Consider the following 72,089-nt stretch of genomic DNA (forward strand, 5'->3'; position numbering starts at 1 on the left):
ATGTAGAAGACAAGCCTTCATAAGTGTAAGTCCATAAATGGTAAATTTTCACCATGTTCTTTCTCAGCTGAACAAAACTTGTCTGTTAATGCCACCAGTTTTTTCTTTCTCTTGTTTTTCTAAAGTTCATAGTTCTATGTGTTGTTCTCTCTTGGTCTCTAATTTTCGCTATGTTTTGTAACAAATTGTGCTTGAAATTGGCACTCTGCTTCCTGAAGTCTGCTGCAAGAGGAAACAGAGCTAAAAAGTCATCTCTGATGTACCTCAGTGCTGCTTATTGATCCCTTCCAAGATGGGAGACCAACACTGCCTCTTCCATTCCCATATTCATTATTTATTCTGAGATTCCACAGAAAATTACAATTAATTATTGATAAAATATTGAATTATATAGGACTTAGGAAACTTTCTTCCTTTTTCAAAATTTTTAAATGTTTTTTTGAATTGTTCTATAACCACCTTTTTGTAAAATGCTCATTTTTACTGCAATTTCCTATTGAAGTAATACAAATCAGTATAAAAATGAAAGGTTTTATTGGAAGGTTTAAAAAATGTTCTAAATATCTGATTTTCCATGTCAGTTACAACCTCATAGAATGTGATTAGGTCTGACAACATATTTTGATAAAAATATCTGGCTAAATGTTTATTCTATTATCATTTATTACCTGTTAAGTGCTTACAGATTACTCAGTACTTTTCCTGGTACATTTATGGGCTTTAGATTTAATATGTGTGCTGTTCTGTTTGCACAGGTTTCCTTTGTGAGGAGCCATACGCTTGTCCATCTTCTCTGCTCCTGTGGGAGTTCTTAAAGATAATTGCTAATGGGGTAGAAATTGATTGACATATTCCTTAAGTACTTTAGTGCAGTGCCTTGCAGCTTGTGGTATGTGGACTACTGGAGGTCTGTAAGACACCAAGTAATTGCTACTGCTTTTATTTATTTGCTAGACAGCATAGACTGCAAAACAGAAAACATGGGAAAGAAAACAATTCAGCCAGCAACATTTCTATTAATGGCTTCAAAAAAAGAGTACATAGAAAAAAATGAAGGAGAATTAAGAGGTAAACAGCCAGTGTTTATGGCTGTTATTAAGCATTTTTTGACTGCAGATGCAAGATGTGTTATGAATGTTTTTTAAGAAATGCTGGGGGGGAGGGAAGGAAATACATTCTAATTATGCTTAGCAGTATTTTTAACAATGATTGACAGGAGAAAAAGCATAGATGAGAAAGTTTACTGATATCAAAAAGGAAAAGGAAATAGCCCAAGAACCGGACACTGATCTGAAGCAGTATGGATTTCTCAGAAAAATCCCTCAAATAATGTGTTTTAGTATTGACAGTTACAGAGCTATACATCAGGACCTTCAGCTGTCCTTAAAGCTTTTTATCCTTAGTCTTTTTCCATTAACAAGATGCAAGTGATTGCAAGGTAGTTCTCAATTGCTTTTCACCTCTCATTGGAGATTTCAATCAGGTTACACCAGTGTAAATTTTCACTGCGAGTCATACAATTGTTTAATTGTGAGAAGACCCTCTGCTATGCATAACTGCATGAAATTCTGTGAACTGTGCTATCAAACGTTCTGTTAAAAATGGACTGTTCTTGTTTAGAAGTCTAAATCTATAAAAATTAGTACCCAATAAGAATCAGTGTTGCCTTTTAATTTAGAATATCTCTTTGGTTCAGAAAAAAAAGTATTTTGGCAAAAAATAGACTGGACCTTCTCAGTTCTTTTGCACCTATGGAATATTTTAAACAGAGTATACAAAACACACAAAAAGAAACAGAGCATAACCCTGCCAAACCCCCAATGAATGATGCTGGAGTTGTTCTGACCAGAAACCTCTGTCTTTCTTATTTCAGCTGTGTTGATCCAAACTCAGGAACTCCATGAAACAGGACTGTAGGAGAGATCTTTGAACACCCTACTGCTGGAGAAAACAGATACTAGTGGATAACTCATTAATGTTTGCTCAGCATATCATATTACTTCATCTGATTAAATGTAACAAAGGAGTTCTGAAGTGAAACAGTAGTTGAATATGGCCCATTTCCAGAGCTTTAAGAAGGGAAAAGGATATACCACATAAAATCATATTAGAAATCTGTCAGTAACTTATTTGTCTGTCAGCTCTCTTCAGGTTGCACGATGGGATTAGATAATTTTCCTTTCAAAGATGCATATATATCTTCAGGTAGTAAAGCTGACAGAGGAAAAGGGGCAAGAGGGTAGGATACTGAGCAAAGTGCCACCACTCTTCTCTCTGTCTCCTTGGTCAGGATTCAGATTTACACAGAATATAAAAAAAATAAATAAATGCATACTACCACTCAGCTGAGTGGACAGAGGTAAACCAGCTCTCTTTGGCAGAAAAGGCAAAGGAAATAAGAATCCTCCTTCATTCCACATTGCTCGGAAGTGTGGAAACATCAGAGAGCTATAAAGCTGATATCATGTAGTCAACCTATAAAAGCAATTTCAGTTTCCTTTCCTTTGTTCTCATTATTAATATATCTGCATTAAAAGAGAACCAACACCTCTTAAGAGTTTATGCTTAATCCCTTTATGCTCTTTCTCCAAAAATACCTTTAAGATTTCCATTTCTCCCTCAGATTTATGCTGATATAAAATGCACAAATAGCTAATTTAGTTGTCAGTTGAATAACTTCATTACTTTTGCTCTTCTGCCTCTTTTTTCAGCTGTTTAAAACTCTAGAAAAAAACACACTTTCCTAAATAAATTTTATGTTCTGTTGTAATTTTGAAGGACAATGAAATATATTACAGAGAAAACTTGGAATGCTGTACAGCATACTGACCATCCCAAAGTAAGAAGTAGTGCTGTATGAAAGACTGCAGGGCATGAACCCTGAGTTCACACTGTAGATATTACGCTGAATAATACCAGAAGAATCACTTCCATTCCATTTATTTAAACACTCAAAGAGCTATAAGAAGAATAGTCTTGATATATCTAAATCAAAAATATCAAAATAACTCTGATAGCTGATGCTGATATTTTCCATGGTGTGTTCTTACTTGAATAGCAATATTCCAAATAAAGACATCAACAGTTTGGTAGAAGAACCAGAATATGTCTGATGACTGTGTTTTTTGATTATACATATTCTATACAGAAGAGTTCCCAAGTTGCTTGAAGGTTCTGTTTGAGTACATCTAACACACAGATAATTTTGCTTTAATAAGCAGTTAAACAACTATAGTGGCCTAAACCAAAATAGTAGTGCTAATTGACTTCCATACAGTGGCTTGGATGTTAGATAACCCACTGGTGAGGATAAGAATCCTGTTTCATGTTTCTCTTTAGCCTGAGGAGGTTCAGACTCAAAACTTCACTTTATGAAAGGGTGAACTAATCACTGGGTCATGGGTTTAGGTAGGGAAGAAACCCTACTCCATCTGTACTGCTTCCCACTGTGAAGCAAAAATATAAGTTTCATGGAAGAAAAGAGGGAAAAAATGATGGTGTGTGAACTTAACATAGTTTAGTAACTCAGCAAGGAGTGGGGTCTCTCAGCTTTTAGTATTTGCTTCTGGAAGAATGTATGTATTTTTTATTTAATAGGCCTCTTGATCACTTCAATAACAAGATCGTTCTGGGATCTAGTCCAAGGAGAGCTGAGGCTTTCTGGACAAAGAAGATGTGGCTTTTAATTACAGCTGAGGGAAGACTGCATGACTGCTCTCTCTCTTTAATGAAGAGAAACATATTACTCTGCTTTAGGCTGGTATTACTTGTTGCACTGCCTTAACTTTAGAGAGAAAAAAAGAATGCCTTCTTTATGTGATTTATGTTTAGAAGGAGAATCTTTATCCCAAATTGTATTAATGATATTATATAGAAATAAAACAAGATAGTGTGGGAAGACAGTGAGAGTGCTGTAGGCTCTGATCATACCTAGTGCGCTGAGCAGGAACCACAGTGCACCTGTGCAGAGCATGTGCATTTTCTTGGAATACTTGGCAAGGCTGGGTTAATGGTGTTCTTTCCTGAAAATAAAGAAATCCCAGAATATTTCCTTTTAATACCACTTTTTTTCCTGGACTGTCAACCTCAAATGTGTGTAACATGAGAAAACAAGGACTTCATGTAGGGGTTATATTTTAACTCACTACTTACTCTTTCCCTTAGAATAATACTGCTAATTTTCTTCAAAGAACACAGATGTGACAGTCAAATTTCTGGGACAGCCTTGTCTATTTGTGTGTTTGTGCAGCACTTTGCATAGTAGGGAACCAGTCAGTAATTTGTCCTCTTCAGCACTAGTGCATTACAGACTACTTCACTAAGTTGTATGTTTGTTTTTATTTCCTATCTGACAACAGGAGCTAAAGCATAACTTTGCTGTCCCCTGTAGAAAGAGAAAAACAGAAATTACTGACAGCTTCTCATAAAACACATTATATTGGAGAAAAAAAGATGCAAAAAAATATAAACATTACCAAAGGGAAGTAGTAATAAATGCCCTGAACAAATTCACTGGGGAAATTGAGTTTTTCATACCATTTCTCCCCAGCAAATCCTCTGAAGATTGGCGTAGAAGAGAGGACTGAACAAAACAATGAAATAACTAAAATAATTGCCCATGACCTCCTGCTGGCTTTTCCAAGCATTATTTCTATAGCATTGTGTTGCTGTGAAGGAAAACAAACATAATTACCTTCATTTTCTGTATATTGATTTAAAGGACTGAGAGTTCTAAATGTAGTTATATGGCTTTCTTTATTAATCCCTGTGTCTTGGAAAGTCTAACATTACTAATGGATTATGAAATAAAAACATAATTTGCAAAACAGTTGGTATTTTAATAATTAGCATATACATATATTAAAAAAATAACCTAAGAAAGTGAACAGACTGTTTAATGAACTGAAATTTTCATGTCTAACCTTATCCAAAACTTAGAATGTTAGATGCTAAAACTGGGTTTCTTAATGATTCTGTCCTGTTGAGGGCAGTCTCAACATATGTAAGGTGATTAAAAACTTTTGGTAACATAGACCTTATTGCTCTTATTTGTGTACCTGGTCCCATTAAATGGGCATTTCTTCATTTTAGTAGCAGGCAGTTTGGATATTTGAAGATGTATAAGCTGCATATCAAATTACCCACATCTGTATAGCATTTAATTCAAGAAGAAGAAAAATGACTTTTTTTTTTTTTTTTCTCATATAAAATACAACTTGTGTTTCTGGTAATTCCACCTTTAAGATACAGCGAAAAGAAATCCAAGGAAAATAAAAATTAGATAGACTTCAGAAAGACATAAAGATTTTCACACAATATTATTTATATATGTATGCTGCTTAGTTTTTTAGAAACAAGTAATAGTATGTTGTGTGACACTTGTATATATATCAGATAATGATATACTGAAGGTCATACAATTGCTCAGATTTAGCTTATTTTATGACAGCTAGGAGAAGATGCTCAAAGGCAGCTGACAAAAGTGAGGAATCTCTAATTAGCCAGTGGAATTCACTGCCATCTCACCTTTACTATTTCAAGTGAAATAGTATGTTACACAGAAGATCATGAATATGTGAAAATGTAAGGTATATTAGATATGCAAAATGCTTATGCTTCTGCATATACAATCAGAACTTGCTTGACTTTAGAAGGAAGTGTCTTATATTTTGAAATGATTAAACAGAAGAATTTTTATATGTGAATTATGGAGAAACTTGTGCCTTTCTCTGAAATTTCTAATTTCTAATACCTGACTTGTTGCAAAATAAACTGGCTAAAACCTTACAACTTTCAGAACTGAAAAACAATGTGGTGGAACCAAAGTAAAATGTGCAAGACAACCACATGTGCATGGGCTAATCCCTGTATCTCTGCAAGAGATTCAGTAGAGACAAAAAATCTGCAGCAATAAAACAACTTTTAAGTTAACAAAGTTTATCGCAGTACTTGTACTTTTCCCCATAATAGCCAAAACCTTTACATGCTTCAAAAGTCATACACATCAACTTAAGAAAATCCAGGTTTTTATGAATATACTTCCTTGACTTGACATTATGCTCTGAACAGTGAGATTTTAGAGGCAAAATTACAAACTAATATCTAATCAGGCTGTTGCAAGCAAAATAAAAATGTCCTATTAACTTCAGCAAAAAAATTACATTCCACAGGGAAAATTCTGAAATAGTCACAGTGGTACCTGAAAACACAGCAAAACCATTTGAAAAATTTGAAATTGCAATGCCATTTGATGTATATTTCATTAAATATGAAATTAAAAATAAATAATAAGCAAATTGTCAAAAGTTTGAAATATATACAGATTATTTTCTAACTTTATGCATGTACAGGTATAACCTTGCAAGAATACACCATCTTTTGTTATAGAAAAGCTGAGAGAAAAAGTAACATGAGTAAAGAATGTTGACTATTCATAAGAAAATATAATTGTCAGTTGAAATAAAATGAATATGAGTATTTTATTGCTATATTACAACAGCGAAGAGTTTGCAGTAGACATATATGCTAGGAAAAAAGGGTAATACAGTCCATAATATAGAAAAGTAAGCCTGTTTTCATGTCTTTTGTTTTAGTTAGTTATAGTGTGGAGTACATGCAGCAAAGATGTCATTATTAAATGCTGCAGACCTTTAAAGATGCACAAATGTGTAATCATAGATCCCAGAGGCCAGCTGGATGCATTGTGGTAGGTGTATGGTGACAAGAGGGAGATAACTGCAGAGGGTAATTATAGAAGGTCAGAGAGCCACATTTAACAGGTTGTTCATCTTGTGATTTAGCTGGAACCTACAAGACTTTTGGATAATTTTTTTTACTCTTTTCATTTTTACATCACCTCATAAGATATGGCCTCATCCTACTCAAAAGCACATGTAGGCACCTAGGAACAGAATGAAACAGGCACCAAAACCCAACTGTAAAACCCATAGCTTCAGGTGCCTGACCTATATAGTGAGTCTATCAAAAAAGAATGCATCAAACAAGTGTAATCAAGCCTCATGTACACTCATGTGGCAGTCACTGTCTCCTTTCTCCAACTATGTTGCTCCTTTTTGCTTTTCAGGTTTTGCTGCTGTCAGATGCAGCTTCAACATCCTCCTCTTCAAATTAAAAATACATTTTTGCTTGTCCATTTATGATGGTATGTGTGATTTCTGGCCTAATGCTACTACATACATAGGATGTAATAGGACTGTTTATCAAGGATGTAATAAAACTGGTCTGTGAACAAGACATCACCATACCCAGGACCATACTATTAATTTGCATGGGTCAATAAGGGGATTAACATGTTTATGTTGAAGACATAGTCAGGTACAGTACATGAAAATATATAAAGTATGACAGCAATAGTCTGGAAAAAAAAAAGAAAAGTTTTTTCAGTTGTGAAGAATTATTGAAAACCAGTGCTGACACTCAAGATAAAGCAAAAAATCTATGCCAAACACCAGCAGATTTGGGTGTGAATTTTTTTCTTGCTTTTAGTTAGATAATTCTGGAAACAGTGATTTTAAAAAGAGGTGGATAGGTATAAGGAGAGAGTCAACTTTACTTTTCTCCTGATTTGGTGAAATTCTCTTATATGCTCACTAAGAGATTGCCATACACAGAGAGGTACTGAGACATTTTCACTTTATAGAGCAGTTTTGGCAAAACTCCACCTGTAGGAGCATTTATACAGAGCACTGTGAAGAATCTTTCTCTCCCATCTGAGAACCAAAAACCATCTCTTTCCTAGCCTTAGCTACAAATTGCCAAAACTGGGACTAAATGTGTGTGCATCTAACATTTGACCTGACAACAAGTATTGACTATTGTATGGGCCTAGAATATATTCAAATCACACAATGGTCTGAAGTCAAGAGATGTATTTAATTTCCGCTGCAGTTTACTGACAGGAAGTTAAAATCATTTGTCTCCTGGCTTCTTGCATGGATGTTATTCTGCATCTTTGAGTATTTATGTAAAGATATAGTTTTTTTCTTTAAACTAATAGATATATCACTACATTTTTGCTTTGAGATTAGATCTTGATTAAAAGGTAGGATAATTTCAAAAGTAGAGGGTTTTCTCACTGTTTTTTTGAGTTTTGTTGTGCTTTTTTGGTTTTTGTTGTGTTGGGTTTTTTTCCAGAAAAATGAGAGTATATATGCTTGAAATGAGCTGAGGCCCTTTTAAGACTATTATTTCAAAACAAAATCCCCTGATCTGACTGTTTACTTAGATTCTTCCTCGCATTCACTGAAGTCACATCTCATTCAACACTGTTTTTCCTATCATCAATATGGATAGTGTTCAACAAAAAAAACCCAACAAAACCAAAACACAAGCATTTTTATACCAGCTATCCAGATCTAGACACTGTTGAGAAGGACTGATGCAAAAACTGTCAAAATAAATGCAGTTTGGGATTAAAGTGACAACTGGTACATATGTAATTTACCTCCCTTCAGCTTTACCTCTTGCAGCTTCTCCAGTCTGTTGTCAGTGTTTTCAGGATTGCTGAATGGGCCTCAGTCTGAAATCTGAACCTGGCCTAGCCCAAAAAACTGACCGTGCAATGTGAGTCAAGATCCTTCACTTGACTGTGTCAACCAGAATAAATGAGTGTCATTATACAGATTTTCCTCAAATGAATGAGCTGTAAAGAGTCCACATTTTGTAACTTCGCAACTTCATCTACCTGATGCAGTTAAAGAGAAGTTTTTTCTACATCTACATTAGCAGCTGCTTTTTACTATATTTGGTCCCAGTGCAGTCCTTCTACAGCAAGATTCATTCATCAAAGATTATAGTGTCTAGCCAGAAGAGAATATCTGACTGAAGAGAATATCTGATTATTTCCCTCCCCGTGAGAAAGATTTTGCAGGTCAGTGTTGGAGCATATATGTTGATGGATAAAGTAATTTCATCTTCTGTATCATCAGTCGGATATCTTTCATAGATAGTAAGTCCAGTCAGAATAAAAAAAAAGCCATATTTTTTGTGACATCATAAGGCTCTTGAGTCTGTTTCCTTAAATTTTCATACTTCAGCAGAATATTGGTAATATTTTTATTGTTGAGGAATATTATTTCTTTTTCTTTTCTGAACTCATATGGAACATATGAATTTAATACTGTTATCATACAAAAACATAAGTGATATTATAAAATGAACAAGAAACTCTGTAAAACTGCTTAATTTTTTAAAGAATTGTAAATGCAGAGACAAAATAGTAGTATAGATGCACACACAATATTTACCTATTTGTTTTTCTTCAATAACAAATTATACTTGATTTGTATTCCTATATTTATTGATTAAATTCTCCAGAATTTGAAATAATTTTTCCTTCTGACTTGCAAATACTCTGCAACACAAGCTCAGTCACAGTAGGACTTTTATATACACATGACAGATTTTCAAAGTAATTTTTGTACTTACCCCCAGTAATTTATATCACAGAATCATTCTGGTTGGAAAGGAATTTGAAGATCATCAAGTCCAACCATAGCCTAAATCCACCAACCATAGCCTAATCTATCAATTCAGTGCTTAAAACATGTCCCTAAGCACTGCATCTGTATTTCTTTTAAACACTTCCAGGGACGGTGACTCCACCACCTCCCTGGGCAGCCTGTTCCACTGTCCAACCACTCTTTCAGTAAAGAAATTATTTCTAATATCCAGTCTAAACCTCCCCTGGTGCAGCCTCAAGCCATTTCCTCTTCTGTCATTATTCACTTGAGAGAAGAGACCAACTCCCACCTCCCTACAACCTCCTTTCAGGTAGTTGTAGAGAGCAATGAAGTCTCCCCTCAGCCTCCTCTTCTTCAAACGAAACAATCCCAGTTCCCTCAGCCTCTCCTCATAGGCCTTATTCTCCAGACCTTTCACCAGCTTGGTAGCTCTTCTCTGGACGTGCTCCAGCAACTCAACATCCTTCTTGTAGTGAGGGGCCCAGAACTGCACACAGCGTTCGAGGTGTGGCCTCACCAGTGCCGAATACAGGGGCGTGATCACTTCTCTACTCCTGCTGGCCACACTGTTCCTGATACAGGCCAGGATGCTGTTGGCCTTCTTGGCCAGCTGGGCACACTGCTGGCTCATGTTAAATCAGCACCCTCAGGTCCTTCTCCACCATGGAGCTTTCCAACCACTCATCCCCAAGCCTGTAGCTTTGCCTCTTTATGCCTGTTCACAATCTATCTTTGCTTTTATGTCTGTTTACAATCTATTTATAAAACAGCCTCATTCAATTTAAGGTAAAAGTTCTAAAAGCAAAAATAAGTATTGTGGGAAACTGTTCTTTTCTTCCCCACGTAAGTCTAAACAAAATTCGTCTTAAGCCAGTGAAGGCCTCTCCTGATTATCCTCAGCTAAGGAACTAAACCAGACTTGCTTCTCAAGGACAAAGGTAGCCATTCACACCTGCATTGTCCTAAACGTCATCCCTCGGTTTGTGTTAACCCTTAATAAACCAATTAGTTTGTGGAGTAAATCTTGGCTTTAGAGGCAATTTCTGAGCGTGGTGGGGTGGGGGTGCTTTTTACCACCCTGAAATACAGTCCCGCGGTGGCCGTTCCTCCGTGAGAGGCAGTGCCACGTGTGACCCTCGGTCTTATTCACAAACCCCTCCACATCGGGAGGGGGAGTCGCAAAAGTATCCTGACAGCCGGTAGCCCCCGGTACCGGCTTACGACAAGTATTAAAAAGTAACTAAAAGTACAGTTAATAGAAGACTGGAAAGCAATTTAAGCTTTGAGGATTAATGAGCTCTAGTTGATTAAGTTTTCAGCTATAGATCACTGATCTTAACCTAGTTTAACAGTGTCTCAAACTTCTTATCCTTTGAAGGCTCTTTGGCAGTACGGTTGAAGATATTTGATACAGCTTTCTACAGAAAAATGTCCATATAAAGAAAAACTGTCCAATGAAAACAAACCTTGCTATCAGTCTCAACTAAGGCTATGGAATAAAAGAGCATGAAGATCATTTAGGGATTATTTAGCTTGCTAAGACCAAATACCCCAAAGAGTCCATAGCCAGAGAGGACGAAAGAGGTTAAGACAGAAGACAAATAAAAGAAAGATAAGAGGAAATTTTTCTCAAAATACAGCTTCAGAAACTTCCCCCTGGGTAAGTTTAACAACACAAGAAAAGATCTGTAACCAGAACATGGAGGAAATATTACATATGAAGCTACAATGAAGTATACCCTGATTGATTTAACCCAGGAAGATGGTTTCCAGAATGCCTTCACCAGCACACTGGAGATAAACGGAGATGTTCCACTTTTTGTCACTGATATTGCAGTGACAAAGAAAGCTTAGTCTCTTTTGGGAGCTAGAAGAATTTGTCTGGCCTTGCTCTGAAGGGAATATGGCAATGTTGTTTAAATAACACCAGTGAAAAATTTTCTATCCCTACATCTGAAACATAACAGAGTGGAAAGAGCAATACCTCACTACTTCCTGTGCTAGGAAATGTTAATGAAAAGTCTGCAGAGCTCTAGTGCTTAAGGTCGGTTCCAAATTACTCCAGGGTTTCAAATCACCTTTCAATATTACCAGTGATTAGATATAGGAGAGTTGAATCATGTGGGCAGAAAAAACCTGTCCCCATTGCTGAGGCTGTGTGCTTTATGCAGAACTGAGGAATCCTAGGGGCCATTAACTTAATAAAAATAAATAAAACTCCAGTAAAGAAACACATACAAAGAGAGGAAGAGCAAACCTTTTTAAAAACCTGCTTTCTTAGTGGAAGTGGGAGAATTCTTTATGCTAGTCTGGATTGAAACTTGTGCTAATGCATTGAAGATTATTCAGAACATTTTATTAGTCATCTGCTAACTGCTGTAGAGAGGAAAGACTGAAGGAACATGCTGTTTTTAAAGACTGGATGTAGAAAGTATTAATGATTTCCAATTTATATAGGATATCAGTGAATACTTGCTTGTAACCAAACGTCTATTCTTGCAAGGATAAAAGGAATTTAATACTCTCTTCCAAGACTCTCTCTGTTCCTTCTTCCTCATCAAGTCCTACACAAATTCTTAACAGTATTTGCAGTAATTCAAAGCAATTCAGCAATTTAGCAACATCACTTCCATTCTTTTCAATTCCCTTCTGTGCATCCCATCCTTACCACAATTATTTCCTCATCGTGTATCTTAGACTTACTCTTCCCTTCTGTCCATTTGTAATTCTGAAATAGGTGATCCTGTCTTTAATTATCATATTCTTTCAAGCACATCTTTCTTCATATGGATGCTGTTTAGTCTTTGAATTATAAACCCTTGCTTTCTTTTATTCTAAAAAACACCTCTTTTCCTTTACAGACTATCTGAGAGTCTTCGCATCATCTTTTAAAATCTCTTCATAGAGCTCAGAAAAGGCAGAAATCTGAGAAACAGGGCTGGAACATTTCTACATTGCAATAAACTACTGGATACAGCAGAAGAAAAAGATTTCCAATTTTGACTCAGAAATGAAAAATACTGTCCAGCTCTTTCCTTCCAAATAAGAGAAGAAAATAAGAGAAGAAAAGACTTAATGAACAAAAATTTCTAATCTTATTTTCTGTGGTACTTATGCCATATATGTGGTATCTGTATTATATCTGTAAGTAGTTGGTCTTTTGGGCTATATCACAAAAAATACCAAATTTACGCTAAAATAACTAGTTTCAAAACTGCATAAAATATTTTTCTTCTGTGCACTTCTTCATTCATGCTTCTTGACTTTCAGTTTACTTTTCAGGATATGGAGGGTTCAAATGAATTAATGGCTTGGATTTCAGTTTCCTCTACACAGTATGACAGTGCATCCTTTTTGAGAATCAGTTTCATGTAGTATTAACTCATGTTGTTTTTCCAACACAGGCTCTAACTCAACACAGCTTCAGACTCAGCCAGTTTATGCCTAAGTATTCTTCTGTGCATTAGGGTAACATTTACCTCCGATTAAGATCAGGCTCTCTTCCCCTGAAAAAAATCCAAAACAAAACCACAAAGATAGGATGTAACATAGCAATACGTTTTTTGCTCTTTAGTTACTGACACCATTTTATCACATAATAATCCTTCTATTGCTTTTTCTTCCTTTCGATTATTCCACTGTTATCTCCATCTGAATCTTCACAGAAATGACACAAATGCCACAAGATGCTGCTTCCTTCTTGATGTAACAATCTTTCTAGACTTTAATGATATCATGCCATACAGATACTGGTTCATCTGGTTACCCAAGAGACTGATTTACACAATTGTTACTGACATGTTATATAGACTAATTATGTGATTTTATGATAAATCAGTGAACTCAGTAGCATTGTCTTAGCAATTCTTTTGAAAAAGAGCATGTAAGAAAGAGAAATAAGAAGTTAATTTTAATTTGAATCTTTGCAGCAATTAACCTAAATTCAGGGTTATTCAGACACAAAAAAGAACAGAGCACACAATTCTTCTTGTGCTCTAATCTAACTGTGACCTGTGTGCATGTTGCAGGTTTGAAGTACGGGAAACAATGTAAATATAAACTTGTTAAGGAATGTAGTCTTAATCATACTCTTAGTTTATGTTAAAAGTTAGTACAATGGAAGCTAAGGGAAATATCCTCTTCTCCTCAAACTTTCTGAGTTTTGAGTTTCTGAACACCTAAAAAATTCTGAAAGACAACTTCCCAGAAGACAGATCAGATTCCAAACCAGTTTGGCAGCTATGGTTCACTTCTAGAAAAGCCATTTTTAATTTTGCAATAAGAGTCCAACAGAACAGAAAATTAAGCTTCAATCTCCTGCAAAGCCAGCAAATATACTTAACACTATGCTCTTACCCACTGTGAGCTTAATAGGTAGTAGTACACCTAAAATATTCCACAGACAGCTGTGTGAGCAAAAATCTACCATTAAGCTATGACACATTCTCCAGCAATTCAGAAATTCATTAAAATATTTGAATCGACATTAGTTGCCTCTCTCAAAGGGATGTAAGCTTTCTTGCAATGAAGAGATATTCTAGATAAAACTTCAGACACCAGACAAACAATTAGCTGTGTAAATGGATCACCTACTCACTCATTTATTCTTTAATTGGTCTGAGTTAAATAGGTATTTTTAAAAGGACCCAGTAACTGAGAGAAATAGTCTAAACTTACCCAAGAAAATGCAATTTTATTTGTCTTTATGTAGTCACATCCCAGATAAGTACTAACAGTAATAAACAGTTTCCAGCTTGTGTTTTAAATCCTCACAGGCTTGTAGCTTTGCATCTAGCGATTAGTTCTCTATATATAATAATTTGGCAAACCAAATGATAAAGGTATAGGGAATAAAGCAGGAGTGTCTTACACTGCCTACTAACCCAGCACCTCTGGGGAATTAAAATAGCAAGACAAAAGCAGAAGGACACACCCTCATAAAGAAGTTTGACCTCATGATGATTCAAAAGGGTAGCAATAGCTATTCTGAATGGATGCTGCCAACTATTTTGTACTTACATGTTTTTAAGTGCAGTTTCTATTTTTTCATATCACTCGGACCAATTTTTTTTCCTTTTTCTTTTTTTTCTTTTTTTCCCCCCAAAAATTCTAATCAAGCCTTGTCAAAACAAGGGTAATGTAATACAGTGGTATTATAAAATAGACTGCAGAGTTCTAATGTAGTAATGTTTAATGACAGTAGCCTTTGACAGTTTCCTTGGCTGAAGGTTTCTCTTTCATATGCAGACAGCTAACCATGCCACCAGAAATTTATCCACAGATTTACTAACCTTTTAACCATGATGAAAATTCCCTGAGTTTCACTGTAATGTGAATTAAGATTAAACGCACTCTGTAACTCATAAGTGAAATTTATCCAGACTTGCTTTCATACAGAACATGTGTGATGAAATCTCAAGTTCAGAAAAAAAACAAACTAATGTTGGAGTCAGCACTTCCTTAACAAATCAAAGAAATTTCCAGGGAAAATATTAATTCCTTTCAGCAAAGTTTTATGATTTTCAAATTGAAGTTATACTAGATAGTTAAAATAACATCCTTATATCCACAATAATTTATTACTATTATCCAAGTAGTGACATTCCCCAATCTTGCTTACTGCTTTTCCTTTAACAGATAAAAGTCAGAAAGTTTCCTATTACTCATCTGAGTAGGTGGGCCACTTCATCCAAACATGGTCCCATTGAACATCTAAGCTCTATTCTGACCCCTTGATTTACAGTACTGGTCACTGGTCACTAGTTACCAACTAGTAATTATTATTTTTTATTTTGTGCATGAGACTGAGTCAACTGAGAGAAATAGAAGGAAGGAAAATGGCTGATAACATCCTTACTTTCTGTGATGCTTTGACTAGGAATTGCCTGGATTAATAATGCCAAGAAATTATCTAACATCAAATCTTTGGGGAATATCTGCAAATTTTCAGCATAAAGTGTGTTTTATATATTCTTTTCCTATTTTGGAAAGGTGTTTGGGGAAGCTGCATTTTTTTTTTTTTCTGTGAATTGTGTTTGTTTATTCACATCAATCATACTCATTAAAAAAAGTCCTTCTGTAAAGTTTGTGTTGGAATTCCAATTAACCACATGTCAGATATTAAAAAACTGAATACTCACCACCAAACTATATTAATAAGATATTAATAAGATATTAATAAGATATTAAGGTTGTGAGCAAAGTAATCAAATACCAAACCAATTTAGTATACTTTTTCTGATTTTCAATCACAACAGCTTAGTTTAGGTTCTTATCAAAGCACTGCCAGAAATTCCTGTGCTGTACTTACCTGCAAAATATGTTGTGAAAAATTGCCACAAGGTGAAATCAAGTTATTTACACAAGTAAGCACATCTTTGGTTTTTTTTTCACAGTCTAATTATCAGTGCTGAATACCTGGCTGAATACTGCTGTAAACAATCTCTGTTTGTTTACCAGACTTCATCTTACTTTTTACAATTTTGGCTTGACATACCAGGAAATGGTTAGGGAAGCTTTCATGGTTTAGACATAATGTAGGTGGTTACCTCCACATTATATGCTAGGCCAGCTAATTAACAGAAGGCAGCTAACCTGAATCTATATTAATGTTACAGCTGGGATCACTAGAGTAGACTTGCTATTCTATTCACAAGGATAGTGCCTCAGGGAAAAATGAGTCTATAAACCTAGATTATTCTAAAAGAAAAAATTTGAGCCTTTAGTTCTGCTATGATATTAATAGGTGTTATACTTCATATCAGATTTTAGAAGAAGTGGTGGTATCTATACTAGTGAACTGAAAAATTTTCTGAATTATACAAACTTGGCATCCTAAATGAGAGACAGGTCAGGATCTCCGACTCTATTAACTCAGTATCAGAGAATCATAGAATTGTTTGGGTTGGAAGGCCCTGAAAGATCATCTAGTTCTAAAGCCCCTGCATGGGCAGGGACACCTTCCATTAAACCAGGTTGCTCAAAGCTCCAGCCAACCTGGCCTTAAACACTTCCAGGGAGGGGGTATCCACAACTTCTCTGGGAAATTGGTGCCAGTGTCATACCACCCACATAGTAAAGAATTTCTTCCTTATGTCTAACTTAAATCTACCTTCTTCCAGTTTTAATTAATTACCTCTTGTCCTGTTACAAAGCCCCTCCCCAGCTTTCCTTCAGGTACTGGAAGACCACTCTCCTTGGAGCTTTCTCTTCTCCAGGCTGAACAACCCCAACTGTCACAGCCTGTCTTCATAGGAGAGGTGCTCCCGCCCTCTGATCATCTTTGTGGCACTCCTCTGGACTCTCTTCAACAGCTCCATGTTCTTCTTGTGTTGGCATCCCCAAAACTGGACACAAGTATTCCAGATGGGGTCTCACGAGAACCAAGTAGAGTGGGAGAATGACTTCTCTTGACCTGCTGGCCACACTTCCTTTGATGTAGCCCAGGACACAGTTGGCTTTCTGGGCTGCAAGCACACAATGCTGGCTTATGTTGAGCTTGTCATCAACCAACACCCCCAGTTCCTTCTCCTCAGGACTGCTATCAGTCTATTCTCTGTCCAGTCTGTATTTGTGTTTGGGATTGCACCAACACTGATGCCAGACCATGTTGAACTTCATGAAGTTTGCATGGGCCCACCTCTCAAGCATGTCAAGGTCCCTCTGGATGACCTCACTTCCCTCCAGTGTGCCAAGCATACCACACAGCTTGGTGTTGTCAGAAAAACTCACTGAGAGCGCACTCAGTTCTACTGTCCGTGTTGGCAAAAAGCTCTTAAGCAGCACTGGTCCAAGTACTGGCCCTTGAGGAATGCCACTCATCACCAGTCTCCATTTGGACATTGAGCCTTTGACCACCACTCTTTGATTGTAATCAGCCAGGCAATTTCTTGTCCACCAAATGGTCCATCCATCAAATCCGTGTCTGATCAGTTTAGAGACCAGGATGTTGTGCGGAACAGTGTCAAACACTTTGCACAAGTCCAGGTAGATGACATCAGTTGCTTTCCCCTTGTCCACTGATGCTGTGACCATAAAAAGACATAAAATTATTCATGCATGATTTACCTGTCGGCACCTAGTGTGGTTTTAACCTACTTTTAGATGCAATGGCTGGACATGATTTGCAGGCTGCAATAGGCAGTCTGAAGACAACCACTTAACACCATCAACACAGGCTATGCTGTACCAGGTAACCTCAAGGTCAAATAAAATTTCCTGGTTTGTTTGCAGTAATAACCACATTAACATGACTATTATTCATTTCCTAAATTCATATTTACACATCTATTTAAAGGACATCAATTTTAACAAAAAACTATGCTTCCACTAGTTCTAGTTAATTTTTTTGCTAAATTTTAGAAGTAGAGAAAGAAATTTAGGACAAACCAATCTTTTACACAGTCAGTTTTCCCCTTCCCTTCCCTTTCCATCCCATAGTTTCATTTATGCTGATGTTCTCTCACATGGTAGAAATGCAGCAGCACACATTTTGCTTTCTTTTCTGCTTTAGCAGATTATGTCCACATGTTATTTTGCTGCCCAGCTTGTTTTGTTTCCAATTTCACCAGGGAAAGATAATAATTTTAGTCCTGGCTGACAGCTATTTGTAACCTTGTAGTCACCACTCTGAGCAACTCCTGAAATATTATTCTCTCAAAGCAGAATATTGCAAAGATGATAATGTTTAAAGGTAACACCCAGGGGCTGCTTCTGGAATTTGGACACAATCAGTGGAATTAACAGTGTATATAAATTGTCAGTATTTTAAAATGTATTTGTTATTCCTTGGAGTTTTGTTCACTTAGAACATTTAGAGAGAATTTTCACCTCAGATAACCTAATACCAGATTTCCTGTTAAAGATGGTAGCATCTGGGTAATAAATCACTAGATGGAAAAATGTAATGTCTAAGATCAATATCAATACTTAAATAACCTTTATCCATAGCTGAATAGGAAGGAAAAATACAATGCTAGATTTCCTGTTCTTTAAAAAATACACTTTTGATAGAAAATGGGATTGTTTGAATTCTGTGTGTATATAACATCCCAGTGTGTTGTGACATGCATCAATGCTGCAACAATTCTACCCAGGCTATTTATATGGTGTTTGCTTACTTAGTATCTGAAAAATGCACAATGAATTTAGTGTCATGATATATGTCTGAATCACAATATGCTAACATTCCTGTTTAAAAGGGGGTGAGATGCAGGAGGTGTGGGAATGGGGAAGAGGAAGAAAAGCAATGAGATAACAGTTCTGCAAATAAACTAGAATATAAATACACAAGCAGGAGGTTGGTGAGACTGGAGACATCCTGATCTCTCTTCTTGCCTGAGTTATTCTTCCCAATACTGCAGTTCCATTTTCTGAAATACTTCAATTTACTAGAAGTTTGATTGAATAGTGTTTGATGAAAGCAAAATTAATCAACTTTTTCAGCTAAGATGAAGATTATTGGAATCATAAAGTCCCATATCACACAATTGTGTTTTTATTTATTCAACTTGCATATTCCTTCAGTAAATATAACAAAACCAAACAGCAGTCACAGATCATGACTAAGTGAAACAAACAGATCACAGTAAATCACATAAATAAAGTTCCATGTGTGTTGTGGAAACAAATAACAACTACTTTTACAGAAATTAGAATCAATTTGAAAATAATTTCCTACAGGACTGAAGTCTGGATTAATTAGATTATTTCTTAATTAGAGTATTAGATTAGTCCTTCCTTATGCAATCTGCATATAGTAAACAGTGCAGGATTGTGTGTGCAAGTGAAATGTTGTATTTCTGCTGTGGATGATCTGTATTTACCTGAAACTACTTTAGAAGAGGAGTTACTATGAAAACAGATTGCTATGCCTTGTCGAAGACCTTTATTCTATTTTTAATTTCTGCCTCAAGTTAACAGAGTAACACTCATCTTTCTTTCTCTACTAAATCTGCGTTATCAGACATGATGATCTTGTGTAACAAAGGTTTAGAGATTCCAGGAAGACAAAAAAACTTCAGTATTTGTTTACTTTTCTTATAAAGCAGAACTATGTTGGATGCTTAAGCATTTCACTGATTCAGTTTTTCTCAGAGGTAAATATATGCATCAGTTCTTTCAACTGCTTCACTTAAAAAAAAACACACAAAAAAAGTAACCATCAAAATGTAATAACTAAACCGATTATCCTTTTATCCATGAAAACAATGAGTCCAAAACCACAAATACTGACAGTGAGAGATGATCTCTAAGTTCTTTGTTCTCTAGCTATTTCTGCCTGGGCAAACATGTTCTCTTGTTGACATTACTCTAACATATTTGCATTGTCTGCTGCTTTTCCTGATGATATACAAAACAAATACAGTCACAACCTGAGCCTGGGAGTCTCTAAAACAACTTCAAATTCAGAATACCTTTTATCCATTCCTATTCTTCTAGGTTTACATAATTATTTATTTAATTTGCCTTTCTGAAGTAAAAATGAACAGGTAATGACTCACAAATCAGTGCAGGTTTACAGGGATCATTAGTGAAACCTCTACTCTTATTTATAAAATCTATAGCTTACATAAAAGGCAAATCAAACATTCAGTAAATGCAAGTCATTTGAATCTGACCCTCAAAAAGTCAAAACTGCCTTGAAAATCACATACCACTCACTACAGAAAAGTAAACCTGAAAACTGAAAATGAGAATGTCATAACAATCTTTAATTTTTATATATATATATTTAATTTTTTTTAGTATGTTTTGGTGAGCTTTGGGATGTTTAGTGGTCTCTGGGTTTTCTTGTGGGGTTTGAGGATTTTGTGGTTTTGGTTTAGGGTTTTTTTTGTTTTTCCATTCAGGATGAGAAATGGCCATTAACATCAGACTTAGAAACTTGAGGAGTCCTGTGACATAACATAGTCCCAAACAAAGATACCAAAGGTGGTTCTGCAAAAACTAACAGTAGTACCAGAATCCATACCAGCACTTACCAGTGACCTGCTATCCACAGAGACAGAACTCTCTTTTCATCAGTTCTGTGTCTGAATCAATGGATGAGGAACATGAAACAAGAATTCTGGTTATTTGTGTAACACTCAGTAGCTTGTGTCCCAAAGTTCACATTATGCCAAAAGTCTCTATCCTGCAGGTATTCAGTATGTAATATACTGGTAGAAACCTGAGGTGTTTAGTTAAAAAGAGGCAGATGTATTGAAAAGGAATTAAATGTGAATAGTCTCAAAGACCGAAAGGGTTAATTTTACCTATTTCAAAGATCTAGGGAGCTTTCTAGCCACTAGGCAACTGTCACAACAGTCCCATGTCCTCCTCTTTCCATTCTGAAAGAGACTGGCAGTTGAAAACACATTTTGTGAAGATGCCAAACCTAAAAGATGAAAACTGCTACAGGAGATATAGATTTCTGGAACCTCATTAGCTCAAAAAGTGACTTTAGAACTGAGCTTTCACTTTGCCTTATATCACTTTGTGACAATATTAATTTTTGTTGTTCCTTCCAGATTTGCTGATTCTTCCACCAAGCTGGGTGGTGTAGTCAATAAGCCAAAAGGATGAGATGCCATCCAGAGGGACGTGGACAAGCTGGAGAAGTGGGTCCAGGTGAACCTCATGAGGTTCAACTAGGCCAAGTGCAGGGTCCTGCACCTGGGCTGAGGCAACCAGAGTTATGAATACAGGCTGAGAGAAGACTTGTTAGAGAGCAGCCCTGTGGGAAAGGACCTGGGGGTACTACTGGATCAAAAGCTGGACAAGAGCCACTAATACGCAGTTGCAGCCAAGAAGGTCAAGCACATCCTGGGCTGTATCAAAAGAAGTGTGGACAGCAGAGCAAGAGAGGTGATTCTGTCCCTCTACTCTGCATAGATGAGATCTCACCTGGAGTATTGCATCCAGTTCTAGAGCCCCCAACATAAGAAGGACATGGACCTGTAGGAGTGTGTCCAGAGGAGGAGAACGAAAAGGATCACAGGGCTGGAGCACCTCTTTTATCAAGACAGACGGAGGAAGTTGGGGTTGTTCAGGCTGAAGAATAGAAGACTTCAGGGGGACCTTATAGAGACTTTCCAGTACCTGAAAGGGACCTACAAGAAGGCTGGGGAAGACCTGTGTACAAAGCCATGTAACAACAGGACAAGGGTTAATGGTTTTAAGCTAGAGAAGGGTAGATTTATGTTAGACATTAGGAAAAAGTTCTTTAATCTGAGGGTTGTGGATCACTGGAACAGGTTGCCCAAAGAGGTGGTGAGGGCCTCATCCCTGAAGACATTCAAGGTCAGGCTTAATGGGACTCTGAGCAATCTGTTCTAGTTGGAGATGTCCCTGCTTATTGTAGGGGGGTTGGACTAGTTGACCTTTAGAGGTCCCTTCCAACCCAAGACATTCTAATATTCTATGATTACAACTTTAGAAATCTGAGGAGTCTTCTGTTAGAATCGCTTATGGCATCTGAAATTTTCTAGGATTTGACAGTGCTTCCATAGCACTTTTCACAATCACATACTTCAAATTTAGAACCTAAAATTCTAATAATGTCCACATTTTCCATCTTGTTTCTTTGGAGGAGTCTCTAGATTAAAGATGAAGCCCTAAATGTGTAGAAGAGCCCAAATAAAGTTCTGTGAGAACATATCACCTATAGAGCTGAGAAAAGACAAGACAAGACGAAGATAAAACAAGGCAACAGAATATCATGCCAGGAATCTATCCTATAGGAGAGGTGAAGCAAAACTAATTTAATAATGTGCTAAAAATGGACCCTGTTACTCTACAGCTTTGCAGTAGCAAATGATCCAAAAATATACACATGCTTAGTTTTATTGTGGTAGTAATTGATATCCCAAGACATTAAAAAGACAGTTTATGGAAACATATATTAAATCAGTGTCCTATGATAATTCAGTTATCCAAACAGTCTAGAGTGGCAAAGGATAAAATTTCTTCACTATCAACCAATTGTGATTGGAAACCATTTATAATTAGGTTTTAAACAACAACTACAAATCAGGAGCCTGATCCTACATTAAGACATAGCCTCATATAGCATGTTTTGTTTTGTTTTGTTTTCCAACTGCATTGCAGATTGCCACTCAAGATAAGAATGTCACATTATGCATTATCAATATATATGCTAGTTTGGGATATTTGTTAACATTTTTCCCTTGAACTGTACTATTAACTCTGACAGTTTAATGCCAGAGATTTTTATCTACTACAAATTCTACAAATTCATTATAAAAAGGATCAGGCTCTTTCTCTTTTTTTTTTTTTTTTTTTTTTTTTTTTTTTTTTTTCTTATATATCTGTTTTATTAAACAGCAGCTTATAAACTCTGACGGTTGCTTCCAGCTTCCTGAAACTAACCTCTGTTATAATTATTGTATTTGAACTTCCTATCTGTTTTCATTTATCAGTACAGCAAGGGAGACAAGACTCATTTACATTGCAGTTTTCACACTGACCTCACATTACATTATTAACCTGCACTTTCCTTTTTGTCATTAGTTTATGGTGTACATTGGCAATACTTATTAGCCCCACAGACAAGCTGACAAGATATGGGCTAGATAAGTGAAAAAATTGGTGGATTGAAAACTGTCTGAATGGCTGAACCTTGTAACCACCAGCGCAAAGTACACCAGGAGGCCCATCACTAGTGGTGTGCCCCAGTGTATGACACTGGGGCCAGTATTTTTTAAGATCTTCATTAGTGACTTGGATGACAGAGCAAAGTGTAACCTCCATACCTGTGCAACTGACAGAAACCTGGGAGGAGTGCTTGATTCACCTCCTGGTTGTACTGCCATTCAGAAGGACTTTCACAGGCTGGAAAACTGGACAGAGATGAACATCACTATGTTTAACAAGTGGAAAAGGCAAGTCCTGTCCTAGGGGAGGAGCAACCCCATGCACCGGTATATGCTGGGATGTCCCCACCAAAAGACAGTTCTACAGAGAAGGACTTGGGAGCTCTGGTGGACATAAAACTGACCAGGAGCCAGCAATGTTGCCTTGCAGCACAGAAGGTCGACAGCTTCTTTGGCTGCATTATGAAAAGTGTTGTAAGTAGGTCAAGGGAGGTGGCCCTTCCTTTCTGCTTAGCACTGGTGAGGGATATCTGGAGTGCTGTGTCCAGTACTGGGTTTCCCAAGACCAGAAAGATACCAACCTAGTGGAGTAAATCCAGTGTTAGGTCATGAAGGTGATTAAGGAACTGGAACACCTGTCATACAAGGAGAGCTGGGACTGCTTAGCCTAGAGAAGAGAAGGCTCAGGTGAATCTCATAAATGTGTATAAATATCTGTTGGGAGGGAATGAAGAATAGGGAGCCAGTGAATGGATTAGAGGTAATAGACACAGATTGAAATACATGGAAGTCCATTTGAACACAAAAACCCATTTTTTTAGTGTAAGGGTGGTAAAACACTGGCATACGTTTCCCAGGGAGATTATGAAATCTCCATCCTTGGAGATACTCAAAACCTGACTGAACAGGGTCCTGGGCAACCTATTCTGTCCAACCCTGCTTGAGCAGAGGGGTTGGGTTAAATGATCACAAGAGGTTCCTTCCAACCTAAATAATTCTTGATTATTTTGAATCAGACCATTAACTCACACTCAAGAAGGAATTTCATTGCTTGCTGACACTGGTCCAAACTGCAGGCAAAAGTCAAAAGGTGTGGAAGGGCATAAGGTTTGTTAGCAAGACCAAAAGACTGATAAAAACCCATCTCTAAGTCTTCTTAGCAAACTGCTGTTTGCAACACGTATTAGAACTTAGAATGCTCAGTAGGTAAAAATCTGCATACTTACATAGATGGCATTTATATGTATATATAAACAGATAAGCAAACATACACATTTACAAATACACATATAATTTCTGTTGAGTGGCAAGACTGCTTTCACTGTTTGAAACAGTTCAATTGTTAGTTCAGTTATTATGCTTTGAATTTTGTACGAGTCTGTTCTAATTTTATCTAATTGTGTGTATTAATGTTCTCATTATCAATGTAATGCACAAGCAGTATTACTTAGCTGGTGACAGATATCCAGGGAAGCTTCCAGGTAGAAATAGTCTAGAATACTCGCATAGGTGCTCAAATGTTACAGCAATGAGGGTCACATCCAGAACCACAGAGTCCTATTTGCTAATCCTCAGACAAAAATTAGTTTATTACCTCTGACAGGTTGCAGGCAGTGCTGCATCCCTGAGATGGTATTTTCACCAGTTGTTCCAATGTGTAGCTCCAACTCTCGAGTATCACATACACCCAGGACCTTGTCTTACTAAAAACCATAGAAGTCTACAACCGGTAGTCATTGTGTCAGTCTAGAATGCAGAGCATTGAGACAATACATTGCAAATCAAGGTATGTCACCAATATATTTCAGATTGCATTTCTTCTAGATGTTAATGATCAATCACAACTAGAGAATCTGGAATGTTTCAATTTCTGTGGTGTGTAGGTTATGTCATTTATCCTAAAGGTCTTAATATGATGCAGAATGGAGGATATCTGAGTTTCAATTCTGAACAGTCCTTGGAGAAGCAAACATAGCAGATGGCTCCTGGTGTGGAAAAGAAGAAACAAAATTGCCTACAGAATGCTATTTTAACAACTGTTCTAACACTTAGAGGTAAAAATAAAGAAGAAAATGGTGTGATAGCAGCACGGTGATGGGGAGACAGCTTTCATTCTAGAAATACAGCTGGGAAAAAAACACAACACAATACCACCAAGAAGAGGAAAGGAAAGGAAAGGAAAGGAAAGGAAAGGAAAGGAAAGGAAAGGAAAGGAAAGGAAAGGAAAGGAAAGGAAAGGAAAGGAAAGGAAAGGAAAGGAAAGGAAAGGAAAGGAAAGGAAAGGAAAGGGAAAGGGAAAGGGAAAGGGAAAGGGAAAGGGAAAGGGAAAGGGAAAGGGAAAGAGAAAGGGAAAGAGAAAGGGAAAGGGAAGACCCATACAAACAAACAAAAAAAACCCCTCCAACATACCCCAACCAAACAAAAATCAGCAAACAAACAATTGAAAAAAATCACAATATCCAAACCCCACAATCACAGAACATGCTCCCAGAAGAACTTCAAGGAATACTGATGAACAACATGCTTCTGGTTGCTTAACTGACTACTTGAGGCCAGAAAATAGAGGGTCTTAAGAAACTAGTTGTCAAAAATAGAACGGAGAGATTTCTTACTGCATCACTTTGACTTGGTTTCTTAGCCTACAGAGTGCTACATGCACAGAATGTCCCAACAGGGACATTCTAAAATGCATTCACAACTGTCTCAACTAGTGATGTAATTTAGACTTAGCTTACATTTATTTTTACTGTGGGAAATATTGCAAGGCTACCAAAGATTACCAGGGTTCTTTCTTAGTACAAATATCTTATTTAATAGTGTCAGTTTTGTTGGGTGTTAGTCTTGGTAATATATTTCATAAGTATCCCAGCAGAAAGTATTTTCCAGCGTACAACATTGCCAAGGTTTAACAAACAATGACAAACGTATATTAACAGAAAAATAATATTTTGCACATGTACCTTCTCTTGCATTTGTAGAGCACTACATCTTTACTTTGTTGACTCTGGCCATCAAGCTGAGTGAATTAGTTTCTTTACTGACAACTGAGTATTTGTTTTCTTTGCTTCTAAACAGCATATCAGCACATTATGTTAAGGTGTGTGAATAAAATTCAAAACACTGTAGCAGTTAAAACCACAGTATTTGGTCTAAGCAGTTAATATAAAATCAATCTTCAAATAAGAAATGCACAAAATCATACAGTTTAGCATGGGGCTATATTAAATGAATGAAAGTTTTTTAATGAGCATCTTTCTTTTGAAAAGCTGGATTAGAACCAGTTTTCCATAAGCAGGAGCAAACTACTTCAAGCTTATGTGCAGAAGGAGACATTATGGCAGTCTTTGACATATCTTCTCTTACAAATTATGTCCAATGTTCAGATCAGGTAGAATAATGGATAAGGTGTGCTGCAATAAATCCTTGCTTATCACAGTGGAAAGTAAAGAAAGTGGAGGCCAAAGGGGCTTTCTGTTCTGGGAGTTACAGAGCTACATCTAAGGAAGGACCAAAGCACTTCACTGTCGCATAAGGCTTTTTTTTAGCCTTTCTCATTTGAAAGCTATAGCCCTACAATAAAGGAGTAGTCTCCCTCCAATACACTACAAAGTATTCACAGATCAGAGCAAGGAAGGATTTTACAGGAGATAGGACTCAGTGAGTTCAAGAACATTGCCAAACAACCCATCCAAACAACTGCTCAGAGAGCTGGAATCATTTGTCAGTTCCCAAGGTCTGCATTTCAGCTAGAAAAGTAGTCCAATTTCATACTAGTAAAAATAGGATTACAGAAGTATTTTCTGGTATCTGCCTAGGACAGTTTTCTGTCAGTCAAGAAAGTGTCATTCCTTGACCTCCTCTTCCTTTTGACAACCTCGAGGATCACAACACTCACCTAATAAAATATCTATAGTGGAAGAAACCCCCCTTTCATCAGTATGCTACCTGATTTGTAATCTAAGATAAATGACTCAATGCAAAACAACATTCTAACAGAAATATCTTCCCCTGCTTATAACCTTGATAAGGAGAAACGCATATCAATGATTGAACCAATAACCAAAAGAAAGCTTATCCCAGGAGCAACCTGTGAAGACAATCTCATTGTAAATAAGCACTTGTTTCCCAGCTGTCTGCTAAACCCTCTTCTGAAATTACCAGTAGAAAACTCCACTTGTATATTCTCTTCTGTTGTATATAGCCTCTTCTGTTATCGCAGGAAAGATTTAGGGTATTATACAATATTCAGGAATACAGAAATTATATTCTGTGAGTCCTCGCTAAAGGATACAAATTGCTTAGCACTGTATGTTACATTGTACCCACAACTGTAATCTATGCCAAAAATAATAATAACAACAACAATAACAACTACTGTATCTTTGATGGAAACTATATATATATTGTTTATTCGGACTCTCTCTTTCTCATTTCATGAGTAGTTTCTCACTTTCATGTTTCCCAACCTGGCACAAGCCCTCGCCTTCTCCACTACCACTGTAAGTAGTCTCTCCATAGATGAATCAAGAAAAAAATTCCCCATCTCATTCCTTGCTTTCAAATGTAGGCTCTAGTGCTGTTGTTGGATTGTTTTTTGTAGTTTTTTTTTTTTTTTTCTATAAGAACATGTGAAACTGTTAATTTAATGTTTTAATGTTTAATGCTTTTGTGTGAGAAAAAAAAATAAAATTCTCCTGACATTATTTTTTTCTTTAAGTTTCTTGAACATTTTAGTTCAAAGAGGACTTATTTTTTTAATTATCATTAATTTATCTGCCAGTCATATATTAAGGTTTAAATAATAAATCCTCTAAGTATTCTGATATAGGAAATGACTGCTGTGTCCACAGATAACCTGTTGTTTCTTAGAATAAGAAAATGCAATGGCCACACCAGCACTTGAAGCTGTACAGGAGAAAAGATGTAATCTCTGCCAGGAAGCAGAGGTGATAGGCAGAAAAACATGCCTGAAAACGAGCCAGGGAAACATATTTTATTTATTTCAAATGGTATCCTGGAAACAAGGCATGCTTTCTTTCTCCTGGCTTCTTTGACTCTGTAATCTTTTCTTCACCATCATCATCCCATCTCATCGTCATTGACTCAAGAATGAATCACGCTATTAATCATGTTTATGATTTTCTCCTGCATACAACATTTTATCACCTTATGAGGATTCACCAAACTCCCTCTTTCTGTTTTCATTCTTCTATCTGCAGATAACTGCCACAAACAGCAACTCCCTCTGGGATTTATTGGAGTATTCATTTACTTGCAATCATTTATAATGTTACAGAGGAAATCTAAATGCAGTCTTTGAAATGTAGCATGAGCTACACTCAGGATCCATTCCAGTTAAGCTCTTTCATTAATTTTATTGTATTTGTAGCCACAGTTATCTTGAATATTTCTCCAAGTGCTTGAAATTTTCAAGGGAAAAAAAAAAAACAAACAAAAAATCTTTAACTCTTATACTCTGAATTGTGAATGCATTTGGCTTTGGAATTGGAAATGTTTTTATGGAAAATAATTTTTAAAAAAAGACCAAATGTTATAGTTTTAATACTTATATTTTCAGATTTCCATCTAAGTTTCCAATACAATATTTCTTATACTAGAGTAATAAATATTTTATTCACTGCAACATTGATCTTTAATTTAATTACCATCAAGTGCTGATCACTGGAGTATTTAAGGCCCTTGCAATCTCCTAGGAGCTTTTCTCTGCAGTTGCTGTGATGAGCTTCAGCAGTTTGAAAGTTTTTACACTTCATTGAGCTTCTGTCTGTTCTCATATTGCCTTAGAAATAAAAGCATTTATTTTATTTCATTATTTTACCTTCATAAATAAGTTAATTGCAATCATAGTTTGAAATTCTAGCTTGCTGTGTTCTTGTCATGAAGTTAACACAAAATTCCCTTCTGTGTGCATCACTTGGAAGTACTAAACCTCCATAGCTAAGCTAGAAATTCATGATGTAAAACAACTTAAATAGAAATGCCAGAAGGCATGAAGACTTGGACTGGTGCCTGCATCTATGTGAGCAGCCCTTTACAGATGACACAAAGCTAGGAGGAGTGTCACCAGCTGCTTGTTCGGCTATTTAGTGGGACCTCAACAGGATGGAAATTTTCACAGAGAGGAATCTTATGAAGTTCAAAAAAAGGCAAGTGTTAGGTCCTGCATCTGGGGAGGAATAAGCTCCATGTACCAGGAAGCACAGGGGGAAGCACGTCAGCAGAAAAGGACCTGTGGGTCCTGGTGGACATCAAACTAACCATGAACCAGCAACAAGTTCTTATGGCAAAGAAGCAAGCTGGACTCCTTTAAGAAGGATGTTGCCAGCAATTAATGGAATGTGATCCTTGTCCTCTGCTCAGCCCTGGTGAGGCACAATGAGAGTGCTGTACCCAATGTTGAAGTATAAAATCTATGGAAGGCTTGGAGCATCTCTCTTGTGAGGAGGGACTGAGAGAGTTGACATTGTTCAGCCTGCAGACGAGAAGGCTCAGAGGGATCTCATTCATGCATAAATACCTGATGAAGAGAGTGAAGAATATGAAGCCAGATCACTTCTTAGTGGTGCCCACTGCATGGGAAAAGAGGCAATGTGTGCAAACTGATATACAGAAAAACACTGAAACAGGTTATCCATAGGCCGCAGAGCCTCCATCCTTTGATATACTAAAAAGACAACGGCATCCTGTGCAACCTGTTCTAGGTGACCCTGCATTGAACTAGGGAAATGAATCAGGCAGTCTCCAGACGTGTGATTCTGTCATTTATTCAAACACAGCTTGATTCTTTGTTTAAGCAAACCTTAGAATCATTTAGGTTGGAAAACATCTGTAAGGTTATTGAGTCCAGTCATTAACCTAGCACTGCTAATAATTCTCACCCTTAATTCATGTTCCCAGGTGCCACATCCGAACATCTTTTAAATACCTCCAGGGATGGTGACTCAGCCTTGGGCAGTTCCAGTGCCTGATAGCCCTTTTTGATGAAGAAATTTTCCCTAATATCCAATCTAAACCTCCCTTGGTACAACTTTAAGGCATATCCTCTTGTCCTATCAGTTGCTACTTTGGAGAATGCTTTGGCTGTATTCACAGGTAGGATGAGCCTTAATGCCATTTATTTTTTTTTTTATACCGTGTACTGTTGGGAAAAGGAAATTGTTTGGCTATGACTACAACTCTCCACAGCCTCTCTATTGGAAAAGCCTAATTTTTTCCAGCTCTTTAGACACTCATCTGTTAGCTGCACTCTGTTATCACTACCTCAAACAATTTACCAAGTCCTTCTGAATTAGCTTCTGGACCTCATTTGTTTTTCCTTTTGAGATAAGTGCTGATTAGATTTTAGAGGATTTCTGGTCATATGTAGAGAGAATATCTGGTCTTTTGGGAGCATTTGCATCAAAACTAGGTTCTAGATCACTTCAACTCTAAGTCATTTTCTAAGTTCTCTACTATTTAAAGAATAGCTTAATTTTCATAACTAAGGGAGTCTAAGAAGAACAGAATCTAAACTACGGTCCTTTGGCAGTTTAGGTCTTAGATCCTTTGAATTTAGAATCCTTGGGCAGGTAGTAAAAGGATAATAGGACACATCCTCTCAGAATATTGAGTGCTGTCAGCTTAATAGAACTTTTGATCCAACCCCACTTCATTAAATATTCTGATAATACTATAGATATTTCAAAAATACCACAGATATTACATTATTATCAGAATATTATATTACATAGAGGATATTATCTTATTTCAGAATATTATGTTCAGTGCAATGGTTAAACAAAATTAGAACCTTAAGCATGAAAGTGGTGTTTTAAAGGAGAGACTAGTAGAAGCACTTACTAGTTGTTGCTATGAGAGAAAAAGGTGTTTTAGGACCTGATCCATCTAACATATTTCAAAGGTTTATGTTAGCTTGAGGTGAATTGCACTCTAAAATATCTCTAACTCACCACATACTGTGAAGTGAGATGCAATGATAAGCTCAGAGATAGGTGTCTACAGTGTAAATAGTTACAAATTTCTAATGAAAAATCAGAGGCCCAAGTGTTCAGAAATACTATATATTCAAAAAATCTCCATTCTATTTGATAATTCACAGTGTATGCAGCACAGAATTAGGATTCATAGTGAAACTGATATAGACAGAGAATATTGTATACAGCAGGCATTGCTTAATGTTTATCTTGGGAGAAAAAAAATGAACTCTGGAAAAAATCCCAAATTATACACCTTTTTCTTTTAAATTACTACTCAAAGGAAAGGGCAGACTAAGGAAGAGTGGAAAATTAATGCATATTAGCAACTCTGTCTAAAACGTTTAAATCACACTTTCTGGTAAAGAAATCCTCTGGCTACATTTTCAGTGCTAGAAATTGCTTGAGCCAGAAAAACACTGACATTAATGAATATTCTTCCAGTGCTTCTAAAGCTTTAATTTGAACCCCCAGTGTGTGTCTAACAGGGAACAACAGGATGTAATTGCACAATGAATTTAAGCATGGCATATTACAGTTGGGTTGGTTTGGAATAGTGTGTAGTGATAAAATAAATCAGCACAAGGGTGCGGTTCCTTCTCTTGGGTCCAGAAGGCACAAAGTAAAAAAGTATTTTGTGACAAAATACCTTTGTAAATAAATGTTAACATTAATACCATCTCAGAAAGTAAAAGGCTATATGCTGCACTTACAATTACTGCATGGGCACATTGCACTTACCACAGGATTGATGGAGGTGCAACCCATACACCAAAGATATTATTTGAGCTGCCTTCAGTTGGAAGGGTAGGTAGGTGAGGTTAGGTTGATAAGGCTTCCACTAAAGAAATCAGACTACTTTTCCTTGAATGCAATTCCTATTGATATTTCTACTTCATCAAACAATTCAAGGTTGTTTTCTTTCATGAGCTGAATATATTCTAGCTGTATTTTCCCATATAATCTTGAGGTTCTCTGGAAATATGCTCATTCATCACACAAACTATATTGGCTAGAAGCAGTGTTTTTTCAGTGTTTTACTCCCAGGGAATTAATTAAAATTTATGCTATCATGACTTATTCTAACTGTAAAATTATCAGGCAATACTTTCTCTTTGTATAGAATGTTTTAAAGAGGACACTTTAGGAAAATGCCCAGTTTACTTGCAGCATTTCAAATTTGTAGTATGGGGAGTCTGCTGCCTTTTCAGCTTCCAGCCCTTGATCGCTCCTTCTGATATTTCCATTCCAACAGCATTCAAAATGCTTTTGTATTAATCTCTTAAGATCGTTCTCTTCTTTTCTCCATGTTGCAGGATCACTATTTTTTTACTGCTATATTGATAATCATCTAGATTTACTATTATCTACTACTATATTTGCTTGTGCCCACTTCATCTGGGGCATTTTCATAACTTTTAGATACTCTTTATTATTTTCAGAAGGTAATTTCTGCTCAATGTAAATTATATGTAGCTGTGATAAAGGAATACTAATAAATACAAAGTTAGCAGGATGACAGAGGAGGGACATGCAGTCTCTTTAAATGTATCTGAAGTGCTTTTCTACCACAGCTCTCATTTTTATAGAAAATGAGCCATGTGTGGTCTTTTCAATGCTAACTCAGTCTTGGCTTGTTAAGTATTCAGTATAAGGTACTGAGGTTTCAGCTGGGATTAGGGAATTAATTAAACAGTCCATGTTTGACAAAGGTAGCTGGCTATTGGGCTGAATTGGAGTGACCCAAATACAATAACTGATAAGTACCCAAGGCATTCAGCCCAAGGGAAGGCCAGCAAGGATAACTGCACAGATCTTTTAAAATCATCTTTGAAAGACAGGGGATGTGGAGGGAGATGAATCAGCAAAGCTGAGCCTATTTTGAAAACAGAAGGCAAACGTGAGAAAAAAAATAGAGAAATAAATAAATAAATAAAATAACCACACTGAAAAGACAAGATATTCTAGGGAATGAGATCTTTCTTTAAGTTATAGAAACCAGGCAGAAATCTGGAGAGAGCTGTAAAGGAGAGCTTGCGGTAGAGTGCTGGAGGACTGCAAGCTAATTTAGGTTTCAGGTCTTAATGCTTCTTGCAAAACTACTCTGCTGCTCACACAAAAAATGGGCCTCGTTTCCGGGTCATAAACTAGATAAGTATTGGATTATTCAATGAGGCTGAGATAATTTTGTTTATTGATTTATAGATTACCCACTCTTTACAGACTCTTGGGTAGAGTCCTAAGTTTAGGTGATGTTTAATAAATGTATTCTTCATCTTGAAGACTGCCCAATCTTGAGAGAAGTGAACTGAGATCTTAAAGTAGACAGTCTCCCCAGCAAAGTAAGTATAAATATTATAGTGGTGCACACACCTCTGAGGGAATAAATAACCCAAAACATCTTTCAGCAACCTGTGGAGTGGAGCGTGCTTCCTGCTAAACTGTCAAGAGCTTGAGCAGGAGCAAGTGCTGCCTAATGCCAAGTTCAGCTAAATAATTATTTGGCAGCTACAGACCAATATTCTCTTGCATTTTAAGAGAGTCAACAGGCATCTTATTGCTCTGGATAAACCCCACAGCACAACACTATTATTTTTTTTCCTCTCAAAACAAAGATCTTTAGCTGCAGATGAGATGTCATGGTAGTATTTCCCATTCGTATCACACAGAGCACTATATAGAGAGCTATATAATGATACTATGCAACTTATCAATTAGAAATACGATTTCATGTAATGCTATGAAAAGAGGGAACATATCTTTACAGAGATAAATATGTGATGTCATTAATGCATTGTGTTACACAGTGATACCGAATTTGAGAAACCAGAAAGGGTAGTAATCAGAAATATTTTGAAAATGTTCTCTTCATGGAAAATACAGGAAATATTTATAATTGTCTGTATATTTTCCTGATTATTTACAGGAAAGGTGTTTGTTTTTTTTAATGGCTTTCTTAGTTTTGAAAACATAGATTTGTATTTTACTTCAGTAGACACGTGGTTGCTCTGAGGTGGTCTGGAGACTTTCAGGATCTGTCTCGATGCATTTCTGTGTGACTTGTCCTAGATTCTTTGGTGGTCCTGCTCTGGCAAGGGGGTTGGACCTGATGATCTCCAGAGGTCCCTTCCAACACCTACTATTGTGTGATTCTGTGATTCTGGGAAAGAAACATAATTAAATTATTAATTAAATAAGGGGTTGATGTAACTAAAAACTATACATCCATGGATACATTTTATTTCATCAATGTAAAACATTTAAGACAAAAAAAAATAAATAAAAATAAGAGCACATTTAAAAGTCTGCTTGCCAACCTACCTGCTATGAGCACCAGTCTTTAAACTCTAGGAATACAAACTACAGCTGAATTATGATATGAAGTGAAATGAATTTTCTAGGATCAGGTGCAGCTCAGAAAATAGTGTATGGAGCAAACTGACAGGCATGTTCACAAAGTCCCTAGCACTAAGTTCCTTTCTGTAAAGGTTATTTATTGGACATCAGGATCAGAGGAAAATTTAAAAATCCCATCTAGTTCCTTGACCTTTGTTAGCTCAAATACATTCCCCTTTCTGTAAAATGATCATGCCTGCCCTGTGACTTAGCAATATTAGCACAACATTTTTCAATGAAAGGAGAATAGCTAAAGACTCTTATTCCCTGCACCAGCAGACACTGAGTGCTTACTGATAAGATGGAATTCATACTGATAAAGTTAGTGATTGCATGGGACTATTAGTCCTCCTTTATAATTTGATCCCCACAACTGCATTCCTTTTTCTTTAGGCATGACTTCATTGCTTTCACTGTTTTATCTATACCTCTTTCCAGTCAAGACCCTGTTTAAACACAGAATAAGGAGAAGGGAGAATAACTAGCATGGTTCCAGTTTACGTCAGTTGACCAGGTTTTTATGCTGACATGTACAAATAAGTGGAAATGCAGGTGTGCTCCAGAAGCAGTACTTTCTGTGCATACATAGACCCCTGAAAAATGGCCCCAGATCTGCTTCAATTAAGAGAGCTACATTAAATAGGACTGGAACTGCGGTATGTCCCTAAGCCTCCCAAGCATGTCCTGTGCCAGATGAGCTCATGAAACAGCTGTGACAGCTCATGCTGGTAGACATGCTTTTATAGATTGTCTATGCATTCCCTTACCTAAATAGGAGATAGAATAGAGCTACAATTTAAAAAGGGGGAGGGGGGGGAGGGGAAATCCTTTAAAAGCTCCTGATCTTTTTAAGAGAAGGAAACTCAGAGGGAAACATCTCATTTCAGAGGCACCAAGAGGATTGAATCCCCAGAGCATCTTATTTCTAAAAGCTGTTGACAAGCTCAGGGGAGCAATTACTTCCAACAGAGATGTCAGTGTTTTTGAGAGAATAAAGCTTTTGCAGAAGCAAACATGAGGGTAGCATTCAGAAGCTGCAGAGCAACCTTTTGATAAAGTTTGATCTTTCCATGTTCATGTCCAAGACTCCTATGTTTGGACATGTATTTAAATATTGGTAAGCAATCAGACAGATATAACCAAATAGTACACAAAGTAACAAACAAGAACTACTGTACAGTCGGTTCATCTCTTGACACTATTGTGTCACTACTGCAAAGGTATATTTGACCACAGAAATAAGAAATTTTCTTTTAATAAGGCTACAACTAACTCTAAGGAAGTCAGTAAAAAGATGCCCATTTATCTCTATAATGCTGGGTTCAGAGTGAAGAAGATTCCACAATACCAGAAAAAGAAGCAAGCACATAAACACTTAGGTTTAATATTATGAAAGACCATTTTTAATAGGGGATGAAAAGGCTTAAGATTAATCAGAGAGTCTCATTTATTTGCTTCATAATTTAGTCAAGACCTGTACTATTTCCATGGGTCCTATGGACACTATGGTTTTCATTTGTGTATCTCCTTCACACAATAGTTTAAACTGTGCTCTGAATTACATCTATCCATCAGTTGTCCTTTTTACTTCATTGGCATGTAGTTAAAAAGAGAATTTAATTAAATGGGTCTGTGAGGCACCAGTATGTCCAGTCCAGTATTTAACACCCTCAAATAACTTTCATGTTAAAAAAGAAAAAAAAGAAAGGGCATAATTCACTTGAAATGCAAATTTCCTTCTCTATTTGCTTAAATAACTACTGTAGTCCAGTCATCCATGATTATGCTTTATACAAAATAGAGACTTCAGCAACAGTAGCATCACATCACTTCAGAGAGAAGACTGAGAGTGATGCATATTCAAAGACATGCACTAGAAGCTGTGTTTTCACTGAATTAGATAGAGAACATAAATTATACTTGTGTGAGACACCGAAGATGCTGACAAGTATGATTTCTTCCTTTCATGATTTGAACCTGTAGATGTGAACCAGCTGATACCTGGATCCCGGATGGTCCAGCTCTATCTACATGTTGGAGGAAAGCACCATACCAGATATTTTTCTGAGGGCAGAGTGTCACAGCAGCAATTCAGGATTGTGTGAAATCAAATACTTTCTTCACTTCTTTATGGTGTGCTCTGCTCTTCAGAAGATCTAAGAGTATACTATTTTTTGGTCCCTTCCAACCCCATAAATTCTATGATTCTGTGATTCTATGGATGTTAATACTTGGTCCCATGTGGCCATGCCCCATTTATTTGAAACAAGTAAGAGTAGGTATGAAAATGTTACAGGTAGATTGGTTTTGTTGGTAGCAGACAATATAACAAAAGAAAATACTTTTAAATTCTGTCTTGGTCATTCGTGATGGATATCACGAAAAAGAAAATCTGTAGGAGGCTTTTACAAGCCAGAAACAGGTTATTCATAGAGGTGGTGAAATTGCCATGCTGGGAGGTTTTCATATGTTGGTTGGCAAAGCGAGGGCTGATCTGATCTAGTGTTGGTGGCAGCTGTAGTGGGTTGACCTTGGCTGACTGAGAGACTCCCACTCAGTTGCTCTCCCACTTCCCCTTCTCAACAGAACAAATGAAGAAAATAATATGGACAAGCTCATTGTTTGTGTTAAAGGCAATTTAATAAGAATAGCAAAAGCTGTGCAAGCATCAAAGCAAAAGGGGAATTTATAGAGTATTTCCCATCAGCAGGCAGATGTCTTGCCAGTTCCTGGGAAGAAGGGCCTCAGTATGTGTAAAGACTTCCTTAGGACAACAACTGCCATAACCATGAATTCGTCCACTGTTTCACAGAATCACAGAATCTTAGGTGTTGGAAGGGACCTCAAAAGATCATCCAGTCCAACCCCCCTCACAGAGTAGGATCACCTAGAGCACATCACACTGGAGTTTTTCCAGGCGGGTTTTGAATGTCTCCAGTGAAAGAGACTCCACAACCTCTCCGGGCAGCCTGTTCCAGGGCTCTGTCACTCTCACAGTAAAGAAGTTTTTTCTGATGTTTACGTGGAACCTCATACACTCCAGTTTGCACCCATTGCCCCTTGTCCTATCACTAGACATCACTGAAAAAACTAACATTAGAGGCAATATTGGCCCACTGAGGAATGAGGTGGGAGCCCTGGTGACAGAGGATATAAAGAAGGCAGAGGTACTGAACACCTTCTTTGCCTCTGTCTTTACTCCTGCAGGATTTCCCCATGAGCCCCAGATTCATATAGCCCCAGAAGTAGTCAAGATAGGTGAGGACATAGTAGATGAGGATTGGGTTAGGGATCAGTTGAGTAATCTGGACGTCCATAAATCGATGGGTCCAGATGGAATGCATCCAAGGGTGCTGAGGGAGCTGGCAGAGGTCATTGCTAGTCCACTCTCCATCATCTTCAGTAAGTCATGGGTAACAGGAGAGGTGCCTGAGGACTGGAGGATAGCAAATGTCACTCCAGTCTACAAGAAGGGCAAGAAGGAGGACCCGGGTAACTATAGACCGGTCAGCCTCACCTCCATCCCTGGAAAGGTGATGGAACAACTTATTCTTGTCTCTATCTCTAGGCATATCAAGGACATGGGGCTCATCAAGAGCAGTCAGCATGGTTTTATCAAGGGTAAATCATGTTTGACTAACCTCATAGCCTTCTATGAGGAAATTACTAGGTGGATAGATGATGGTAGAGCGGTAGATGTGGTTTATCTTGATTTCAGTAAGGCATTTGACACCGTCTCCCACAGCATCCTTGTAGATAAGTTGATCAGGTATGGGTTTGGTGATCAGGTAGTGAGGTGGATTAGGAACTGGTTGATGGGAAGGAGTCAGAGAGTTGTAGTCAATGGGGCAGAATCTGGTTGGAGGTGTGTGACTAGTGGAGTCCCTCAGGGGTCGGTACTGGGACCGGTGTTGTTCAACATCTTCATCAACGACCTGGATGAGGGTATAGAATGTACCCTCAGCAAGTTTGCTGATGACACCAAGCTGGGAGGAGTGGCTGACACACCAGAAGGCTGTGCTGCCATTCAGAGAGACTTAGACAGGCTGGAGAGTTGGGCAGGGAGAAACATGATGAAATTCAACAAGGGGAAGTGTAGAGTTTTGCATTTGGGGAAGAACAACACGATGTCCCAGTATAGGTTGGGGGCTGACCTGCTGGAGAGTAGTGTAGGTGAAAGAGACCTGGGGGTCCTGGTAGACAGGAGGATGACCATGAGCCAGCAAGGTGCCCTTGTGGCCAAGAAGGCCAATGGCATCCTGTGGTGCATTAGAAAGGGTGTGGTTAGTCCGTCAAGAGAGGTTCTCCTCCCCCTCTATTCTGCATTGGTGAGGCCGCATCTGGAGTATTGTGTCCAGTTCTGGGCCCCTCAGTTCAAGAAGGACAGGCAACTGCTGGAAAGAGTCCAGCACAGAGCTACTAAGATGATTAAGGGAGTGGAACATCTCCCTTACGAGGAAAGGTTGAGGGAGCTGGGTCTCTTTAGCTTGGAGAAGAGGAGACTGAGGGGTGACCTCATCAATGTTTACAAATATGTAAGGGGTGAGTGTCAGGGAGATGGAGTTAGGCTCTTCTCAGTGATGACCAGTGATAGGACAAGGGGTAATGGGTGTAAATTGGAGCATAGGAGGTTCAAGGTGAATATCCGAAAAAACTTCTTTACCGTGAGAGTGACAGAGCACTGGAACAGGCTGCCCAGAGAGGTTGTGGAGTCTCCTTCACTGGAGACATTCAAAGCCCACCTGGATGCGTTCCTATGTGATGTACTCTAGGTGACCCTGCTCTGGCAGGGGGGGTTGGACTAGATGATCTTTCGAGGTCCCTTCCAACCCCTAGGATTCTATGATTCTATGATTCTATGAAAAAAGCCTGGCTCCATCCTCCTGACACTCTCCCTTAACATATTTGTAAACTTTGATGAGGTCACCCCTCAGTCTCCTCTTCTCCAAGCTAGAGGCCCAGCTTTCTCAGCCTTTCCTCATAAGGGAGATGTTCCACTCCCTTCATCATCTTTATGGCTCTGCGCTGTCCTTCTTGAACTGAATATTGGGCCCAGAACTGGACACAATATTCCAGATTTGGCCTCACCGAGGCAGAATAGAGGGGGAGGAGAACCTCCCTTGACCTACTAACCACACCCTTTCTAATACACCTCAGGATGCCATTGGCCTTCTTGGCTACAAGGGCACATTGGTGGCTCATGGTCATCCTCCTGTCCACCAGGGCCCTCAGGTCTCTTTCTCCTACACTGCTCTCCAGCAGGGCAGCCCCCAACCTGTACTGGTCCATGGGGTTGTTCTTCCCCAGATGGAAGACTCTACACTTGCCCTTGTTGAATTTCATCAAGTTTCTCCCTATCCAACCCTCCAGCCTGTCCAGATCTTGCTGAATGGCAGCACTACCCTCTGGTGTGTCAGCCACTCTTCCCAGTTTAGTGTCATCAGCAAACTTACCGAGGGCACACGCTGTTCCCTCATCCAGGTCATTGATGAAAATATTGAATAGTACCGGTAAATATTGAATAATATTGGTAAATATTGAATAATACAGGTTCCTTTTCCTTCAGCTTTTTTTCCTGAGAGTGATGTTGCACGGTCTCCTGGTCAGTTTGGATCTGTATCCCCTTCCCAACCTCTTGCTCACTCAGCCTACTAGCCTTCAAGAGTTGAGAGAGCAGATGGAGACAGGCTTGATGCTGTCCAAACACCAAAATGTAGGTGTCTTATCAACACTGTTCTAGCCAAAAATCCAAAGCACAGCACTGCATAGGCTGTTATGAGGAAAGTTAACTCCATCCCAGCCAGACACAGTACAGCAGTTTTTTTCTGAATTGGCAGCTGGACTAGATGAACTCCAGAGGTCAAGATTTCTATGTTTCTGTGATTCCTTTCTTACATCCCAAAGACCTGTGCCATATACAATCATACTTGTTTAAATTATTTACTTTAACCCTTTTGCTACTGGATGAAGGTCATAAAACTGCTGAATATCCACATCATGACACCAAAAATTTCTTTAATCTGAAATAATGAACATAAACTATGCAATAGTAGTTTCCAGTCACCTTCAACTATCAAAACCTATCTGAAAATATCCAGGTCAGCAGACAATTTTAACCAAAAGATAATTGTACATAGACTGCTATCTTGCTTTGTAACCTGACAATACATTGGCCTAAATTTCTGTCTCTATTTCTTCAACATGCCCTGGGGGACACTGTCTCAGTTTTATCTTTGCAGAGCAAATGAGAAAACTGTCTTTATTTGTCTTCTAGCTCATGGAATTAAAAAGAAAAGAAAAAAACAAACCAAAACAAAACACAATACAATCATCCCCTGACTTTCTTGTAAGTCTTTCCTTTTACTTCAAGACAAGTAGGCTTTTAGGGAATGCAACACCATAATGCTCATGATGGAAAAAAATAATAATCTGAAAGACTTCTGAAGCTTTTAAAATCATTACAGCCACCTTTTCATTTCCTATTTGAGTCACTCCTTAGTTGGTGAAAAGCTAGAATTTGCATGACCTGTTTCCTATACAGTTTGAAAACACAGTTAGTGTTTTCTATCTTGACATTAATTTCACTGAAGCTATCTTAATTCTCCTAAAGGATGGATGTCACTGAGGTTAGATTTGCATCCAGGAATGCAGATATCAGGTCATTTGTAACAGCAATCTAAACTCACGTTTACTGACAGCAAAGTAACTTTTAAAGGTATTAGGTAAAACCATTAGATCGAGTTTTTAAAAACTGAGTGTTTCTTTGTTTTCCAAAATACTCTTTCCAAAATCAGACATACTATTCTTGTAACTCAGTTATTGTCTGTTATCAGCTTTATTTCAGTTTTCTCAAATATTGTCCTAGGACAGTGGCATAGCAAAACCTTTCAATTTATATGTCCCTGCAGGAAACCAGATTCTCAAAGTCCACTTACGAGGGTAAGAGCCTCCTGAGCTAATATGTTGCCGTATATATTCAAGCTGTAATAAGCCAAGGTGACAACAGCTGTTTTCAACCTATGTATAGCTGCATTTTGTGAGACAGACTGCCTGCCCATTTCAACTCCTCAAATTCTCTGTAGCGCTTACTTTTTTCCCTAAAGCACTGGAGAATTAGAACATTGATGTGAGGAGAGATACCAAAGGAAAAAAAAGATAGCTATTTCTCACTACTGCAAAGAAGAAAAGGTCAAGGACCTTTTGAGAAGGTTTTGATAGCAGAAACTGAGATTCACACTATCAAGTTAATTTGCTGCTTCAGTTACTTAAATAAACTCAAGGGATCATGTTATTTTTTTTACCCAGTAACTACTATAAATTTTAACCAAATTTGACAGTGACAGAAGTAACGAAAGCATAAGTTTAAACAAATGAAATTTAAGTAATGGAGAATGTCAGCTAGAGAACAAGATCTCATTCAGCATTAAGCATCAATTTAATGGAATCACAGAATCGCCAAGGCTGGAAAAGACCTTTGAGATCATCAAGTCCAGCCTATCACCTAACACCACATCAGCTAGATCATTTACCCTCAACGCTTAACCATAGACCCATAACAGTAGACCCTTACCCTAGACCCTTAACCCTGGACCATTTAGTCTAGACGCTTAAGCCTAGACCCTCAAACCTTGATCCTTAATGCTAGAGTCCTAACCCTGGATGGAATCGTCCCAGATCACCTAGTCCAACCATAACCTAAATCCCCCCACCATAACCCAATCTACCCAATCAGTGCTTAAATCATGCTGCTAAGAACTATATATTTCTCTTAAATACTTCCAGGGACAGTGACTCCACCACGTCCCTGGGCAGCCCCTTCCACTGTCTAATCACTCTTTCAGTAAATAAACTCTTTCTAATATCCAATCTAAACCTCCTCTAGTGCAGCTTCAGGCTATTTCCTCTGGTCCTGTCATTATTCACGTGATGGAAGAGGCCAACTCCTGCCTCCTTACAACCTCTTTTCAGGTAGTTGTAGGTAACAATGAGGTCTCCCCTTCGCCTTCTTTTCTCTAAACTAAACAATCCCAGATCCCTCAGCCTCTCTTCATAGGGCTTATTCTCCAGATCTTTCACCAGCTTGGCAGCTCTTCTCTGGACTCGCTCCAGCAGCTCTACACCCTTCCTGAAGTGAGGGGCCCAGAACTGGACACAGTACTCAAAGTGTGGCTTCACCAGTGCCGAGTACAGGGGCACGATTGCCTCTCTACTGGTCACACTATTTCTAATGCAGGCCAGGATGCTGTTGGCCTTCCTGGCCACCTAGGCACACTGCTGGTTTATGTTAAATCTGCTATCAACCAGTACCCCCAGGTCCTTCTCCACCATGGAGCTTTCCAACCACTCATCCCCAAGCCTGTAGCTTTGCATGGGGTTGTTGTGACCAAAGTGCAAGACCTGGCACTTGGTCTTGTTAAACCTCATACAATTGGCTTCAGCCCATAGGTCCAGTCTGTCCAGGTCTCTCTGCAGAGCCTTCCTATCCTCAAGCAAGTCGACACTTCCTCCCAGCTTAGTGTCATCTGCAAACTTACTTAGGAAGCACTCAGTCTCCTCATCTAGTCATTAATAAAGGCATTGAACAGGACTGGACCCAAAATTGAGCCCTGGGGGACACCCCTGATGACTGACCACCAGCTGGATCCAATCCCATTCAGTATAACTCTCTCAGCTTGGCCAGCCAGCCAGTTTTTAACCCAGCAGAGAATGTACCTGTCTATACCATGTGCCATCAGTTTCTCCAGGACAATGCTGTGGGAGACTGTGTCAAAGGCCTTCCCAAAGTCCAGATAGACAGCATCCACAGCTCTTCCCGCGTCCATCAGCTGAGTCACCTGATCACACAAGGCGATTAGGTTGGTCAAGCAGGATCTGCCTTTCCTGAACCCACGCTGGCTGGGCCGGATCCCGTGTCTGTCCTGCACTTGCCGTGTGAGTTCACTCAAGAGGAGCCTCTCCATGATTTTCCCTGGTACAGATGTCAGACTGACTGGCCTGTAGTTGCCAGGATCTTCCTTTGGGCCCTCCTTGTAGATGGGTGTCACATTGGCAAGCCTCCAGTCATCTGGGACCTCCTCTTTTACCTAGGACGGTTGATATATGATAGAGAGGGGCTTGGCGATCTCCTCTGCCAGCTCTCTTAGTATTCTCGGGTGAATCCCATCTGGCCCCATAGACTTTTGAGTGTCTACACGCTGCAACAGCTCTCTGACTGCATCCTCATGGTTTATGGGGGGGTTGTTCTGCTCTCCAATTTTACGTTCCTTCTCATGAGGTTGAACACTCTGGGCAGCTGGTCTGACTAATAAAGGTGGAGGCAAAGAAGGCATTAAGTATTTCAGCCTTTTCTTCATCCTTGGTTGCCATGTTCCCCCTCTCATCCAATAAGGGATGGAGATTCTCCTTGGTTCTCTTTTTGCTGTTGACGTATTTGTAAAATCTTTACTTATGGTCTTTGATGGCAGTGGCCAGGTTGAGCTCCAGCTGGGTTTTTGCCTTTCTAATTTTTTCTCTGTATGTCCTCACAAACTCCCTGTACTTGACTTGGGTTGCCTGTCCTTCCTTCCAGAGGTGGTAAACTCTCTTTTTCTCGCTGAGTCCCAGCAAAAGCTCCCTGTTCAGCCAAGCTGGTCATCTTCCCCGACAGTTTGTTTTACAACACACAGGGACAGCCTGCTCCTGCATTTTTTAAAACTTCCTTCTTTAAGAGCATCCAGCCTTCCTGGACCCCTTTGCCCCTCAGAAGTGACTCCCATGGGACTCTCTTAACTCATTTTCTAAACAGGTTGAAGTCTGCCCTCCTGAAGTCCATAGTGGAGGTTTTGGTGACCCCTCTCCTTATTTCACTAAGTATTGAAAATTTAACTACTCCATGGTCACTAAGCCCAAGACGGCCTCTGACCTCCACATCCCCCACCATTCCCTCCCTGTTAGTGAAGGTCCTGTAAGGCATCTCCCCTGGTAGTAAGGCACCTCCCAAGCTGTGTCAGGAAGTTATCTTACATACACTCAAGGAAACTCCCAGCCTGCCTGCTTGTGGCTGAGTTATTGTTCCAGCAGATGTCTGTTAGGTCCCCCACTAGAACCAGGGCTGGCAATTTTGAGACTTCTGCCAGCCGCCTGAAAAAAGTTTCATCTGCCTCCTCATCCTGGTTGGGTGGCCTGTAGCAGACTCTCAACAGGATACCCACGTTATTTGCCTTCTCCCTCATCTTTACCCATGAACACTCTGTATGGTCATCGCTATCATTGAGCTCTACGCAATCAAAGCACTCCTTAATGTATAGAGCCAGCCCATCTCCTCTCTCTTTTCCTATCCCTTCTGAAGAGCTTGTATCCATCTATTGAAGCATTCCAGTCCAGGAATGGGTGGGTCCATCCCACCATGTTTTTGTAATGGCAATTAGATCACAGTTATCTTTTTGTGCAAGGTCTCCTGGCTCTTCCTGTTTGTTTCCCATGCTGCATGCATTCGTGTAAATGCACTTAAGCTGGGTTATCAACTTCCTCCTTGACATTGGCACACCACCCCTAAGCTTATTTCTAGTAGGCCTGGCTTTACCCCTCACCCCTTCCAACCTAGTTTAAAGCCCGGTCAATGAGCTCTGCCAGCTCCTGTGAGAGAAACCTTCTCCCCTTTGGAGACAACTGAACTCTGTCCTCAGTAGGCCTGGTGTCACATAAATGTTCCCATTATCGAAGAAACCAAAATTCTGCTTGTGGCACCAGCCTCTGAGCCACATGTTAAGCAGCTGCATCTTCCTATTTCTCTCAGTGTTCGATGTAGTTTCCCCACTGAAGGGATTGAGGAAACTGCTGCCTGTGCACCTAATCCTTTAACTAATCGTCCCAGTACCTTAAAGTCCTTCTTAATTGCTTTGGCACTTCTGTCCTCAACCTCATCACTTCCAATCTGCATGACTATTAAGGGATAACAACCAGAGGACTGCACTAGGCTAGGGAGTTTTTTGGTAACATCTCTGACCCAGACCCCAGGGAGACAGCAGACTTCCCTGTGGGTTGAGTCTGGTTGGCAAACATTGCCCTCCATTCCCCTCAGAAGGGAGTCACCTATAATGATTACTCTCCTTATTTTGTATAACACTAGTAGTCTTAATGCATGGAGGTGGCTGAGTTCCCTCAGGCAGTCCTCTGGATGGACCTTCATCTACTTCTTCTTTTGCGAACTTCCCCGAGCAAACTGCCGTGCCGTGCCCTGCCACACAGACATGCCCAGCCTCACAGACTTGCCTCGTCCCTGCTTGCCTGCTTCTGTTCATTGTGCTCCTGGTCACTGGTGCTCCCAAGAGGCGTTTAAATCTCCCACGCAGCTCCTGGCCTCACCCCCTCCATGCCTGATTGGCTGCTGCGGACTTCCTGGTTCCGGCCAGGGCTGGGGCAGAGAACAGGGGTCCCAGAGCTCGGGAACTCCCCTGTGTTGCATGCCTGAACCCCACTTTGCCTTACTTTTGTTGTTGCTGACACCATTGCTGCCGCTGCTGCTGTTGCTGCTGTCACCATTGCTGCTGCTGCTATGCCATTTCACACTCAAACTCTGAATTCACAAGTGATGACTCAGCTGCATCTATTGCTCATGAAAGTATTTGTTTATCTTTAGAAAATTCTTTCCTTTTGTATCTGTTTTTTTTTCAGATGTACTATTATTTAAAATAGCCATTATTATGAAGGCTTTTATTTTCCTAATCAGTGGATAAATCTTGACTTCAGACTACAAAATGTATCAAAACAGATAGGAAACAACAATTTGTGAACAAAAACCTATAGAAGAGCAGAGCTGAAATTTAGCTCTGAATCTGAACATCAACATTTGTTCAATGTAAGTGTCTACAAATGTCCTTATTGTCTCTGTGGAGATCTAGTCATGACAGTAGGTAAAATTTAGAGAACCTACCCTAAGGCTGATAGCTTAACAAAATCTACTGGCTAGATCTTTACACCGTTTCCCATAGATCTTTACTGCCTGTATTCAATATTAGACTTCTAATGTATGTGTTTAGACAGGCTGTAGAAATCTAAGTACAAGTGTCTAAATTTGGAGCTGAATCTGATTTCTTGTTAGGCAATGGAGTCATGATGCTCGGTTATGCTGACCATAAAGAGCCCTAGAAGACTAGCTAGACTATGTGTTTTAATTCTGACTGAAGTTTGCTGTCTTGACATTGTCCTGGGTTGCCAGGTGGCTTTTCTTGAGCAAGGGGATTAGACCAGATGACCACCAGAGATCCCTTCTAACTTCAACCATTCTGTGATTCCATGATTCCAGTGTGTTCCACTTTAATCCTTGTAAGATGGCCCTGATTTTAATTGACAACATTCAGTTGAATTTGACAAATTATATTCAAAATATCTGGACAAAAAGCCCAAATCTTTAACTCAAGCTCACAGACTTGAGTAAAATATGCCTTTAATGGGAAAGTGCAGTTGCCTAATACCATTGCCTTTCATCGGAAACATGAATCATAGAATAATGAATCATAGAACAGTTTGGGTGGGAACGGACCTTTAAATGCCATCTAGTCCAACCCTCTTGGGACATCTTCAACTAGATCAGGTCACTCATCTCATCTAACCTGACTTTGAACACTTCCAGGGATAGGGCATCTACCACCTCTCTGGGCAGCCTGTGCCAGTGTCTCACCACCCTCCTTATAAAATATTTTTTCCTTATGTCTAGTCTGAATTTATTCTCTTCCAGTTTAAAACTGTTGCCCCTTGTCCTATTACAGCAAGTCTTACTAAAAAAGCCTGTCCTCATCTTCCTTATAAGACCCCTTTAAGCACGGAAAGGCCACTGTAGGGTGTCCCCAGAGCCTTCTCTTCTTCAGGCTCAACAACCTCAGCTTTCTCAGCCTGTCCTCATAAGAGAGGTGGTCCATTCCCTGCGATCATTTTGTGGCCATCTTCTGGATTGGCTACAACAGATTCATGTATTTCCTGTGTTGAGAGCTCCAGTGCTGGTTGGAATACCCCAGGTGGGGTCTCACAAGAGTGGAATAAAGAGAGAGAATCACCTCCCTTGACATGCTGGCCACACTTCTTTTGATGCAGCCCAGGATATGGCTGGCTTTTTGGGTTGAGCACACATTGGCTCATGTCCAGTTTTTCATCCACCAACACTGTAAAGTCCCCTGCAAGCCTGCTCTCAATCCCTTCATCCCCCAGCCTACTGAGGGTTGCCCCAATGCATGTGTAGGATTTTGCACTTGGCGTTGTTGAAGATATCGTCATCTTGATCTGGGTGTAAAAATGTAGTCTCAACTAATTACCAGGAAGACTATCAACTCAACACAAATTAGCTTCCTTCTTACACTTGCTAAATTAACCTGCTCAAGCAGAATTTCAACTGCCTAGGTGGAAGATTGTCTGTAAGGTGGTAGATGAAACAGGCTGATACGTGAAAGAATCATGCACACCCTTATGAAGCTATTTGAGGCCAGGTGGGGTAGTCCATAGCAGCTAAAATGGCATTAAGCACTTACATGTAGACCACTGAACTATGCTAGTAGCAGTGCTAAACTTTCTGAAGTGTAGACTGGCATTTCATGGCCTTGTTGGTTTTAAAAGGATGACAGTCATGAAGAGTAACTGCTGCTAGGATCACAATAGATTTTAAATGTTTATTAGGCTTTTTTCAATAACTGTAGTGTCCAGAGGTGAACACCATGACATTGAAGAGGCAGTTGTGGCTGAATTTCTTCCTTGTAACTTCTAGTTATCTCATCAAAATTTTATTTAAAAGTTATTCTATGTTTTAAAATGTTTGGTCTGTAATATAATCTCTATGAATATACATAAAAGCAAAACACATTAGTCTGAATTGTTTAATTTTGAGGTATATCATAATTAATCCAATTTTGCTTTTCTTAAACAAAATTCTTTATCTTGTAGGCTCTGAATGCCAGCAAGACAATGTCAGAATCAAGGCAGTGATGACCTTTACAATTAATAGATTTGATTGATTCTAAAGACTCCGGGTTTCTTCTTTAGTTTGTTGATGTATTGTTTATTATTCAAATAGTTGGATGTTTCTCTTCCACGTATCTTTACATGACAATATCTTGTGAAAAACTGGAGGACAAGCTTTTAACATGTAGTTTTTTCCTGATCTCTCTAGTATACATGATATCAACACTTTATTTCCATGTTAGCATCATACCTGAGCCAATGGATGGTTCCTGTGCATTAGATTCATATCAGCCCAGTTTTTCAGAAGTATCAGTGTGAAGAACATTGTCAGGTGCTCTTCACAGAAGTTTATAAAGTCAGACTTTTGGAACTGGTTCAGCCATTTTTTCAGTAATTGCCACTGCATGTCAAGATGGTCTCTACAGTAAATTCAAGCATATTACATGCCCATCAGAATGAAAAATGCCCAGTTACATTTGTAAGCATGGAATTCCTTAAAGAATCTCTCCAGATCACCAAGTACTATAATAGTTATTGCCTGCCACATTTTTAATATCCTTTCCTTAATTCTACTTCAGAGAGCCAAACAGCTTATTTAGAGTAATTTTGTATCCAGAGACTCGTTTATAATATTAAGTCAATATTCATCTCCAGTAAGTTACATGAAGTTCTGGATCATCCCTTCTGTTTGAAATGACTGTTCCATTTAAACTCCCACTTAAATATGGCTTCTAACAGAGATTTTTCACTGACTGCAAAGATTTAGGAGAACACTACCTGTGCCTTCATCCCCGTCATCCTCTTCAAGGTTACATGGTTTCTGATGTAACTGGGTTGGAAAACAAGCATATAGATTACTAAAACTCACTTCACTGCTGTTCTTTCCATGGCTCTTAGGTCTCCTAAGGTGTGTCTACACCATTCATGCAATGATAATGAGGTGTCTAAGATATCACTGAACAAGTTGGCAATCCTGCCTGGTCCTGTGCTGTGCAGGGATCTCAGTACAGTATTGCACCTAAACTGATTAATGCCTTTCCTCCAAACTGGTGCTGATGTGACTCTGCTGCTTCTAGTCCGGGTGAGTTACATTTGGCATCATCTTATGTTTATACTTTGGCAGAGTATGCTTTGTACCACCAGTGGTAGGCATTGAACAAATTTTCCTGCTTCCTGATATCTTTCCCATTGTTTTACTCTCCAGGTGAAAGTAAAAAATCTCCAGAAATTAGACCAAGTTGATGCCCAAGTGGATGGTTCTCATGTTGCCCACATACCTCGTAACTGTCCATTGGTGTCACTAGGTCTCCACACTCCCAGTTCTCCAGGCAATGATTATTGCCTTTCTTCTTGATTGGCAGAAAGGAAAAGAAGTTGGACCCAAGAAACAGAGTGAAATATTTGGGTTTGGGAATAATACAATTCTATTCTAAAATTATTCTAAAAATATTCCACAAGTGTAGAATCTGAGCTCAATGAAAGTGACGGGGAAAAAAAAAAAAAAAGGAAATAAAATCAACATTTATAGTCTTATATGTATGCATTATTTATATAATTATGCATGTATGATTTTTTATTTATACATGTATTTAGGAATCTGAAACACCATTGCCAACACTTTTGTTCTGATATATTTTTAGTCTCATTGTTCTAGTTCACTTGATCAGTGAATTTATAATAAAATTATGTCTCATATTTTCTCTCCTTGCTTCTGCAGGTATTCTTTCTAATTACTGAATATTTCCAAGTTGTTTACATCCTTCCTCAGGTAGTTATGATCTTTCATTCTCTCTCACACTACTTCAGCTTATTGCCTTAGTCAATCTTTTCTCTCTCTTCCCTGTCTCCTTCCCCCACTCCCACACCCCCCACCTCCTCTTTCTTTACTGTCAATTTTAATCTGTATTTTGAGCCTGAGAAAGATTTCCCCAGAGTAGCAGCAAAAATGGTGTTATGAATATTCATAGATTGCTGTGATCTTGGAGTTTTAAAATAGAACTGACTATTGTCATAGCAATACTTATTCTCTCTACTATAAAATCTTCCGTCTTGCCTATAGTTCATCTTCAATATCTAGGGCACTATGTCTTTCTTCTTGCAACACTTTTTGAAGTTTAACTTATTAATTAATACACGCCCTACCAAGACATTGTAATGTAACACTTCAATAACCTCTTTCTTCCTTGAGCTAAATGTTATTCTAGGGAAAAAAAAAAAAAAAAAGAAAAAGAAAAAAGAGGAGATTTGGTGTGAATCAAAACTGGAATGGTCATTCAGTGCATAACCCACATGATATTTCTTGCCCATTATTTTTTATCACCATCACCAACCAGAACCAATTTCCTTCCAAACCTTTCTGTCCTTTCAACCCTTCATTTCTGATGTCTATCCTGGGGAGATTATTCTACCTTGTTCCATAAGTTTGATTATTTATTTTTAAAAATTAAAATAACTTTCATATTTGAAATAATTCAACTATAGACATCACAGGTTGCTGCTTAAATATACAGGAAAGCAGGTTCCTCCCTTTCTTCTTTCCTCCTGACTCATCAATTCTTATGAGTTATGCAGTACAAGCACTGGGAGACCTTTTCCTTTAGGTGCTTTATATACATAATAAAAATTAAAATCTTTCTTCCAAAGAAATTTCAAGAAGAAAGATGTCAATAAAAACATGGGGAACCAGTCAAACAAAATGACTCTGAAATACTGTGTTTAATGTAAGACAAAGCAATACTGTATAACTAGTGTCTGGCTGTTTCTAGTTACAGTTTGGCCTTCCTACAAGTTTCAGAAATCCTTATTTCCAAGTACTCTTACAGTGCTGTACTGTTTTAAAAGAACTATGGTTTCCATAACTAGACATCAGTTCAGTTGCCTAAACACAAGTGCCAAGTATTATTTGTAATTTGTTCTCTTCTTTAAGGGTAGAGCTCTTGGCAAGGCTACATTTAGCATGATGAACAACAAAAGCTAGTTGAAGGAGAAGCTCTGATGTTACAACACTTTGTTAGATTGAAGCATTTATTTAGATTAATATTTTCTCTGGAAAATATGGAATTTTACAACACTACCTTATTTAAAATATCCATAGCTGCCACTAATTTTGCTCCTGGGACTTTGAGCTGGCTATAAGTCACTCAGAGTGCAGTAACTTTTAGTTCAGATATGGCAAGTAAAGACATTTCAAGCAAATATAAATGTATTTTCAGTTGAAGCTGGACTAGGAGGTGAAGGACTCTCATAGAAAAAAAGAAGTAATGAGCCCGTGGTATTAAGGGTTATTGAAGTAATTGGGTTAAATAGTTTTTGCAGCAGAAAAGGAAGCAGCAACACAGAGCTCTGTGGTATTTTTAAGTAAATAATATGTAGAGTGTTATCTTATCAAAACAAGTAAAGCAGATATACCAAAACAAAACTATTTATTTTTCTCATTTTGGTCCCACTAATCAACATGAGCAAAAATACCAGATTCTTCTAGGCAAACTGGAGACAAATGTTAATGAAAGCTATTATATTTCTGAACTAACAGAAAGTTATTTGGACTGAAAACAGTTTATGACTACAGTTAGGAGATTTGCTTGCTAGTGTTTTCAATCTTTGTATTTTTTTAAAACTCAAGAAGACCAAATAAGAAGTCAAGGCAGTAAAGCTACAATATATCTGTTGTAGAATGTGAAGGAAACTTGAAATACAGAGAGGAGACATATTTTCTGCACATTTTTTTTTAATAACTGGCCTTGTCCTTCAGTATTGATGAGAATACAGGCATGGAGCATGCAAAATTTTTGGCTAAATTTGGCTTGCTTGCTGCATACAGAAGAAGCCTAAAATATATGGGAGTTACTCAAGTACCTTGGATTTGATTCTCATTTATCCAAAGGATTATTCCTATGACTTTATATAGACCACACTTCCTCTCTATTGTAAAAAAAACAGATGAGATATCGTCACTGAATATCATGTGATATGTCACACTGAGTGTTATGAGGAAACACAGTGGAGACAATGGATATCACAAGAGAGAGAATGTTAGGGAAAACTCTGGAGACAAAAGTGAAGGCATTTTTTGTGACATAAACAGAAATATCCCCACTGCTCCTAGAAAAACTGACTCATTACGGCCTTGACAAGTGTACATGTGGTGGGTGGGGAACTGGCTGACAGACCATTCCCAGAGAATGATAGTAAATAGTTCCTCCTCAAACCGGCAAACAAGTGGGGTCCACCACGGATCAATATTGGGCCCAGTGCTGTTTAACATCTTCATAAGTGACCTGGAAGTCGGAATCAAGAACACCCTGATGAAGTTTTCTGATGACTGGGCTGCAACAAAAGAAGTGTGGCCAGCAGGGCCAGAGAGCTGATTCTGCCCTTCTACGCTGCCGCTGTCAGACCACAACTGGAATACTGTGTGCAGTTCTGGTGCCCTCAGCACAAGAAAGATATGGACCTGCTGGAGAAGGTCCAGAGAAGGGCCACCAAGATGATCAAAAGCCTGGAGCACCTCTGCTATGAAGACAGGCTGAGAGAGTTGGGGCTGTTCAGCCTAGAGAAGAGAAGGCTCTGGGGAGACCTTATAGCGGCCTTCCAGAACTTGAAAGGGGCTATAGGAAAGCTGGGGAGGGGTTTTCATCAGAGAAGATAGTGATAGGATAAGGGGTAATGGTTTTAAACTGAGAAAGGGGAGCTTTAGGTTAGATATTAGGAAGAAATTCTTCACTATAAGGGTGGTGAGGAACTAGAATGGATTGCCCAGGGAGGCTGTTGATGACCCATCCCTGGAAGTTTTTAAGGCCAGGTTGGTAGATTCCCCCACATTGGACAGTTTTAAGTCTCAGCTTGACAGGGTGCTGGGCGATCTCATATAAACTACCTAGAAAGGCTGGACCAGATGATCCTTGAGGTCTCTTCCAACCTGGCATTCTATGGTTCTATGAAACATATGCTTATTTTTAAAAAAATCCCTAAAGACATACTAAAAAAAATGATAAAATATAGTGAACGCAGGTACTACCTCCCATGTTGAAAATAGAAAGTGAGAAGCACTAAATCTATTCTCTTTTAGTTTAAAATTGTTGTTCCTTGTCCTGTTACTACAGGCCCTAGTAAAAACTCTGTTCTATTCTTCTGATAAGAATCCTTTATGTAAAAAAAGGCTACTATATGATCTCCATGAAGCCTTTTCTTCTCCAGGCTGAACAACCTCAACTGTCCCAGGCTGTCTTCATGGGAGAGGTACTCCAGCCCTCAGACAATTTTTCTGGCCCTCCTCTGGACATATTCTAAGGGGCCCATGTCTTTCTTGTACTGGGAAGCCCAGAGCTGGAAACTACTCCAAGTGGGATCTCATGAAAGCAGAGGGGGAAAATCACCTCCTTTGACCTGCTGGTCACACTTTTTTTTAAAATTCAGCTCAGGATACAGTTGGCTTTCTGGGCTGCAAGCACACGTTGCTGTTTCATATCCAATTTTTTTAGCCACTAGGATCCCCAAAACATTCTCAGCAGGGCTGCTCTCAAATTGCTGCCCAAGGATATTGTGGATGACCGCTCCCTGGAGGTCTTCAAGGCCTCATTGGATGGGGCCTTGAGAAACCAGATCTAGCTGGAGGTGTTCCTGCCCATGCAGGGTGGTTGGAACTAGATGACCTTTAAGGTCCCTTCCAACCCTAGCCATTCTATGATTCTATGATTCTGTGATTCAAACCATTCACCCACCTCTCTGTATTGATACTGAGGATGTCCCTGACCCAGGTGTTGGAGTTTCTCAAGCATTTCTAGGTCCCTTTGGATGGAATCCCTTCCCTCTAGCAAATCAACTGCACCACTCAGCGTGGTGCCATCCGCAAACTTGCTGAGGGTGTGCTCAGTACCACTTTTTATGCCACAGATGAAGATATTAAATAGTATTTTTTCCCAGTGCAGACTCACGAGGGACATCACTTGTTAATATTTTCCGCTTATACATTGAGCCGTTGACTGCAACTCTTTTCGGAAGTGGCCATTTAACCAGTTCCTTATCTACTGTGCAGTCCACCCATCAAATCCATATATCTCCAATTTAAAGAGAAGGATGTTGTGGAGGGTCACAATAAAGGGAATTACAAAAGTTTAGATAGATGACATCCATAATTCTTTCGTTATCCACTGGTGCAGTAACTCCATCATAGAAAGCCACTAGGATAGTCAGGTACAATTTGCCCTTGGTGAAGTCATGTTGGCTGCCTCTAACCACATCCTTATCTTCAATATGATTTGATATATCCTCCAAAAAGATCTATTCCCTGAATTTAATGGGCACTGAAGTGAGGCTGACTGGTCAGTAGTTTCCAGAGTTCTCCTTATTTACCTTTTTCAGAAACTGATGTGCTGTTTCCCTTTTTCCATTCACTGGGGACTTTGCCTCACTGCCACGACTTTTGACATGTGATGGAGAGTGATATTTGACAATATCATCAATCCATTGCCTCAGGACCCTGGGATATATCTTGTCAGGTCACATCGACTTATGCGTGTTCATGTTTCTTAGGTGGTCTCTAATCCAATTTTCACTTACACTGAAAGGGTCTCTATATTCCTGTTCCCTGCCTTGAGGTTCAGGGGCTTGAGAGATGTAGGAAGATCACTTGTGACTGAAAATGATGGCAAAAAATTTGTTAAGTACCTCAGCCGGCTCCAAGTTGGGTGTCACCAGTTCTCCTAGTGATATGGAAGTAGTTAGGAAATAAATTTCTATTCTGTGAAGAAAAAAATGTATATTTATCCTGACCTTTTGAGATGTCATGAAACATTAAAATATAGAATGTTCTTATAGAAAAGTTATTTCTAAGATTCCTATACATACACAATATTGTTTTAGTTTATTTATTCTACATACATTTTATTTGATATTTTACTGTTTTGCGCAAACAAAACCCTGTGTTTAATGTTAGATTAACTTTATTTTTATCTTACTTTGTATTAACTTCATATATATGTAAACATTGCTAGATGCATGTTTTAAACATTTAGATTGCAGAATTTAAAATTTCTGTAAAAAATTTCTGTAAAAAGCCCAGAGATCAGCATCCTTTCCATAGTCGTAATTCAGAAAACCCTTGAGTGTAAAGTTAAATCTATCATTACTGACAACATCACTTTTATTTTTTAGCTCTGAATAAGGTGGCTATTCTAGATACAAAAGTGGCCATGAACATAAGTGTCAATGAATCATTAACAGTCTCTGCTCTACAAGTTACAGGAAATAGACCATGTGTATACCACAGGACTGTGCCATCTGTAGCATTTGCAGTTTTAAGGGCATTTACCATTCAGAGCATTCCATGAGAAATGTGTCTGTGCTGTACTGGTCAGAAACACATACAGACCACTGTTCTTAGGTTGACATTCCAAGCACTCTTGAGATTGTTTGTACTCAAATGGCCTGTTTTCTGTGCCCAGGGTGAGATGAAACTTGAGATACTGTGTTGTCCTGGTTTAAGCCAGGATGAAGCCAATTTTCCTTTTACTGATTTTTTTTTTTTTTTTCCTTCAGCAAGCTTTCTTTTAACTAGTCACAGTGTCCTCTAACTAAGGCTGATAAGAATGGAATGTTTTTGTAACTGCTGGGTCTTCAAGGTCACACCTTCACTCTGCCTGCTCAGACACTACAGGGAGATCTATGACCCCCCCGTAGGAGGCTGAATTAGACAGACAGCAAAATTGGCCAGAGATATTCCATTCCATATATCTACACAAGCTCAGAGGAAGGTAAGAGATCACAGAAGACAACTTCCTTCCTGCTTCTTCTTCCCTTTTCTTCTGTCCATGGCTGGCATCCAGGGAGGACTCCATCCATCCATCACCGTTGACCCCCAGGCTTGAGCTCTCCTGACCCTCATCACTCTGCTCTGTCTGGCAGCTCTGGAATTTTTCGGGACTGTCCCAGCTCAGGAGATGCTGTGGGAGCTGCTGAGGGTGGGGGAGGCAAGAGGCTTTTGCACATATCTGAACACAATTGTATATAATTGTATATATATTTTCTTATATCATTAGTGTTTAATTAAAGTTGTGTAGTTTAGTTTTCAATCCAGCAAAGTCTCTCTTTTTATCTCTCTCCTTCCCTACCTGGGTGGGAGAGGGAGGGGATCAAGAGAATTGTTGTTGAACCTGAGCCAAATGGTGACATGTGACCATGTCAGAGCAGCCCTTATATGTGTGCAACCCCACAGATATGATTTCTGCAAAAATCTTAGAGCATATGAGATGCCAACCATTCAAGTAGGATGGAGTAGCTGTTTGTCTCTTTGCTATTCCTTTGGGCAACGTAAAGAGAGTTTGTGAGAGCTTCTCATTTGCTTGTGAAAACCCAGCTTAAACACCTTCCCCAGTATCCAGAAACCTTGATGATTTCACAAAGAAATATGTGAGAAGATGACACATGGTTTCAAAATGGAGCAATAAGTGTAGTAAGCACTAAATCACCAGAGGAGATGAAAATTTCTTCTGAAACCCTGGCAGCACTTTGGGGAGGGCTGACCACAATCCAGGCAACAGTGCAGTGGGTGCAACAGACAGTAAAGCTCTACATATTCCTTTCCAAAGGGCTTTTATGTAAGCCGATGTTAAGAAACAGAAATCTACTTACATTTCAGTGGCACAATCTTAACAGGTATAAACCATCTTTTCTGGCTGATAAATCAACCCAAAAGGATGCTGTAACCTTCTACCTGTAAACAGCACATAGATGAAGAGGTTCCCTTGAAATTATAACTTCAGTTTACACTGAAGACAAACTCCTTGAAATTTTAGTCACAGCTGGAAGCTTTCTCAAATAGAAGTACAAAAAGCTGTAGCTTAGCTCCTGGATTTCCGTTGCTTGTTTTTTGGTTTTGATTTTTGTTTCATTTTATTTTTTTCATTTGTAGAGAGAATTATTCGATGTAGTAACTTTCAGTTCTCATGTTTGTGTACATCTTGACATATCCTAGAACATAAATAAAACCTCTGCAATTTATTGGAGCAGAGCATCTTTAAATTCCTATCAAATAGAACACTTATCAAGAACTTAGGTTTCAGCCTTTGCTTTGCTAAAATGGAATTTTAATCAGGGATAAAAGCACTAAATTCACTATGTGAGAGTCTTATACAAAATATACTCCTATTTAACTAGTATTCTCTTTCATACAAGCTGTTCAGCAGCTATTCTTATGACCCTAAAGCAACATCAGCTTCACATACACAGAACATCAAAATCCCTGCTTGCTTCGGGTGGATTTGTCTGTTATCACTGTTCCCAGAGTGCCCTGTTAAGCTGGATAAATACTGTATCTTTTCCTAGTGTATGGCACAGTTGTTAAAAAAGATACATAAAAATTACTATCTACACCCATTAATTACTATCTATGTCTACATCCATTTTTTTCAAGGCACATAAAAATAAAAGACATCAAAAGCATTTGCAAGCAATTCAAGTGGTTTGTGATTATTATTTTTAATAAAAATACAATGTATTGGATTTTGCGTTTGGTTAGTGAGTCTGCAGTGGCAATCAACTGTTTACACATCTGTGCTGTTTTTTGCAATAACTCTTTCATCTAGTTTGCCAGGATTTCACAAAATATTTAACATATTTCCTGAATAAATGAAGTCCTTCCCTTTTTAAGAAAATGCTAGATTTATTAGTTGTGTGTATATTTCTTTCATTGTTCTTTTCATTACCTAGTTTAAGAGCTGATACTCACTGAAACAAATTCAGCTAGGAATTAGTCTAAATATTTCACAAGTTTGATTTAATTGCTGTCATATTCAATAGATTCTCTGCTCAGGGTACACTCTTTTTATAGGGATTCTATTGGATCTTCTACTGTCAATAAAGAACTTTTTAGACGTCATTAAGCTAGATTTAAGGGTGAATGGACCTCTAGACTTTTTCTTCTGATGGCTGCTAATTTCAAATCTGCGATATTTATACCTCTTGTAAATCTTAGATTCTGTTCATGTTTATCAAACCAAACAATTATCAAGCAATATGTACACCCTTACCTGTTTTTACTTGTATGTTAATCATCATTGTCTACTCTGCTATCAACAATTTTATTTTCCATACACATTTTCAATACATATAACTGGGGAAAAAAAAAGTTCCATGATCTTATAATAATAAATAATATTTTATTATCATGTTAATTACATCTTTCTACATATTTAGCAATTTATATGTATTTTTAAATTTGTTTCTGAAATTAAGTTTAAAAATGCATTCACTTACTGTATTTCACTCTCTTCTTGTAAGATTTTTCAGTCAGAAAATAGCCAGTGCTGTAAAACTTACAACTAACGTTAAGAATCTATGCATCTTTTGGAAACTATTAAATTAAATATTACTTCTAGTCTTTCAAAGTTTTCCATGTGTATGTGCATCTACATGTTCAGATGTTGTCTTTAGCTATGAATATATTTTGTAATAAATTCAATCAGCCGGATGAAGAGATATTACTCTTGTTCATGTCTGTAACACACATGATGGACCTAAAAGTGAGAAATGGATTACACTTAAAAAAAACCTACTATAATTTAGAAAACAAGAAGGAAAGTCACAAGGAAATGGAAAGGCAAGGAGTGTATTTAAATAAAAATCCTCCATAATCCTTCCTCTGAAAAATTTCTGTTTTCTGACTATACAGGCAAAAGATCTGGAATCTCTGAATAAAAATATTTTACTTTCTGTAAAGCCAAAGCTTATGTGAGTAACTGTTATCTTATGGAAAAATTTGCTACTTGTATTTTCTGATGATTCATAATATTTTAAAGCTCTTTTCTTTGCTTTTTAAGTATGATCTAAAATTCTAATTATTAAAAGCATTTCTGGTTTTTCCTGTTATTTGAAAAGTGCAATACATTATAGCATAAATAGATAGATATGTTTGTACCCACATAATTGGTACATTATGCATGTGAAGATTAATCTGTAATTTATATTTACAGTAAAAAAAAAAAATATATATATATATTTTTCACCTGCTTTTTAGGGTATGATCTTAGGATATCCAAGCAGAAATGGATACTCAAGGACATCTTATTAGTCACAATGTTTTCTACTTTGATCAAGCATCTCATTCTTGTATTATTTGTATTGAGAACCCATTTTAAATGCCACAACATCATTGTGCTCTATAAAAAACCCAAAACATTGTATCACACATCAGTGGATGTAAGGGTTTGGAGAATCAGTGGGTTTTGGCTTAATGGGTAATACAGGAATCACATAATCCGAGTGACTGAAGATCCCTGTAGTTGTATCTCTGTGCTTTTATAGGTTCTGACCCTTTCTTCTAACATCAGATCATGTCTTTTGTGTTAGCAAGGATCTCAAAAATGCTGGCTCAAAACTTCTTAATGGGAAAAGCAGGTTCACAAGTTGTACCTCTAAGGTCTTGGTGGGGTATGAAGAGCATAGCTGTGTTTATGGTAGCAAGTTGTGTGGCCCAACAAGGGTGGGTTTGTGGAGCCAAATGGTTCACGCTAAGGATCTCATTGTACATCCTAAACATTTATAATACATGGTATGAAACAAATTATCATTCTGCCCATGATAAAATATGTCTGTGCTTGTATGCACTGCTTCAGATCATGTCCTGAATTGTGGCACATAGTACAGAAACATAACAAATAATAAACAGACATTTTATGTAATTGTAATAAGTATAAATAAATACAAATGTCATACTGAAATTTAAAAATAATTGGCTGGAACAAAGTGCAAAAAATGGGTATTGAAATACCCATAATGCAAAAAACCCAAACTGACCAAACAAACAAAAAAGATATTTAATTACTTATAATGAAATAATCATGGGCTTCTCAAAAGTGATTTTAAAAACAGTGAGGTACCCTCCCTTCCCTTCCTGCTCTCCTTCCTTCCTTTTTCCTCCCTCTTCTCACTATATGTGTATTGTGTAAAAATTCATCACTACAGTATTTGAAAACCTTCTGATAATTTTGAAAACCCAGTGTTTATTTTATAATTATTTTAGGCATAAAAATATAGAAGGAAAATTAAAGGAAAGAATGCTTTGAAAGAATTAATTTAAGAAGAAACTGCTTGCTAAATATATTGGTCTAAAATTAATTATAGCAAATATTCCAACATAAGTAACTACACAAATTATAAACATTTTACAGAAGGAATATTTTCAGACACAGAGTGTACCTTGTAACAAAACGTGGGCTATGTAAATCATATGCCAGTTTGGTTAATTACTCCCATACTATTAAGTGTAAACAGTAGTTTATTTCAGGCTTTACCCTGATGTATGATATTAAAAATACTGTAGTAAAAATGTGTGAGTGTAACATGTTGGGACTCTGTTAATGATGGAGCAGTCAAGCTATTAATTGTCTCCCTGTTTGGTTTTGGGTTGGCTTTGGTATTTTTGTTTTTTCTTCCTCTGCAAAGACAGCTGAAATTCAAACCATCCCAATATTTATCTCTGTATGATACCCAAAGGATTAACTCCCACCATGGCTTTATAGTAAGTTCACATAGTAAAGTTCATGGAAATCTATGAGTATAAATTAAAGGAAAAAGAAAAGGATTGGAGGAGACATCAGAAGGACAGATTTTATAGACATGCCTCGAACATTTGTTGCAGTCCTTCTTTAAACTGTTAATGTAGAGCCAGTGTTGTTCTGGAAATGTGACATCATCTTATTTTGGTATTCAATAATGAGACATGGAGAAAAACAAATTGAGTTTGGGATATAAATTCCTACTGTCTTTACTAATTAATTCACACAGAACTCCAATGCCAGTTTCCTATTATTTTTGCAAAACAGATGTTACACCTACTTCCCTCATGAAAATACCTTATCCCAACTCCAACTGTGATGGGGCCCAAAATAACATAAATGATATGACCCCAAGCAGAAGGAAATTAAAAACTTTACTTATAGTCAGTTTGTGAACAGGGCTGGAAAGTGGTGGTATTTTGCATTCACAGAGGTTTTTCATTTCCGCAGGGCATTGCAGTGTGGTTTAGGAACAAACCCAAATAATTTTCTCTTTATTCCTGCTCTCTGAAAACCAATACAGACATACATACCACAAAACCAATCAAACACTAACCTTAATTGCTGTGGAACTCTGTGAAATTACTTGAATAAGGAAGTTAATCTTCTGCTGTCTTATGGTTGTCATTAGTGAGGCCAGCTGTTTTACTCAGAAGTTTTGTTACAGTTTTATCCAATCCCTAGCTCCAAAATAACCAGGAAAGCATTTACATTAAGGAAAAAATCTTTCATAAATTTGAGGGAGGACAAAGAAGAATACTGAGAGGACAGAATTCTTAAGTTGAATCACTTGGATATGGGGGTTTATATTTGTCATATTCCTCTGATAAAATTTATGGATTAATGCAATTTCTGAGGAGGCAGGAAATTCTGAAGAACATGGCTTGAGCTTTCTCTAGCAATAGTAACACAATAAGGAGGACTGATTGGTTATGAGCCAAAGTCCATATGAAGAGCAGAGATTTCTATATTACAAAGCGAGTTTTGCTGAAGTAAATATTAGAAATTAAGTATGCTTACCTTTAAAATGAATGCCATTTGGAGTCAGTGTTCACTGTGATTCATATCTGAGGGTATAAGGATACAGGTAAAACAGATCCTCTATTAGATCAATCTATATAATTGGGACTTCCTAGGTTTGCATGTTTGTAGTCTTCTTTGAAATAGAAGCAGCAATTTCTGTAGTGAGATAAAGGTTTAAAGCAGTTACTCTAAATTTAATATACTGTTTCTCCACAGGGCAGTTGAGGAGGAAAATTATGACCAGCATCTGTAATGCAGGGAAAGGGTGGTAGAAATACAGATGAAGGACATGTTACAGTTGTATACAAGAGATACAAACAGGCATAAACTCATCTCACTTGTAACAGTGGTGGGCTGGCTTGGGATGGAATAAGCATAGCATAGAGAAGATCCTATATCCCAAGTTCATGACTGAAGGTATTCAGTATTTGTGCATTCAAAAAGGAGCTTTGAATCTCTCCCTTAAGAATCATGATTGTGAAAGCTTGGTAAGTGATTGTTTTGCAAAAAAAAAATTGCTCACAGAGTTAATTTTTTTTGGTTTATGCTTTATCTGAAGTCTGAGCTCACTTTAGTGTATTGTGGTTGTTCAGCTTCACCAACATGGATATCCTACATTTGGGTCTAGGACAACTGTCTGCTGCAACCAAATCTCTGACAGACTGTCTAGACCACCAGCTCTCCACCAGAACAACTGTACATAGATCAGAAGATGGTGCTCACTCAGCACTGAGAACAGAACCTTGTTCAGTACGGAATATTTTTTTAATCTCATTTGATTGAGCTGCCTTTATCTAATTGTGAGATAAACAAAAACAGTTACAGAGCAAGGTGGATGTGGACACCTCAGATGGCTGAGCACAATGAAGGTGTGCGATAGTGAGCTAGCATATATTACAAATTATGTGACTCATACACTTGAACTCCCTTGCATACACACAAAAAATCAGAGTACTATGATCAGAGTCACCTGCTCCATGAGATTCTTTTTGAAAACACTGAAGAAATCATGTTCGCTGTGCTGTGTTAGCACCATGTGCTGTACCACATACAATAGTACTGGTGGAGAGTCGGAAGCGTAGAAGTGTCCAGCAGTTGGCAGTTGACAGTGAGCAGCAGACTCTTGACTGTGGGTAGTTTTCCCTTTCTGCCACAGTTTGCTCTAATGTTTTCCAGATGTTTACTATTTTTTTCTGGTAAGTGAGGTATGTGGCAGTTAGCAGTAGCATTTTGTATTTTATTATCTCTTATGCTGCCCCTGTTGTCTGAATGAATAGCAAGAAAGCTGAGACTGAGGTTTGCACAGCAGCATGTCAGAGCTGGATGATGGAGAGACTAGCTATGGAATTTGTGATACAAATTGATAAGCCAAAGTTAACACAGATGTTACAGATGCCATCTAAGTATGTTAGCTACACTAAAATATAGTTATTTAGAATCATAGAATCATAGAATGGTTAGAGTTGGAAGGGACCTTAAAGATCATCGAGTTCCGACTCCCCTGCATGGGCAGGAATACCTCCCTCTAGACCAGGCTGTTCAGACTCCCATCCAATCTGGCCTTGAACTCCTCCAGGGATAGAGCTTCCGCAACTTCTCTGGGTAGCTTGTTCTGGTATCTCACTACCCTCACACTAAAGAATTTCCTTCTGATCTCTAACCTAAATCTCTCTTCTTTCACTTTAAAACTTTTACCTCTTGTCCTTTCACTACAAGCCCTTGTAACAAGTCCTCGCCATCAGTTCTTTCACATGGTTCATGAAACTGTAAGCATCTTATGAATTATTTATGTGCACTATGCTGACAGTAGTATCTGTGCAGTCTGGTGAAAGTGTCATTTATTTAAGGTGTATTTTCTTGTACATAAGAACAAATTGGATTATTGTCTTTCTGTGTTTAAATTAAAATTCCAGGCACTGTTTTCTTAACTGTCATTGTGTTACATGTGAGATGGACCAAATTAGTAATCATACTAGAGTTTCTGCTAGTCAAGAGAACAGGACATACCACCTCTCATACAAGTAAAATAGGACTTTGAGATTCATAAATTTCCAGTTCTCCATTTGATATAGTTCTTGCATGGGAATCTTTCAACCTCTCAAGAACTGTGAATCCAATGATTCAATGTGAATCACTTGTGCCTCTTTCAGAATGCAGATCTTTTCACCTAAGCCAGATTCGTTAGTTGTCTTCCCAAGGTTAAGGATATGCTTTGGCAATCACATCTGAGTGCTGTACAAAGGCTTTCATTAGCAAAAGCAGGATTTCACTGAATGATCTCATCGAATAGAACAGAGCATTTGGGAGAACATTCCTCTAGTCTACTCCCATTAAAGTGAAAACAAATGCCTCAGAGTTTAGAGATCTCACGATTGCAACCATATTGATGACAATTACATCTAAGGCCTCTTCATTTCTCTCCTTAAATTAGTGAGTTCTGTTCCTATTGTTTTTGTTACCTGTATTCTTCACATAGAAAACAAATGTAATGAAAAGAGTAGATGCAATTACAAAAATATTAGGAAAACAATAAATACACTATATATATGTCTCAGTGAGGGAGCAAAAGAGAATAACATAGTTTAAAAATGCCAACCAAATGTAGATGGTGAAGCAGTTGCATGGATATATAATCAATAATCAGAGTAAGAAAGGATGTTACAAACACCACAAGTACTGTGATTTTTGTAACTGGCCATCAATACAAAATTCTTTCACCTCCAGGCTGAAAGGGCAAAGTAAATCTACATTCCAGGCTGCAGTAAACTGGACATTTTATATCTACTAGTATCTACCCTGCATTAGAGACTGTTATCCTGATGAAGGATTTGTCCTTTGAATAAAACATTAAATCAAAGTCTTTTCTGCTCTGTAGGCATTATGGATAACATGACATGACTAAAAGGAGAGTAATAATGATTAGAAATCTCCAAAGACTATTGACTTGATACTTATCAACTGTACATAGTGGATAATGAAAGCAGTTTATAAAGACTTTGGCATCAAAAAGTCTAATACGTAAAAAGAGGGTGGTACTAATTGGGGACAAATATCCCATTGTATTTCAAACACAGGCTCAACCTATAGCTAAGACATGAGCTAAATCAGAAAATTTCTGAAGCACCCTAGTGAATTTCTGTGCACAATGTGTTCTGTTGACTTTAGCAAGATTATTACTTTTATTACTACTTTAATTTTTTACCTAGTGGAAGGAGGTGGAAAAATGATGAAAACTGACGGAGTTTAGAAACCTCAAAAAGTGAATAAAAGAAATATGGGGCAAATCTCTGGGTAATTTTTCATGGTAATCTAGCTCATAAACAGAAGATGAAATATTTACCTGTGTTACACTGTCCTATCCAAATCTCTATGAATTCTTGTCCATTCAAAAGCTATAGTTTATTACATATATTGCCATTTTCCACAAATCAAATGTATAAGTTTGCAAAAGAAGTTACATGTGTTGGCTATCATGACTCTCTGAGATGCTACGGACATTTTAGTAGTACAGTACAATGCTACAAAAATGGAGCCTACAAATAAAGTTGCAATATACCAGTTTCAGATTGAGATCCCCTTTCAATTCTGAAGCCTAATTTTCAGATATGATAGAATTTGCAAGGTGGCCAACTTCCTCAGCCTGTCTTCATAAGGGAGGTGCTCCAATCCTCTGATCATTTTTGTCGCCTTCCTCTGGACTTGCTCAAGGAGCTCTATGTCCTTCTTATGTTGGAGGCTCCAGAACTGGACACAGTATTCCAGGTGGGGTCTCACAAGAGTGGAGAAGAGGGGGAGAATCACCTCCCTTGGCCTGCTTGGCCACGCTTCTTTTGGTGCAGCCCAGGACATGGCTGGCTTCCTGGGCTGCAAGTGCACATTGCTGGCTCATGTTGAGCTTCTCATCCACCATCACCCTCAAGTCCTTCTCCGCAGGGCTGCCCTCAATGCTTTCTCCTTCCAACCTGTATTAATGTGTGGGATTGCTTTGACCCAGGTGCAGAACCTTGCACTTGGCCTTACTGAACTTCATGCTTTTTGCATAAGCCCACTTCTCGAGCCTGTTAAGGTCCCTCTCGATGGCATCCCTTCCCTCCAGCATATTGACTTCACCACACACTTTGGTGTCGTCAGCAAACTTGCTGAGGGTGTGTCCATGACGACAACAAAAATGTACAACAAGGAAGATGTTGTGGGGGAAGTAAAAGTCGGAGACCATCTAAGGCACAGTGATAGTGAGATGACTGAATTTTTGATCCTTGGAGAAACAAGGAGAGAGGTTAGTAAAACTGCCACCTTAGACTTCCGGATGGCAAACTTTGACCTGCTCAGAAGACTGACAAAGTCCCTTGGGAGGCTGCCTTGAAAGATAAAGGAGTCCAGAAAGGCTGGACATACTTCAAGAAAGAAGTTTTAAAGGCACAGGAGCTGCTGTCCCTGTGTGCAGAAAAAACAGTAAGCAGGGTAGGAGACCAGCCTGGCTAAATAGGGAAATTTGGCTGGACCTTAGGAACAAAAGGAGAGTCTACGAGTTTTGGAAGAGGGGGCAGGTCACTCATGAAGTGTATAAAGATGAAGTGAACTTATGCAGGGTGAAAATTAAGAGACCCAAACCACAGCTAGAGCTCAAACTAGCTACAGCTGTTAGGGATAATAAAAAATTTGTCTATAAATTCATTAACTCCCACATAACTCTTGATGTATCAGAAGTAACTGTGAAACAGAAAATCAAGTGTGGGAAATCGGCTCGTGACATCAAGTAAGCAAATGACTGCCAAGAATATATAAAAACACAGTAAGAAAACAAACACACAAACAAGGTAGACAGATCCATCAATACAATTAACCAGCCCTAGATCTGAACTAGTGAGGCAGGGAAGAAGAGAAGGAGGAATTGCACTCTTATAGAAGTTGACTACAGTGATTGCGGAAACCTTACTTATTGCATGTATCTGGGTCAATATCAGAGAGGTCATCTCCAAGGGAGATTTTAGAGTAGGCATCTGCTACTGATCTTGAAACCAAGATGATAAGACCAATAAAGCAGTATTTTGATCACTTAAGCAAGCTTTGGATCAACAGAAACTGTTCTGGTTTGTATGTTTTCTTCCCCCGTTCACATTGACTCCTGGATTAAAACTGTGACACTATAATAAACTAGTGGAACTAATAGTCGGGACTGAAATAACCACCTATCTGATATTTTTATTTGTAATCTTTCTTGAAACGTGGCTTCTATCAGTGAAAGCCATTCTTTTCCTATTTTCATACATTTCCTATAAGTAAAGACACTTGGGAAATGTTAATCTCTTTTTTTTTTTTTTTTTTTCTGCCTAACCAGAAGTAGTCTAAATATGATCTTCTACCAAATCTAAATCAGAACTTATCCACTTGCAAACATTTCTGCCTGATGAATTTTACATATTCTACCAGTAGATTTTTATTTTTTTTCCCAAAGATTCATGTTACCCTAATTTAATTCTTAGAACCTTTATATATAGATTTTTTTAAAGATTTTTTTTTCCCATCAGCGGCTATTCTCTTCCAGAGATACTGCCATTTTTTTCTTTAGATTTTTTAAGACTCATCTGAGACAATTATAATGTCCTCTGGTTGAATTATGCTAATTTTTTTTTCCACATCAAGCATAAGTTTTTCATGATATAAAAAAAAAAAAATCTATGCTGTGTTAATTGAAATACATGTTCAGCAGGGTCTCTTTAGCTTGGAGGAGAGTGAGGGTCTACTTCATCAAAGTTTACACATACTTTAAGGAGGATGGAGCCAGGCTTTTTTCAGTGATGTCCAGTGACAGAACAAGGGCCAATGGGTGCAAACTGGAACATAGGAGGTTCCATGTAAACATCAGAAAAAACTTCTTTACTGTGAGAGTGACAGAGCACTGGAACAGGCTGCCCAGAGAGGTTGTGGAGTCTCCTTTGCTGGAGACATTCAAAACCCACCTGGACACATTCCTGTGTGATGTGTTCTAGGTGATCCTGCTCTGGCAGGGGGGTTGGACTTGATGATCTTTCGAGTTCCCTTCCAACCCCTAAGATTCTGTGATTCTGTCATTTAATACACTGATTTGTTTATTTTTTTTTAAGACACCATTTTTTCAGAGCAATGGACTATGGAGGAAATGAAAGCACAGCATTTTGACTCTTGAAATATCAAATTGATGCAGGAGCTTAGCACAAACATAGAATAAGGTATGGCATTTTACTTTGGATATGTAGATACATTTTATTATGATGGCATTAGAAACTTGAGAGTATGTATCATGAATTCATCATGTTTTTTTTCCTATTCTAGTCCTAATTTTATTGAAACATGAAGAATAATAAGGAATCACATGTCATGCAAAGTCAGTAGGACCAGAGGTTTTAAATCACACTGAAAATCCAGCCCATCCAATTATATGAGAAAGGCAAAGCAAATCACAAGTTTTTAAGTGGGGAAATTAGGCTGTACAAAACAAGGATCATTGGTCTATACATTAGGTTTAATTTTTCACTCTTAAATGATAAAGAAGTGAAAAGCTGCATTTAAGTAGCCAGTAGATTAAACAGTGTCATTGTTCTGCAATTTAAATCAGGCAAACTCGAATTACAATTAAACCACAATTTTGAGTGATTAAGTATAAATAGAAACAGACAAAGAAGTATTGTACTCAAAGGTTAGAAGCAGTGAAAATACAAAGATAACATCAGTTCTGTTTACCTGCTTTTTGAATCTTATAGGCTACTTTTCATTTTAGATTCACTTTGTGTGATTGTTCCTTGCATGATGTTTTATGGACAATATGCTACATTTTAATTCAAATTTGAATTTATAAGATTTCATGTGAAACCCTCATTCCAGCTTTTGTGTTCAAGCTTTAAGGGGACTGTAAGCGATTGCAAACATCTGATAACCTATCTACTAATGTAATTCAGCTCATGTGTGGCTAGTAAAACTAAGCTGTAATATCTGAGCATACTGGTTTTTTGTAGCCTATGATGAATTAATAAAAGGATGACTATTTAAAGATATGTTGCTGAAAAATGTTTAACTTAATGAAATATGAATGTGTAGTTTTATTTCAGGATGCAAGATTACTTAAATAATTGCAGAACTGATGCCCAATTATTTAGGGAACAGAGGGACAGTAGAGCTATTCTACTTTTTTTTTCTTTTTTCCAAAACAATGTACAAATAATTCATCTGTTGTCAGTCAGTCCCATTATGCAGAGAAAATGTTTTGTTGTTTTTGACTCATTTAAATTTAAAAATTTATTTTAAGCCTTCTCAACCATTAGTCGGGGTTATACACTGCAAAATCACATTAATATTACATTATGTATATAGATTTGTTGGCAATCCTTCCAGTTGGCATTGTATTTTCCATCAGGCTATGTGGCTGAAGTTCACTTCCTATCTACCAGTGGCTAATTCACAAAAGTAATTTCCTTTTTTTTTTAAGGAGAAAGATAAGCTTAACATCAAAAGAAAGATTAACAAAACCCAATATTAGAATAAATGAAAAATAAACAATAACAAAGTATTAGCATCTGATGTTTGTATTCTTTTTAACATTTTGCTTGTTCGACAGACCCAGTGGTATCATTAAGATGATAAACAACATATTAAAAGTACATTTTTTAATTCTAACAAAGGCAGATTCCTGAAATTATCCCAGCACTAATATTCTACATTAAAATAACTTGGATTTTGTTTTAAGTCTACACATAGTTCCATTTTGTTGTTGCTATCCAAAACTGATATACGAGTCTGCTCTGTGGAGTGGAACTAAGGCTTTTTCTCATGTTTCATTAGAAACTTAGTATAATTGCTCTTGAGATTGAGTTATGAACAAAACTTATTTTTTCATTTATTTCTTTCCTATAATGTGAAGCTGAGACCTGTGTCCATTTCATGGATAGTTCATGATAAAAACCTGCCACAAAGGCTATACATAAATCAGCAGAAAGTCTGCATTTGTTTCCAGGTGCAGCAAATAACATTTTAAAGTTGAAGTTACTAAATACTAATGAATAAAAAGGAGCATCAAATGCAAATTCAGACTAAATGTACTGTCACGGGCCTGTATCAGGGGCTACCGGGTGTCAGGTGCTTCCGCGACTTCCCTCCCAGTGTAGAGAGGTTTGTGAATGAGATTGAGGGTCACACATGGCGCTGCCTCTCACAGAGGAACAGCCACTGCGGGACTGTATCTTAGAGGGTAGATTAGAATACCCTCTCACCATGCTCACAAATTGTTACTGAGACCAATGTTTAGTTTATGAATTAATCAATTTCTTAAGGGTCAACACAAACTGAGGGATCAAGGTTCAGGAGAGGTTGTCTAGGTGTATATCAGAAAAGTGATTCAAAGATATTATGGTCTTATTAAATGCACACTCTGAGGGAGAGGTGTAAAATCAATGGAGTGAAAGGGTAGGAGTTGAGCCTGGCAGGAATGTTAGAGTGTGTGTATGTGTGTACGTGTGTGTGTGCATTTACATAGCGCGTGGTTCCTGGGATGCGGCTGGCAGGCTTGGCAGGAGATCCGTGGTGAGGCCGGCGTCCTGGGAACTGGGGCGACCACTCGCAGCAGCAGCAGATGTGGCAAACACAGCTCTAATCCTGAGGCAGGGTGGCAACCGCAGGCTAGGCAAGCTCCTACTTTGGTCTGGTTTGGTTTAGGCTTGGGCAGGCAGCAGCAATCCCTCGGGAGCGGGCAGGCCTTGGTGAGCAGGCTTGAATCCCCACAGAGCAGGCAGGGTCTCCGCGGAGCGGGTACAGGTGACCCCCTTTCAGCTCCTCCGGACAGCGGTACTGGCATTCCAGGCGGCTTCTGGTGCTACAGCAGGGTCTCCTCCTGGGCAGGCAGAGAGCACTGGCCTGCAGATCTTGCCCTCTTTTATAGATCAGAAATCACTGTTCAAGTAAAGTACCACTGTTTAAATTAGCCAGTTAGCACTGGCCAGGTACATACTCTGTCCGAGGCAGTCTTTAACCTGTTGTCCATTTTTCTGCCAGTTATCATAACCCTTATGCTCTTTTCTTGCTGTGGACTTATCTGGTAGAGCAAGAGGCCTGTTCCAGTCTGTCCTTGGCTAAAGCAGCAAAAAGACGCCGCTCTTGCTTTGCTGGCTTGAAAGGCATTTTGTTTAGTCTTATGTGGGGGGAGAGAAAATGGACCGTTCCCCACAAATACAAATTCAAAGGCTTTCTCCTTGTTTATGTAAGATACTAGAAAAGCAGTAAATGTGATGTTTGCTCCCATCAAGATAAAATGTTATTATTATAATCTTATTACATAATAATTAAGGATAATCAGAAGTCTCTGAATAAGACAGACAGAAATGAACACTGGACTGAATGGAGATGGCCATTCTTGTGATCAAGCTATAAGTTGGTAGATTCCTGTTGCAATAAAAGAGTCATGCAGGCTGTTTGCTGATAGAGTTTGAATTAAGGATGGATAAAACAGGCAAAATGATAATAAGTCTGAACAGTTGCTTAAACTATAAAATTATCCAAAGTGAGCTAAAAATTTACTTCATCTGTACCGAAGCTAATAGGAATCTAATAGCAAGTAATATCTCATCTATATGTCCAACTAGCTTTTCTGCTTCTTGTTTCTTAGCATTGCTTCATCTGGCCATAGTAGGACTTGATTTTCAAAAACATTCAATTTTTCTCCCTTTCAGTCAGTTGAGCACCTGACTAAATTACAGTTGAGTTAATGAGTAGTTCACAACTTCTTCATGCCTTCTAATGCATCAGGGCATGATTCACCCAATCTAATTTTAGAAACAGAGCATTTTTATTGACCTGAGCTATTTTAGGCAGGTACTTTGCAATGAAATAAACCCCTCCTTTTGCATGTTATTTTTCCCAATATCTGTATTTTTTGAAAAAAATATGTTTGGTCCAGTTAGACTTACTCTTTCACTGTACCTAACTGTGCCTGGAGAATTTGTTTTCTTTTCTGAATTCTGATAAGCAGAGAATTGGTGAAGTAAATTATTGAGCTTGATATGAGAGAAATCTCATTGGATATCAGACCATGGACTGGGCATCTGAGTAACTTTGTAAAAGGAAGAGTAATTAAGAGTTCTTTATCAACTGATATAA

Source organism: Apus apus, chromosome 1 (assembly GCF_020740795.1).
Source record: "Apus apus isolate bApuApu2 chromosome 1, bApuApu2.pri.cur, whole genome shotgun sequence".
Classification (NCBI taxonomy): domain Eukaryota; kingdom Metazoa; phylum Chordata; class Aves; order Apodiformes; family Apodidae; genus Apus; species Apus apus.